At 45.6% G+C, this 71,108-nt stretch overlaps 3 protein-coding genes across 5 annotated transcripts; all 3 read right to left on the bottom strand.

The window, feature by feature from the left end:
- Positions 1-8,048: 8,048 nt before the first annotated feature.
- On the bottom strand, positions 8,049-21,110 carry LOC308591320 (kallikrein-14-like). Of its 2 annotated transcripts, none has more exons than XM_081202054.1 (6): positions 20,945-21,110; positions 16,966-17,052; positions 10,851-11,031; positions 10,400-10,650; positions 10,071-10,207; positions 8,049-8,435 (listed from the first exon to the last, which is right to left on the bottom strand). In XM_081202054.1, exons 2-6 carry the CDS (start codon positions 17,006-17,008, stop codon positions 8,280-8,282), a joined length of 768 nt encoding a protein of 255 aa, XP_081058180.1. In that variant the 5' UTR covers positions 17,009-17,052; positions 20,945-21,110; the 3' UTR covers positions 8,049-8,279. The 2 variants fall into 2 exon arrangements, with proteins under 2 accessions (XP_081058180.1, XP_081058181.1); XM_081202055.1 differs by lacking the exon at positions 20,945-21,110 and adding an exon at positions 20,024-20,112.
- A 13,388-nt stretch (positions 21,111-34,498) lies between these two features.
- Positions 34,499-42,397, bottom strand: LOC308591542 (trypsin-like; the record flags this gene model as incomplete). Its single annotated transcript, XM_081202310.1, has 5 exons — positions 34,499-34,651; positions 35,076-35,212; positions 37,461-37,939; positions 41,230-41,389; positions 42,358-42,397. The coding sequence occupies 5 exons, from the start codon at positions 42,395-42,397 to the stop codon at positions 34,499-34,501; spliced, it is 969 nt and encodes a 322-aa protein (XP_081058436.1).
- Positions 42,398-49,402: 7,005 nt separating this feature from the next.
- Positions 49,403-60,794, bottom strand: LOC308591323 (trypsin-like). Of its 2 annotated transcripts, none has more exons than XM_081202057.1 (6): positions 60,574-60,794; positions 57,215-57,313; positions 55,013-55,172; positions 53,157-53,410; positions 51,454-51,590; positions 49,403-49,908 (listed from the first exon to the last, which is right to left on the bottom strand). In XM_081202057.1, the coding sequence occupies exons 2-6, from the start codon at positions 57,267-57,269 to the stop codon at positions 49,756-49,758; spliced, it is 759 nt and encodes a 252-aa protein (XP_081058183.1). In that variant the 5' UTR covers positions 57,270-57,313; positions 60,574-60,794; the 3' UTR covers positions 49,403-49,755. The 2 variants fall into 2 exon arrangements, with proteins under 2 accessions (XP_081058183.1, XP_081058184.1); XM_081202058.1 differs by lacking the exon at positions 60,574-60,794 and adding an exon at positions 60,156-60,440.
- Positions 60,795-71,108: the final 10,314 nt, after the last annotated feature.

Here is a 71,108-nt window from a genome sequence, read left to right as displayed (position 1 = left end):
TGCCCCCACCAATCTCCCCCCGACCCTGGAAGTAATTTATTAAGAATTGTCCTTCTGCAAATCTTAGGGTCTACCTGATATTGAGCTGCTGCTGAACACCTGGAAAAAAAATGCTTTTGAATTCCTTCCATGTGAAAAGGGAACAGTGGCAGTAATTAAGAGATAGACACATTAGAATCACAGCCTCATTCCTTTGATCTAGATAAGCAACTTGGATCACCGTCAAGGAGCTACACAAATCCCAGGCTCCAGACAAGTCTGTGCAGCCAAAATACTTAACACGGAAGCATCTGTTCAGGAGGCTTAAAATCATTTTTGTATCTCTATTAAGTCTGACTTTAGCAACTGTTCAGGCGGAAAGATAAGGCTGAGCAGAAGCACTTGTAATGCAAATGAGCATTCTGGTTGGTGTCTTTTACATTCGCGTTCCATATCTGATGGAAGCGAGGGCGCTTTAAGCTTTATTTGCGAAAACACCTACAGACAATCAGAAAACCCTCCCCGAAACCAGTAGCAATTCACATTTACCAATACAGAGGTTGTCTCCCTTCCAGTTCCGCTGTCTTTCAGCACCTCAGGCTTAGCTTTCAATGTAAAAACATCAATCAAATATTGAAATTTGGTTGGGAGTTTGTCTTCCTTTCCGAACTGTCACTTTCGCATTGCAAATAGTGAATAGCGCAGTCCTTTTTACTCGATGCTTGTCCTCCTGAGAGTAGAACCACTAATATTAATGAACATTATTAAGTTAGGTCCTTTAATCTCAGTGGTTTTACTGTGATTAAAACTTTTTTTGATACAACCCTGTGTTTCTATAGATCACATAGGCTCTTGTTTATTTATTATTGATCTGATGAATTCATAGCCCGCTCTTAAAGAGACGTTCTTTCCAAAGCACCTTACAAAAATATGCCTGAAAATATAGCCAATGAAATATAATTTGCAGCTTATTAAGATTCTATGATTCTATGATTCTATGAAAGCATCTACTCCATTGTATTACTAAAAGCCAGCACATATGTAATAAATAGCCCAGCGTGATTTCACGTGCACAAAAACCAGACCATTAACTCCATTTATACAGTTCAGCCTGTAAGTAGCTACTGAAGGTTCCTATGACAAAAAATAGAAACAACTATTTCAACTTCGTTTCGCAAATTACACATGGAAATAATCACTTATAAAAATGGCAGAAGGGAAGAGTTTACCCTAAAAGGCAGCATACAAATGTTTTATATAAATGAATTTAAGATCTATTGTATGCTGTAGCTTCTGAAGAGCACCAGTTTGGTGTAGTGGTTATAGTGTCAAACTAGGGATGTGGGTGGAGCTGTGGTCTAAACCACTAAGCCTCTTGGGCTTGCTGATCAGAAGGTCAGCAGTTCAAATCCCCGCAATGGTGTGAGCTCCCGTTGCTCTGTCCCAGCTCCTGCCAACCTAGCAGCTCGAAAGCACACCAGTGCAAGTAGATAAATAGGTACCACTGCAGCGGGAAGGTAAATGGTGTTTCCGTGTGCTCTGGTTTCCGTCACGGTGTTCAGTTGCGCCAGAAGCGGTTTAGTCATGCTGGCCACATGACCCAGAAAACTAACTGTGGACAAACGCCAGCTCCCTTGGCCTGAAAGTGAGATGAGTGCTGCAACCCCATAGTCGCTTTTGACTGGACTTAACTATCCAGGGGCCCTTTACCTTTACCTTTTATAGTGTCAAAGTAGGACCTGGGAGACCAGGGTTCAAATAACCACTCAGCTGAAAAGCTCACTGGGTGACCTTGAGCTACTCACTCTCCCTTTTAAATTAACCTATCTCACACGATTATTGAGAAGACAAAATGAGTGGCGGGAGGGAAGGCATGCATGTCATTTTGAGCTCCTTGGCCCTGCCCCTCACCGTCCATGGATGCTTTTGCTTGGCTAAAATGTCGTTTTGAACTGTGGTAACGCCTCTGGTATGTCTGGAAGGAGCCTAGAGAGATATGTATGTACATATGTTATACAGAAAGCTGTGGCTAGAATGCAACCTATTTCACAATGGTAAGGATCATACCCAACACTCTCTCCACTTTTGCCTCTAGCCCCACCCACTGTCCCTGGCTACACCTGTTGCGGGTGTGATGTTGCAGCCGCCTGTTGCTGCCCCTCACAAGGACCTGTGCAGGTGTGTACAAAGCTGGGGGCCACAAGTGAGAATTAATGCATGCACGGACTACATGAGAGGAGGAGGAAGCTGACAGCCAGTGAATCTTCCTGGAGTGGTTGTAAGCAAGGAGGCAGTCTGGTGGGGGCTGGCTGAGGGCAAAATGAGGTTGGTGGTGGGGCAGAGCCCTGTTTGCCTTAAAGCAGTGTTCCCCAACCTTGGGCCTCCAGCTGTTTTTGGACTACAACTCCCATAATCCCTCGCTAGCAAGACCGGTGGTCAAGGATGATGGGAATTGTAGTCCAAAAACAGCTGGAGGCTCAAGGTTGGGAAACACTGCCTTAAAGAACCAGCCTCCACTGCTTAGCAGTGACTCTTTGCGCCAGGGACAGGGAACCTGTGACCCTTCAAGATGTTGCTGGACTCCAGCTCCCATAATCCCTGAACATTGGTCACGCTGGCCGGGGACAATTCACAAGGTCTGCCGTGTGTTGCTTCTACGGGAAGCCACCGAGAGGATGTCAACAGCACGAAGCATTATAGAATGGACGAGCTGCTAACCATTCAGAATTGTCACCTTGGGAGTTGAAAGCCACACCCAAGGAGTCACCAGAGGATTGTTTCCATGCACATGACCTAGCTTAACCTTTCCAAGGCACGTAGCCTCACCCTCAGCTTAAGTAGATGGAGTTTGTTATTATTAGGTGGCACATTGGAGGGAAACACCTGGCATCGTAAGCGCTGTTGGAAAAGAGGTGGGTCCAGACAGGTTGTTCTTGAGATGATTCAAACTAGGCCTGATAGTGACACAATCATGTGTTTTAATGCAGATCCAGGTTCTGAGGGGCTCTTGAACAAGGTGCCTCCCTCCTTGCCACTGTTGTAGGAACATAGGAAGCTGTCTTATATCTAGTCAGACTTTTGGTCTGTCTAGATCAGTACACTGACTAGCAGCAGCTCTATGGGGTTTTCAGGCAAGGGGTCTACCTGGAGATGCCAGGGATTGAACCTGGGACCTCCTGCTTGCAAGGCAGATGCTCTACCACTGAGCTATGGCCCTTCCATCCATAGGGGGTCCCTGTGGCATCCTTGATCCTGCTCCCCATCCTCACCTGCTCAGCTTGCTGCATTTCCAGCACTGCGTCTAGTTGCGCAAGCCACTTCAGCTCTTTTGCAGAACTGCAAAGGTTTAGGATTGCTCCCAAAGAAGGAACCTGTGTTCCAAAGCACACTGAAGAGTAATAAATCTTATTGGTTGGCACTTTTGAAAACCCCTTGTTGCATTTTTTTCTAGTTTCTGCGCCTCCTTCCTGGCTGGGGCCTGTGTGTGAGTGCACGTGTGCCTCAACTTCTGAGTTGTCTTCCAAAACATCTAGAGGGCACCAGGTTGGCAAAGGCTGCAGCGCACCCTTGGGGGACCTTGCCTAGATAGCAGCACCCCTGTCTGCGTGCATTGCTTGTTTGTCGAGAGAGTGCATTCCTGCCCCCTGGTGGCAACCCTTACCCTGGTGGAGGTACAGAAACTGCCTCTTCTCATGCTAGTTCGGAAGAGTTAAAGGTATATATAAATACAGAAGTTGAGCAATGACATGGAGTCATTAAGAGTGAATTGAACTTATGAGTTGCCTAACCAGATCACAGCAAAAAAGGCAGTGTGGTCCAGTGTTCTTTGTCTTCAAACGCCTTGGAAGCTTGCAACAGTGGTGGACTTGGGTAATATGGCACCCTGTGCGAGGCCAACATTTGACACCCTCTGGCCTATTTGCTGCCTTCCCAAATCAGGCTAAGTGAGGCGCTGGGCTTTGGGAAGGAGGCGTAAGGCTCTGGCAAGATCCTAGAGCCCTTCCACATCCTTCCCAAAGCTGGGTAAGTGATAACCAAGCTTTGGGAAAGAGGGAGGTGGACTCCAGGACTCTGTCAGAGGTTCACGCCTCTTCCCCAAAACCTGGAACCTTGCTTCCCGGGCTTTGAGAAGCTGCTCCCCCCGGCTCAACATCTAGTACAGTGGTACCTCGGGTTAAGTACTTAATTTGTTCCGGAGGTCCGTTCTTAATCTGAACTGTTCTTAACCTGAAGCACCACTTTAGCTAATGGGTCCTCCTGCTGCTGCCGCACCTCTGCAGCACGATTTTTGTTCTCATCCTGAAGTAAAGTTCTTAACCTGAGCTACTGTTTCTGGGTTAGCGGAGTCTGTAACCTGAAGTGTATGTAACCTGAAGCGTATGTAACCCGAGGTACCACTGTATGTGCATACCACTCACACAGCCCTAAATCTGCAAGCAGGGCATGATCACAGCAGTTGTCTGCTGTTTTATGCCCTGTTTCTGCTGAAACTATAAGGGGGAGGCTTTTTATGCCTAAGGGCCACGTTCCCTTATAAGGAACTTTTGGGAATGGGGGCACAAGCCAGTGGTGGATAAGACCAGAGGCAAAAGTGGAGTGAGGCGCCTTCACAGTTCAAGGACACTCTTCAGTCTGGCAAAGAAGGGACGCAGCAGGAGTGTGGCTAGGGAGGAGGCATGGCCTAGGGAGAGTCCCAAGGGCTGACTAAAGACCTCGGGACTCACATTTGGTCCATCCCCATGACAAGGTAGCCAAATTCTCCAGACCTGTATAAGGTAGGGATGTGGAACCTTTGGCCCTCCAGGTGTTGGACTCCAACTGTTACGAGTGTGCCCAATCACTAGGGTTGATTAGAGATGGGTGAGGACTTCCATTCAGTTTGTATTTAGAGGCAAACTGACTGAATTTGAATTCTATGAAACAACACACAAACAAAGCACAGCCCTCCTTCGCAATTCACACTTTTCTGAATTTTGCAATGCCAAGTGTGCATATAAATGCACATATTAGTGGAAGTAGCATACAAAAATGCATTCAGTGTGGGGAAATTGCTTTGCAGAAATGTGCATGTTAGAAAAAATTGTACGCAACAACGTGTATATTAAGGGGAATTTGTACTAAAGTGCTTCTTTGGTACATGAGGGCTTTCATGAGGGCTTGTTTTTGTTTTTAATTGCAAACTGTTGTGAAAATGTGGAGAACTGAACTTAAGATTTGGGAAAGATGAGAAACTGAAATTGACCCATTTGCCTATCCCTAGGGATGATGGGAGTCTGACAACAGGTGCTCCACCCCCTGATATAACATATTTTAAGAATCCGTGTGTGTAGAATTGGAAAGGGAATGTTAATGGAGTTGGAAAACAACAGTCCTAACAAAGTTAGGAAGTTTGCCTTTCGTTAGGCAGATTGGCTGATGGTGCTCAACAGCTGTACTTCTGAAAGACTAGGAAATACCTGGAAGGTTTGTACCTCTTCCCCAACCCAAGCTAAGGTTGATGTGGTCTAGATGTCTTCATGAAAAGGACAGACTTCCCTTTGAGATAGAGAAAGACACAGAGAGCTGAGCTTGAGCTCTGCAAGCATCATAGGGTGCCAGTGAATGTCCCTTTATGGACTTTGGCTGTCTCCTGGAGCTTCCAATGATAGTCAACCCATATATTTGTAAATAAGTGAAAACATTATGACAAGCCTCCAGGGGTGTCCATCCAAAGGGGTTTGAGCATGGGCCAGGGTTGCACTCCAGGAGCTTCTCATCAGTTAGAGAAGTGGGATGAGCATAACAATATGATGCCCTTGTTAAAGGCCTAGGAGCCTCTGTCAGGAACAAACAATCAGTGATGGGGAGAATATTTCAAAAGCATATCAAGTGATCCACATGGGCAAGGCCTCTCAGTCTGCACTGCAACTAAGGTCTAGCTATCTCCTGCATGTTCCTAGCACTTCCAGATTCTGAAGAGACATCACATACATGATCTAATTTTAATCCTTACAACAGTCCTGCAAAGGTAAGTCCACATCGAGTTCCCATATTGCAGATGGAGGGGCTGAGGCTGAGGCCCAAGATTGGTTCATGGCGGAGGTGAGAGCGAAACTGTGGAATTCCTCATTTGCACCTTGGCGTCTTACCCAATGCACCATGCTCTTCATAGTTCCCAACAGGGAAAGAGCTTCTTACATTTTTAACTTGAACATTTCCAGCTGTCAGGGACCTTATTGCAGTCTCCAGTTGCAGTCAGAACATCCTTACCTTGTGGATCAGACTTTTAATAGGTTCCTGACACTTTTTAAAACTAGTTCTGCTTCTGTGCAGACTGACACAGTGCCAGATTTATGTATAAGCTAAACAAGCTATAGCTTAGGGCCCCACTCTCTTGTGAGCCCCCCAAAAAATTAAAGGGGGAAAAACTGGATGTCCATTTCCAAAATATAAGATAAAAAACAAATAAAATAAAACCTACATTCAGCAACAGTGTTTTGTGTTGTGTAGGCTCCTATGATGTAAGTAATGGGCCCCGCCTGATAGCCTGCTCCCTAAAATATCACTGGTTTGCTCATTTCTATATATAGGGTGCCTACATTCTGCATGGACTGGTTGTATCTAGGTCCATAAATTACCATGTAGCATACATTCAACACAAAAAACAGTGACAATTTGTTGTTGACAAAGGACAGCTGGACCTATAAAGGCATAGCTGTCAACTTTTCCCTTTTCTTGTGAGGGATCCTATTCGGAATAAGTGAATTTCAATTAAAAAAGGGGAAATGTTGACACCTATGTATAAAAGGCCCCATTACCTTCAGTAGCTTAGGGCCTCATCAAACCTAAATCTGGCCCATCTAAAACAGGGAGGGGGACACTTTTGGAGGCTGCATGCCAATAGTGGGTGGGACCAGAGGCAAGAGCGGGTGGAGCAATGAACATAAATTTTACCTTTGCGCAGGAGGCTAGTTTCTACGCCTGCTCACACACCCTTCTCTGTCCGCCATCCAAGCAAGCAAAAGTAATTTGGACACAATCCAACCAAGCAAACACACTCAAGAATGTGAAGCAAGGCTGGCGAGGGGTATGGCATGGGAAGGTAGGGTATTAATTTACAAGGCCCTGAACAACTTAGGTCCAGGGTACTGCTTTATATGCCAGCATGATTACTGAGATCACCAGCAGGGGCATCACTGATGGTTCCTCAAGTTTGAGAGGCTTATCTGACAGCAGCAAGAAACTTTCGTGTCATTGGCACTGTCCTGTGGAATGTCGTGCCAACAGAGAATTCAGAAGGAGCCTTTGCTTTGAACCTGAAACATTTTCTGCACTGCCAAGTCGTTGCTGTTGCACTGTAAGCTCTGTGGAGAACTCCAGCTGATTTAGGGACAGTGCATTTTGCTAAGAGGACAACCTGTTGTGTTCCATCCACACTAGTGGGAGTGATGACCAGGTTTGCATTGTTTTGGACTAATGTATGGATGTGAATGCAATTCTCCTTGTTGTTGCACTATTCCCAATGTTGCAATGCAGCTTTCGGCTCAAAAAAACCCAAAAACATTAATAAAAAGCACATTTTGTCAGAAAATATGTTCCGAAACACATATTTAAATATATAGATGTTCCATAACAGTTGAGTAAACATAGAGTGGCACTGCTAGAGTGAACACCAAGTGTGGCAATAGTTGGCAGGATAATATTGATGAACAGCGGAGCTTATTGAATGGAAGATGCTAATGTTCTCTCAGAGCTTATGAAATGAGAATGGGACTGTTCCTTGGGGCTGCAGCCATGCATCCAGCTGTATGCACATAAGGATTTGTGAATTAAAGGGAAAGTATGAATGCAAAGCCAGGGTGGGTTTTTTCTTTAAATCAACATAATAAAGTGTATTAGTATGCTGCATTTTCTTGGAAATCTCCTCCCTCTTAAAACAAGGTCATTCCACAATCACATGGACTACTTCAAACAGGGACACTGTGTCCTAAACCCTGCCTTAATTTCCCTGCTTACAACCTTTCTCATTCACTCCATTAACTTATAACACATACAAATACTGTCCCCCTAATACAACACAATGAGGAATGGGTGGTACAGCCAAACTAATGTTCATTTTCAGCAGAAAAAAATAGCTTAGAGCCAGCCTTGGGTGGAGCTTGGTGAAACTTTGCCAAAGGTGGAACATCCTTCACCAGCAAAGGAAGGAAAAAACTGATGTGCAAGGGGGAATATTGATCGCCAGGGCCTTTTTCCTGAAACTTTTCCCTCCCCTGATTTCAGGGTCTTTTGGCTGAAGCTTTTTCTTCCGTTGAGGTTCATCACGAATTCTGATTGATCGTCTCCCGGATCCATGGCACGACACAGCACACTTTTGCATACACACCCGGGTTCCCTCTCTGTGCGCACACTTGTGTTCCCCAGGAAACCACACCTTCGAGTTGCCCCCCGCAGGTGAGTGGGCCCCCAGAGTCACCCTGCATGGAGAAATGGAAGAAGTTTTCAGCAGGTGCACGTTTCCATTCTGTGTCTTCCTCTACATGGTGCTACTTAGGTAAGGTAAAGGGACCCCTGATCATTAGGTCCAGTCATGGCCGACTCTGGGGTTGCAGCGCTCATCTCGCTTTATTGGCCGAGGGAACCGGCGTACAGCTTCCAGGTCATGTGGCCAGCATGACTAAGCCGCTTCTGGCGAACCAGAGCAGCACAAGGAAACGCTGTTTACCTTCCCGCCAGAGCGGTACCTATTTATCTACTTGCACTTTGGTGTGCTTTCGAACTGCTAGGTTGGCAGGAGCTGGGACCGAGCAACGGGAGCTCACCCCGTCGTGGAGATTTGAACCACCGACCTTCTGATCGGCAAGTCCTAGGCTCTGTGGTTTAACCCACAGCGCCACCCGCCTCCCTATGATGCTACTTAAACTCAGTTAAATGGCCTGCTTTGTTTCGCATAACATAGCAAGCATACTTGGGTCTGTTATGTTCACCAGGGGAGAGCCATTGCTCAGTGGCAGAGTGTAGTTTTGTGTGCTTGAGGTTTCAACATTCAGTTTAGTCAGAGTGGTTGGTGGGGCTGCTTACCTGGCAAAGTTCTTAACCCGAGGTACTACTTCCGGGTTAGCGGAGTTTGTAACCCGAAGTGTCTGTAACCCGAGGTGTCTGTAACCCGAGGTGTCTGTAACCTGAGGTATCACTGTACCAAAATGTGCACTAAAAATGCATATTTTAGGATAAAATGTGCACAAAATCTTCCAAAAGAAATAAGCTGCCTATACTGGCCCTTTAGTTTGTTTTGACCCTAGAGAAGAGGTTGACCCTAGAGAAGAGGTCAGCAACATACTGTCCTGTAGGTAACACCCACCCGCCAAGGCCTTTTCTTTCTAAAAAGCTTTCCCCATTGACCCTTTTCTTTTGGAAAACCTACAAGTAAGTTGCGTGGCAAGGTGGGATTGAAGAGGGATTTGGTGGAGTGGGTGCACCTCTGGTGCCCATCAGCTGCTGATCACTGCCTTAGAGACCTAAACACAGATTTGCTATCTAATTGGGGGGGGGGGTTATTGGGTTGTTGTTTTTATTTGATGATATATTTTGTGGTTTTATATTATGATTTTGTTCTATGAGCTGCCCTGAGACCTCTGGGTATAGGGTGGTATATAAATTCAATAAATGATAACGATAACGATAACAACAACAACACAATCGTACCTTGGTTTTTGAACGCCTTGTGAGTTGAACGTTGCAAACCTGGAAGTAACTGTTCCGGTTTGTGAAATATTTTTGGAAGCTGAACGTCCAGCAGGGCTTTCATGGCTTCTGATTCCTGCAGCGAATCAGAAGCCGCGCTTTGGTTTTTGAATATTTTGGAAGTCAAATGGACTTCCGGAATGGATTCCATTCGACTTCCAAGGTACGACTGTAATAATAATAAATTCCATACATTAAAAATAAATAAATGCAGAGTGATGCAGAAATGGGAGGGAACAGGCTAGTAAATGAAAATGTGTGAATCTGACAGGGACCAAAAACAGATTGATCTGTCCATGCTTATGACCCTAACCCTTTTTCAACCTCTCAAAAGGTGTAGTCCATCTTCACATCAGCCCTCCTCTCACCTGGCAAGAGTCTGTGCCTCCTTCCTGTACTCCAGCACACATCATGAACGGTGTAATAGCACCACGATACGCCATATTACACTGTGATGCTGGGACAACGTTGACATCTGCACACTGCAGCTGAGCTGGAAGCTGAGCTGGAAGAGATATGTAGAGCACCAAAAGGTCAGTGGTAGTGGTGAAACAGGAAAAAAAAAGTCCAAGCAGACAGAAAGGGATGCTAAAAAAAGACTTTGAAGAACACATTGCTGAAAACTTTAATACCAACAACAAGAAGTTCTTTAGATATGTTAGTATTACCTCCCACCTTCTAAAGTTTGCAAGCTTACCTTGAGGAGATCTGATGGTACCCCAGCCCGAGACACTGCATACACTCCCGTCAGTAGGGCTGCTTGTAGGTAGGTTGATAGTCCTTACAGTTTCGGAAAGTCTGGCACAGGGGCGAAGTCGGAGAAGCATGAAATCCTTGTCATTTTGTCTCCGGTCGTACCCTGGGTACACTTTAACTTCAGCGATATCCAGGCACTGTTCTCCCTGTTCAACCCTCTTCAAGTTGTGCTTTCCTAAGCACACCTTCATTCTGTATGGGGGCACAAGGCAAATGCAAAACTGAACAAAAGAATAGATTGTGGATGAGCTGTGTGAATGCTGATCACAGATCAATCCAGTTTATGCCTCTTTGTCAGATTGCCAGGCTGTTAAAGTAAGGCTGTTGCTTGTCCCAGAGGAAGCATTCTTTCCCCCTCCGTGTCGCTGCATCTTGCTACAGCCTTCACTTACCCGGGTCTGGGTCTGCAATGGGCTGCTGAGAGCACCCAACATGGATGCACTAAGCTTCCTCCACAATAAATGTTCCAGTTGCCTCTGCGTCCAGTTACAATGGCCGCCTGGTAAGGTCTGGACTGTTGTGGACAAACGTACCCTCCAATTATTCGATCAGCTGTGCCTGGCTGGGCAAAAGCTGCAACAAAACAAAACAAAAACTTTGTGGTTATTTCCGTCATGTTTTTTATACCAATGGTTTGTTTCAGGAACTCGATTTCATGTAAGCTTAATGTGGGCAAGATTTTAAAAATTGTGAAATAATGAGAGATCCTGAGTATGTAATCTTGCCTTAACACAGATTGGTGGATCACAGGATTTCTGCTAAAAGAAGGAACAGAAGAAGCTGCCTCAAAGCAAGTAAGACCATTGGTCCATCTAGCTCAGTATTGTCTACACAGATCGGCAGCATCTCTCTAGGATTTCAGGTGGGGAACATTCCCAGCCCTACCTGGAGATGCTGGGGTTTGAACTTGGAACTTTTTACATACAAAGAAGATGCTCCATCACTGACCTGTGGTCCTTCCTCATTCAATGACCATTCAGGACCCACACAAAAAGTTGTTTTCCCAACCTGTGCTTCACAATTCACTCGTCAACATGGTTCGCCAGTGGCACCAATGCTCTTCAGAGTCTTCTGAAGGCTAGGCACATAGAAAAAATGCCATGTACCAGGGCAGACTATTTGTCCATCTAAGCACAGCATTGCCTACTCGGACGGGCAGTGGATCTCTCGGGTCTCAGGCAGAGTTCTATCACATCGCATGACATCTGCCTTTTAGTAAGAGATGCCAGGGATCAAAGCCAGGACGTTCTATGTGCAAGTGTGTGCTCTGCGTGCTCTACTACCACTGAGTTACGACCCCTCCATTATCTCTCTTCAGAAATTTCAGGTGCCCCATATGTGAATGTGTGCAAATTCAGACCTATAACAGATGGGAGAGGAGGCTGAGTGATGGGACTTGGCAACTTTCCCTGCTTCAGTAGTACTTATAAAGATAAAGGCAGGCTCTCCAATTGCAACCTGGTAGCTACTAACATGAGTTTGACCAAACTGCGGGAGGCAGTGGAAGACAGGAGTGCCTGGTGTGCTCTGGTCCATGGGGTCACAAAGAGTCGGACACAACTAAACAACTAAGCTACAACAGTTCTCTATCTTATAACAGGGGCAGCCAATATGGTGCCCTCCACATGAGGTTGGACTGCAGCGCCCATCATCCATAGACATCAGCCTTGCCAGCTGTGACTTATGAGAGTCCAATAATACCTGGAGGGCATCTGTTGGCTACCCCTGCAGTACAGTATCATAGCTTCTTCCTATACAGTGCCGTGAGATCCAAATATGGAGGAAATAATACACATGGAGCATATAATTCTTACAACAGGAGCAAACAACTGTTGTGGGACATTATTGCAGTCAAACCAACAGCACATGGTTTACCAGCAAATTTAGGTTTGCCTGAAAAACGTAAGAAGAGCCTGCTGGATCAAGCCAGTGGCCTGTCTAGCCTAACATCCTGTTGTCACATTGGCCAACCAGATGCCTATGGGAAGCAGACAATCAGAAGAACAGCCTTCTCCCCGTTTGTGATTCCCAGCAACTGACATTCAGAGGCATATTGGCTCCAACAGTGGGGACAGAACACAGCACAGGAACACAGGAAATTGCCTTATAGCAAGACAGACCATTGATCCATCTATCTCAGTATTATCTACACTGGCAGGCAGTGGCTCTCCAGGGTTTCAGGAAAGAGCCTCTCCCATCTGGAGGTGCTGGGGGTTGAACCCAGGACCTTCCCCATGCAAAACAGAAGCTCTGCCACTGAGCTGCAGCCCTACAGAACAAACGGCCAGTAAAGCAGGTATGTAATATGGAAGCGTTCCAGGATCAGGACTGCCCATTGGTTAAGTAGGGATGTTGGGACAAGATGTCTACTGCTGTTTGACGTTAGGTATATTTATAATTGCTGTCTGATAGGCAGCCTGTTAACAACCTTGTTTATCGTTCCATCAACCTGTCTGGTAGGTCCTTATTACTTCCAGGTGAGAAATTGAGAGAGCGTGCCAGCACATTGCTGCCTCAGAACCCAGTTTGCCCAGCACTCTTTGATTACCTGTAAGTCTTTCCATTTAAAATCCACATAAATGGTTAAAACTTTTTAAAAAAATAAAAATCACACTGGTTGGAATGTGGGAAGTTTCACCCAGAGAGGAAACCCCTCCCAGCTACAGAATACATAGTTTTTTTACCTGAGGCAAGGACAGATGACCCCCCACTTTCATGAATATTACTTCATCACTGAGGTAGAAAGAGGCTCTTAAGGTTTCTGCTATCTGCCATTTTATTTCCCCAATACTACTACCACTTCTTACTATTATTATTATTATTATTATTATTATTATTATTATTATTATTATTAACCCACCTTTCACCCTAAGGCCCCAGGGTAGGTTACAACATTAAAACACAATATTAAAAACAGTTTGAAACAACTTACAATAGCAGAAATGGGGGGGGGGCGTTCCCTAAAAATATTCACGTGGAGTGTCAAATGCCAGGATGGAGAGATTCATCTTCAGAATTTGCTAGAAGCTTTAAAGAAAGAGTTACACAACTGTCACAGAGAATGCCCTCTGCTGGGCTGCCACCACCTTGTGTGTCTTGGGGGGCAAAGGAACTACCAAGAGGTCCCCGCCCTTGGCGATCTAAGCACCTGAGAGGGTCTGTATGGAAGAAAGCGGTCTTCCAGATATTTGAGGGGCCTGAATCATTTAAGGCTTTAAACATAAAATGAGCACTCTGCAGTGGGCTCAGAAACCAGTGAAGCTGTTTTAAAACAGAGGTCAGAGCTGGCCTAAAGATGAGGCAGGGGGAAGCACCAGCCTCACATTGTGGAAGCATGAAAGGTGCTGTCCTGCCCACCCCATTGCTTCCACCACTAGCAGAACGCCAACCCTCTTGTGAGAGGAGAGACATTCCAGCACACCCTGTTGCCACTCAACCTCCCAGCCCTGGGGTGGAGAAGGTGAGCGGAAACACTTTGCAGAACGCCCCTTCTCTCAGAAAGTTTGGCAAGAGAAAGGGCATTGTGAAGGACAGGCAGGAGCCCGAAGGGGGGGCAGAGGAGGGGGGCAGACATGAGGTAATCTAGGGGAAGGGGCCAGTGATTTGTGGGGTTCTGTGCCACCTGTGAAGCAGGGGGGAAAGGAAGAGGCCAGGTAGCCAGAGATGGGAAGAGAGGTGAGGCAGGCGATAGAGTTGCAAGAAGGCACAGAGGTGGGAGTGCCTAGCCATTAGAATCTGCTGAAGCTGCCATGCAGGAGAAGCGGCTGGCTGCTTGCATGCGCCATGTCAGAAGAAGGCATTTAATGTGCTGGTGGAGATGTGGTCGCACTGCCGCTTCAACTGTTTGGGTTGGAGCACAGGTCTGAAGACAAAGACGCCCAGCTAGCTATTTAGCAGAAGCAGTGCACACGATTATTTCGCCTTAGAAGCTGATGTAACCAAGTGCCTTGCCAATAAAGAACTAAACCAGGGGTTGGCAACCTAAGGCCCACAGGCCACAAGCAGCCCACGGGGGTCGTTTAACCGGTCCACGAGCCACCCCCAAACCGAGCCGCTCGCTCGGTGAGTCCCTGTGCGTTGTGCTAAACCGGCGCAGAGCGGCGTGGGGACTCACTTCCATGGTGCCAAAAATTGCATCTGCACAGATGCAGATGCTGGAAATCGCAGGTGCGATCTGGCCCACAGAGGGATCTCCACTGGAGTGAACCAGCCCAGGCAAAATAAACCTTACCGACCCCTGAACTAAACTTTCAATTGTGCATCCTCATTGGGGGGGGGGGGGCTGGTTTGCTCAGAACAGGCATTCTGGAGTGCTGCGTTGCCAGTGATCTTCCTGCCTCTGGGCTGGAGAAGGCGAGTGAGAACACCTTGCGGAACATCCCTCCCCTTGCAGAGTTTGGTGAGGTGGGGTGTTCTGATATCAGTGGAGGTGAGGGGTTGGAGCGTGGCAGGGGGGCAGGGCAGGAGGCAGTTCTTCCCATCTCACCTCAGGTGGCAAAATGGGACAGTTATTTGAGATCTAAACAGAACCGCAGTCAGTAATCTGGCTGCTGCATTTTGGACCAATTGAAGTTTCCAAGTCATCTTCAAGGACAGCTCCAAGTAACAGTGTATTGCTATACGCCAGTATGGAAGTTACCAGAGCATGGAGGACAGCGAACATGTCATCTCTTGCTCATCAAAGAATGTAGCCAGCAAATCAACTAGAGCTGGGGGGAAGGTACTGCTCCCACTAAGGCCACCTGAGCCTACAGACAACAGTTTTGAAGCCAGGGGTACCCGCAAACTGTGAACCTGCTCTTTCCAGGGAAGTGCCACCCCATTCAGGGCAGGTCACCTTCTGTATGTGAAAACTTGAGACACATATCACCTCCATCTTTTTGGGATTCACCTTCAGCTTATTGGTCCACATGCAGCCCATCACCGCCTCCAGCACAGGCCTAGAACATCAAAGACCTCGTCTGGTTCAGTCAGAACCGAGTTGATATATAACATCGTTTGAAGGTGTGTGTGTGTGGGAGCCTCTGCAGGTGGCTCCAACCAGAAGGAAAACCACTCAGCGCCTCCCAATACATTATGCTGCCTGAGGCAAAAGATAAGATGGCACCCTTCCTCCTCATCTTACCTCCTTCAACTGACAGGACTGGCAATGGAATCTTACTTCAGCACTGGGTTAAGAGAGGCCCTTAAGGTCATTCCTGGCTGCCATCTTATTTTCCCCCAAGATGCCCTGGATGTAGTAACATCATCCTGGGTGAGGAAAGGGCAGTCTTCACTGAGGGTAAGTAAGTAAGTAAGTAAGTAAGTAAGTAAGTAAGTAAGTAAGTAAGTAAATGTCAGCACCCAGTGGTGGAGGAAAATAGATAAGGCTCAAATTACCACAGGTAAGCCCCTCAAACCCTTAAGAAATTTCATGGCTCCCCTTCTGAGAAACTGAATATGGGACAGGGAATTAGGGGGGTGTACTCTGCGACCACTCAAAAAGCCATGAATGTCAGGGGCTGGCTGAGGAAGAGTGGTGGAAACCACCCAACCAAGAGCCCCCCCCCAGGGAAGGCACAGAGGAAGAGGAGCCTGCTGACTGGTGGTGGGACACTGGCCACACCTCAGAGGAGGGGATGAGCTGGGAAGTGCTAGAAGCAGGGCACTTGAGGGGAAGCGAAGAGACAGAAACTGGCAGAAACTGCCCCAGCACAGGACACAGTGAGGAGGCTTCCGGTTTGGATGCAGGCGCTGGCAGCGATGACAGAGGGGAGGTAGACCCAGCCGTTCTCCCTCAGAGCCACTCTGACAGCTTCTCTGCTGACAGCTTGCTGCCCCGCCATTCCTAGAACGAAGTGTTTGTTGCTTGTTGCCGAGAAGTGAGTCAGGCAGACAAAGAGGGAGTCCCCTTGAGCTTGCTGGAGCAAAAGATCCCAGAGGGAGCAGCCTGATGCAGAGGGCTAGAGAGTGAAGGAGGGGCTACACACCAGTTTCAAACAACTGCTTCATTAGGCAGCCTTACCTTTTAGAAGTCTCTGTTTGTTCTTTGTTTTGCAAGTTAGCCAAGCATCTCTCTCTCTCTCTCTCTCTCTCTCTCTCTCTCTCTCTCTCTCTCTCTCTCTCCATGGCCGTTGGCTAATGCGAATAAAGTTTATCTTCTCTTCTCTTCTCTTATCTCCTCTCCTCTCTCTCTCTCTCTCTCTCTCTCTCTCTCTCTCTCTCTCTCTCTCTTGCGAATGACCTGCTCTGCCTGTCGGCTCCCTGATACTGGAGGGATACACATTTCCAAAATCAACAAATAACAACAACTTAGGAACATAACAAAGAGACCTTCTATTCTAGCGTCCTGTTCTCACAGTGGCGAACCAGAGGCCTATGGGAAGCCTGAAAGAAGGATCTGAGCAGAAGACCACTATTATTCTCATTGCTCCCAACACTATAGGCACAACAAGGGGGGGGGGGAGGAAAAAGAAGAAAACAGTGAGCATGGTTGCTGCCCCCATGCCACTTTGCTTATTTCCTTACCTCCAGAGCTCATCAGGAGCAGCCCAAACGCCAACAGCTTCATCGTTGCACTGGCAGATCAAGAGACCAGTCTTCCCAAGGAACTTGCTGCAGGGTAAAACATTTACGGTGAACAATTGTGATGGATGGATGTCAGATTGAGTCACTGATACCGGTACCACAGCACACACCCAAATGACGATAATGAACAACATTATCATCAGTAATTGTTTATGTAAACAACTCACCAGTAGTTATTATTCATGATACATTATTGTTAGCGCTTATGCTGAAGCAAACGTCAAGGTAAATGCTTCCTGTTTGGTTGAGGACACGTGTGACCCCCCCACGGGGTCAGGGCTGAATGGAAAAGAGGATGCGATTTCTTTCCTATCAGCCTAACAACAACACTAATAAAATAAATGAAGGAGGAAAGCAATGATAATAACAGAATAGAAGAATTACTATGTTGGTTTAACTGGTTGTTAGCTGCTTTGGGAACTGAAGAGCAGAATGAAAAGTTATGAAATAAATAGCAAACGCAAGACAAATCTTTTAAAGCATTTTGAAAATCGGATGTGTTGTCCCTTAGGGGGGTGCATTATTACGAACCAATGCTAGTTCCACTCAGACCAGACCTATTGGAATTAATGGACATGACTAACTTAGGTCAATTAATGTCATTGGGTCTACTCTAGGTGGAACTTAGTTGGATGCAACACCAGGGCAGAGACATTGAAATTAGTGGACCCAAGTTAACCATGTCAATTAATTTCAATGGGTGTACTCTGATGATGGTCAACACTAGATGCAACCCCAGGAATCCAAGTGAGAAAAAAGAGGGGCAGTGTGAAGTGATGAGAGAAAGGTTGGGCAACTTGGGACCCTCCAGGTGTCGTTGGACTACACCTCTCATCATCCCTGATGAGATGGCAGTAGGATAGACAGCAGATACATTCTGTCTGCAGGCAGATGCAAATTCCAGCGGAGTATCATTGCAATCAGGTTGTAATCAGAGAGTATTTTTCATTCAACATCCCTGGTAATTGGGGGAGTAATTTTATGAGAGACAGAGCACTCTAGATTTACCTTGAAGCAGTCACATGGTGAAGAGGCTGCATGGTCAAAATGCAGGTGACTGCTAAAAGCTCTGTTTATTTACATTATGCTGTTGAGGTGAATTCCCTCCTGTCCTTTAATCTTACCTGATTAGTGTATTTAGAAGCTCTTTGATCTTATTGTTATTTTATTGATGTTTAATTATATATTGAGTGCGATCTTGCAGCTGGAGTCCAGGAACATCTGGAGGACCAGATGTTGTTGTCCATCTCTGTGTTAAAAGCCCTGGATTGGGGCAAGCCTGGGGACCCTGTGACCCTCTCATTGGTGTTCATCTGGTAGGTTGGGACCTACTGCTGGGTTGCAGCTTAATCTAAGGCAATCTGAGACACAACAGCAGTACTACCACCATACAGACACAAGGGGGAATTATGGAGATGGGGATCTCCCAATGCATGTTTGGACTAAAGGTGGGTCTCAGATCTGAAAAAGTTAGGGAAATCCCTAACTCACCAAGGGTTCGACTACCCTCACGTGGTTTAGTCGGCCAGTTGAAGCCATTCCCAGAGTGTGGCCGCTGTTGCATCCGGACAGCTTCTAGAAGCCACAGGTGAAAGCTAAGCACAGAGTGGGGACCTAAGGTGGACAGGCTACCGCAGAAGGAGCACGACATGTCCCCCACCAGAGGAACTACCTCTCCCCTAACCCTTCATACACCCCTGCTTATATAACTCCTGCGTATTTATAGGTGCTCTCTGTATCTAACAGAAATTCACCTCTACTGAAAGCAAGCTAAATTCTAACAAAGGCCCACAGTATAATTCTGAAGCATAATTCCAAGAATTAGACAACTTCTTATCCAGGTGTCCATCAATACAACTGGCAATGGTGACCAGAAATGTAATTCTAGTGAACTGAAGGGAAAGCCTGTAGTAAACACTACTGTGGGAATATGGTATTATTTTAAAAGCCACTTGGCGGGAGAGAAAGGGGTGGGGAGAGAGAAAATCTTTCAAAGTGACTGTGTCTTTTACCCTTTGCCTTCTGCAGTAGTGGCCAAGGTTGCTTTTACTAATAGATAGATAGATAGATAGATAGATAGATAGATAGATAGATAGATAGATAGATAGGCTGCCATTTGTGGTAGCCACACAGCTTGGCATTCATCAGGCCAGCCAAAAGTTTCAATCAATGATTACGATCACAGATCAGCCATACACATGACATATTTAAAACCTTGTCACACCACTTTAACATTCATGGCTTCCTCCCCAAAGAATCCAATGGAATTGTAGTTTGTTAAGGGTTCTTGGAACTGTAGCTCTGTGAGGGGTAAACTATAGTTCCAATGATTCTTTGGGGGAAGCCATGATGGTTAAAGTGGTATGAATGTGTTTCAAATATAAGGTGTGGATGTCACTGCAGCCATCTATGAAAGTTCAGACTCATCTGAATTTTGTGATGCAAGTCTCCAAATCATGTGTTTGAAAATTCACAGGCAAGATGGGCATAAATGCATATATTTGGATTCCAGAATTTCACATTTTGGGTTACACATTCCAACAGAACAATCCAGCAGATGCCTACTCAGAAGTCGGTTCCATTCAGTTCATTAGGGCCTATTCTAAGGGATAGCATAACAGTCTAAATCCATGTTCTTATTTTGGAGTAGAATGAACACACACACGGGGAGAGACTACACATATTTTTGTGCCAAGACTTGAGTCCCAACAACAACAAGAGTAGCAGTGAACAAGACAACCAGATTTCACCAAAATTCCCAGTATTCTGATACTCTTAAGAAATACATGCATTCTGAAATCTCATTGGGATGCTGTAGATATCTGAGTCATCCTTCAGTAAGGAACTCTGAAAACAATGGTGTATGGGCGGTATTCTCAAGTATCAGGTTCAATTCAACTCTGAACTCTGAACTTCAAATTGGAAACATTCACCAGACTCACACACAATGTCGCTTCAACTGTTTGAATCCAACTACCCTTCGTTAAGATCAACCCACCTGTAAGATCAACGCCCTGTAGCTCCATGTTGCATTTCTATCATCCAACTGTATAATCCACTTAGAAGCTAGCTGTGGCGTTAAGCAGTATATAAAATAAATAAATAAATAAATAAATAAATAAATAAATAAATAAATAATAAATAACTACCAGGATATATTTTTTTAAAAAAGGAGCAAGGAAACACAGGGATTTCCCTTTTCAAAATTGCCTTCCAACATCCTGAGAAATAGTAGCCAAGAATGACTCCCAATCTCTCCTATTGTTTGACTGCCAAGGCTGCAAGAGAAGGAAAACATAGGCATGGATGGCGTGATGGATGCCTTTGCAGCTTAGCTCCTTGACAGCCGTGATGACGGATGGGTGTTTTAATTATTTATTTTAGGTTCTCCATCGAATAGCTCCCCAACGGCAGCCAGCAATATGCCGTTTCATATTTTGAATAGCATTCCCGACGACACACACAGATAACTGGAAATAGCTGAAACAAGATATGATAGCCATGTTCAAATATATAAAAGGATGTCACATAGAGGAGGGAGAAAGGTTGTTTTCTGCTGCTCCAGAGAAGCGGACACGGAGCAATGGATCCAAACTACAAGAAAGACGATTCCACCTAAACATTAGGAAGAACTTCCTGACAGTAAGAGCTATTCGACAGTGGAATTTGCTGCCAAGGAGTGTGGTGAAGTCTCCTTCTTTGGAGGTCTTTAAGCAGAGGCTTGACAACCATATGTCAGGAGTGCTCTGATGGTGTTTCCTGCTTGGCAGGGGGTTGGACTCGATGGCCCTTGTGGTCTCTTCCAACTCTATGATTCTATGATTCTAAGAATTGCCTGCTGATTAATAAGCACAGTTTCTTTGCCTCCTGGATAACATTCTAAACATAACCCTAAGAGCGAATCTATATGTAGGCTTACCTCCTGTTCCTGACGGAGAAACCCTGGGTGGAAGGAGCTTCAACAGTGATGTCTGGTAGGAGAGCAGGTGTATAACTAGTGGAAAAGTTAGCATTTAAATGCCAGGGGAGCAGGGCGGCCTTGATGGATTCCCTTCCTGGTGCATCACAGCTTTGAAGGCTCTCGCTGTGACTCAAAGCCGCGGCTGTCTATCTTCTGATCTCTGAACTTCAGCAAGGAAACCCACGTTAAGAGCTGAATGGGCCAAGCTGCTGATGGGTCCACCCTCCACCTCTTCATATGATTGCTCTTGCAGTCTTGCCAAGGGGCATTTGCAGGCAGGGCTCATCCCAGGATATTTATGGCACTATATGCAATGCATACCCAAGAGAACAGTGGCACCTCCACTGTACCTTTTTCCAGGGAAGGGTGGCGGAGGAAAGGGAAATATGAAAACCTTCCTTTGCGCTCCTGAAAAGATTGGCACTCGAGAAACCTGAAAGGCAGGCTCTCCTTCACCTCCAAAGGAAAATCTAGATCTCTTGCATGCCCATCGATGTCAGGTATACAATCCACCCTTGTTAGAAGTTTCTATTACGCATGTCTGTTTTTTGTTTTCTGCACAGAGCAATGCTTCAGAAGAGACATGGGCTTTTATCAATGTTCCAGCTAGACTCTTAGTGCAGTTGGATGAACAGTGATTAGCAGGTGACCATCTACTGGAGCATCATGCCTTCAGGTTAAGACTTACAAGATGATTTCTGCATGTCAAGCTTCTGTTCACAGCAGGCATGGTGGGACCTGCGCAGTTTTGCTTATCACCTGTGAACGCTAGCCATGCTGGCTAAGGATGGGAGAGAACTGTGATTCAGTTCCCATTCAGAGGTATATTGCGTATTGCCACCATAACTTGTTGCAATTTCTAAGACTCACCCTCTGTGGTTTTGCCTAATCCGCTTTGAAAGCTGTTGTTTTGCCTAATCTGCTTTGAATGCTATCAACACATCTTGCAGAAGCAAATTCCATAACATTGAACCCATAAAATAATGATACATTGTGTGAAGTACCCTCTATCCTGAGTCTTTTGCCAGCCAGTTTTATTGGATGGTCCCAAGGTCTTCTTTCGTAAGTGTCTATTGAGAAGCCCTTGAAACTGAAGCAGCTGAGTGGTGAAATGGAAGTTGTGATGAGCTGAGTCAACAACCCTGGGCAAAATCAGGAGCTGCTGACACATCCATGCCAGGATGAGAGATGGAGAAGAAAATGCTGGTGGCTGTCTTTGGTGAGCAGCGTCATTCAAAATACCTTAGAGAAATGTGGTTAGGACAGCCAAGCCAGGATTGATAATCAAAACGTATTGCTCATGTAGGAACAATCCCTGTGATAACCACCTTGAGACAGTTATAGTGCAGCCAGCATATGTTTGTATGTGTGAAGAGGCAGAACCCTCTCTTATGCAATATGGTAAGGGAGGCAGTAGTCTCTAATAATGAGGAATCAACAGTTCTGTGACAGCAAGTGTGTGGTTGAGCACACTGGTCTTTAGATGGTGGGTTAGGACCCACTAATGGGTCATGACTTGATCTAAGGTGGTTGCTACAATGCACAACTACCAGACGAATATATGTTTTTTTAAAAAAAAATCAAGAAATGGACCAATGCATGTTTGAGTTCAAGGTGGTTCCCAGGTCAGGAAAGGTTGAAGATTACAGGTCTATCTCATCCCTGTTCCTGGTACATCAGTCTAACCCCTCTAGATGACTTACCATTAATTAGAAAATTGTCTTTTATGAAAGTTATTATGACCGTTGTGCAAATAATGAATACCAATTGTTTCATAAATGAGGTCACTTCCAGTGACTATCTAGATCAGTGGTTCCCAACCTTTTTTGGCCATGCCTCACCTAAGCATCTCTTAAATCCTGATCCCCCCCCCCATGACATATAATTCTTATTACAGTGGTACCTCTAGATGCAAACTGGATCCGTTCCGGAGCCCCGTTCGCATCCTGAAGCGAACGCAACTCGCATCTGTGCATGCGCGGGTCGCGTTTCGCTACTTCTGCGCATGTGTGTGACGTCATTTTGAGCGTCTGCGCATGTGCGAGCGGCAAAACCCGGAAGTAACGTGTTCTGTTACTTCCGGGTCGCCACAGAGCATAACCCGAAAACGCTCAATCCAAAGCGTATTTAACCCGAGGTATGACTGTATTCAAAAGGTGAACTCCTATTCATGTGGATGAAGCCTAAAAGGCCATTCACTGTTAATAACTCATTCTCGAATTGCCCCCCTTAAAAATCAAATTGCCCCCCTGTGGGGTGTGTGCCCTACATTGGGAACCATGGATTAGATGAACATACCCAGCACAATACATGCTGGTGCGTGAGGCAAACCATAAAATGGTGGCCTCTCCCTGACAGAGAAGAAGTAGAGAGTGAGGACCTACATCAGGAACCCAGGGGTTAAAGATCTATATCAGGATCTGTGTTCCCAATGGATCCTGCCACCTGAGGTAGTTGCCTCACTTTGCTCCATGGGTGAGCTGGCCTGGAACATACCCAAGCTATGATCAGCATCTGAGACCCTGCTTTCTGGATTAGGGTTAGGGACAGGGCCTTTTCAGTGGTGGTACTGCTGTTGTAGATTTCCCTCCCTGGGGAGCTTTGCCAAGCCCTCACTCCCTATCCTTAGATAGTTTCTGAAAACTCATTTTTATCCAGGCTTTGTGGATTTTTACTGTTCATGATATTAATTTATTTTTATTGTTGATTTATCATCCATATAAGGGTAGGGAACCTGTGGCTTTCAAGGTGTTGGTGGACTGCAACTCTCATCATCCCTGACCATTGGCTAAACTAATGGGAGTTGGAGTCCAGCAACATTTGGGAAGTCATGGGTTCTCAAGCCCTCCTCTAGAATGATATCCTATATAGATGTTAGGAGTGGACAAATATATCAATTTCAGTTTCTCTCTATTTGTACTTTTTCCAATCTTAAATTCAGTTATCCACAGTTCCACATCAGTTTGCAATTTCATTTTTGAGCAAATTCCCCTTATAAACACACCTCTGCAAAGCAAGTTCCCCTAATGTAATGCACATTTGTATGTTATTTTCACTAATTTTTTATGTCCCAATATATGAATTTTTGTGCCTTCTATTCGGCTGAAGAACTGCACTGCAAAATTCAAAAAACTGCAAATTTCAAAGGCTGGCTGTGATCCAGTTTGCATGTTGTTACAGAAAGTAACAGAGCATTTGTATCAAAATCTGTTTGGGAAGCTGGTTATGCCAGGAGATCAGTGAGATTGCTGGTCAAATAACTTTGGTTCTGTTAAATATGCTTTTGGATAGAAATTTAGATCTTCATCATAAAGAGCTGTTGAACTATTGGCTGCACAAGAAGCGGTAACTCAGAAGTGGAAGTCACTGGAGAACATAAACCAGAGGTATCAAAAAGTATGACAATGTGCTCTTTTAGAGAAATTGACACAGAAAAGAAAAGCAACCAAGGGGCAAAAGATAAAGAAAATGCAGCTTTTGAGTTATCTCTTCACCCTGCAAACAAAAATCCTGTAAAGAAAATATGAAGAAAGAACATACGGAGATTATCAGTATATATAGTCATTGGTCAATCTTAAGCCGGTTGTGGTAATAACTCACCCGTTGCACCTGTTTTGTACGTTTCATTTTTAATTTGTATCTTCCAGAAAGTTTAATAAAGAATTTTTAAAAGTGTGCATGTGGTAAGTTTGCCTTTACATGCAAGCTGAATTTAATTTGTCTTTCCTCCCTAGTAGCTGCACTGATTTACAATTTTACTGGTCCATCCCATCGTGGACCAATATTCAATACAGTATATGCTGTGCCATTTAACATGGCTTGTGTGGTGCCCTTCCGGCCAACCGGAAATCATGTTGCTAGTCATTGTTGCGACTATTTCAGTAATAGCACAACAGTGCAGATAATAACTATGGTTGCAATCGAAGGGAGGGACTGGGTTATAGGTTACAGAAACACACCCAGGGGCCAGACTGACACTTCGAAATCCCAGCTGAGGTGTTCCAGGGAATCTCTGTGAATGGAGAAGCAGCCTTAATTGGGGTGTTTCTTTGGGCTGTTCCTTGGCGCAGATGAAGATGGAATAGTAAGAAACTCACCAAATTCCTGGAGAGGATGCACCTCCACAGGCACATACCTTCACATGTGGTGGGAATGTCCCCAAATCCAACTCTTCTGGACATCAATCATACAAGAAATATGCAAAATAACTAAGCAAGTATTAGAAGTCACCCCAGAACTGGTGCTACTAAATATCTTCCAAGATAATAATGCCCATTCACATCATAAAGAGCTCATAAGCCACCTACTCTCAGCAGCCAGAAGCATCATAGCCAGACCCTGGAGAGACCTGTCAGGAATAAACATGGACCAATGGTATCAAATAGTATGGAAAACAGCCTTATTAGAAAAACTAACCAGTAAACTGAAACTGAAATAGAAGAAGATGCCTTCACTCCAGTATGGTTCCCCTTTATCACATACACAGCCCAACAAGATAATAAAAAGAATCCGCCAACAGCATACCAATCAATCTGGCTAACCTGATCCAAAAGCACACACAACACACACACACACACACACACACACACACACACACACACACACACACAAAACAAATCTCACTACAGCCAACCAAAGACAACCAACCAAAGCCTAGGCCACCCCCAACCTCTCTCACCACCAAGGAAATGTTGTTGTTGTTTAGTCGTTTAGTCGTGTCTGACTCTTCATGACCCCTATTGGCTTGTTGTATTGACTCCCAGGAAAAGACCCTGATGTTGGGCAAGATGGAGGGCACAAGGAGAAGGGGACGACAGAGGACGAGATGGTTGGACAGTGTTCTCGAAGCTACGAACGTGAGTTTGACCAAACTGCAGGAGGCCGTGGAAGACAGGAGTGCCTGGCGTGCTCTGGTCCATGGGGTCACGAAGAGTCGGACACGACTAAATGACTAAACAATAACAGTGTTTAGTAGACTGAAAACCACAACAGCAGTGAATATGGATAGTATTTTTCTGGATTGATTCCCATTCAGGATGCGGAACGAATAAGCAGACACTATCAATTTCCATTTTCTTTGGAATCCTCCAGCGCTGATATTGAGAATACAGCAAAAGTTTTTTGTTTTGTCTTTTGCGGATGGGATTATCTTCATCACCCGCCTCCGGCCGGATGAGGAGGCTAGAGAAAGAATCAAACGGGAGCAGGAAGTGTGCTGCTGTTGCAAACTTATCTTAAAGATACTTATTTCATCAGATGATCTGTTAAGTGCATCTAAGGAAGGATTCTAGGAAGATAAAGATGAGGTTGGGGGCATGGAAGGCAACCAGCACAATGGGCAGAGCATCAAGGTTGACTAAGGTCAGTCAGGGATAGGGGATCCGCCTGTCTGTTTTGTCCAAGAAGTCTGACAATGCTGGAAAGATGTAGATGTCTCTAACTGTTGCCAGCCTCAAGGCCCTGTTGCCACATGAGCAGGTACAGAGATAATAATGCAAACACTTGGCCGGGAGGGTGTGGGCAAAGTACATAATTTCTGGGTGTGGTTGTGACAGGTGTTGACGATGGCGACAGATGTCAGGAAAATGGGAAGCATGAATATGGAAAGTAGCAATTGCAAGTATGCAGGCAGGACGGAGTGTCCTGGCAATGGAGCAATTACTGCCAGGGACGCCTGAATGATCACAGGAAACCTCTGAACTGCACCAGAAAGTCATTCCCAGAATTCCTGGGTGAACAGAATGTGAATTAAGTTCATTTTGGGGTAGAACTCTGAACAATTTCTAGTTCCTCTTCCAAGTTCATTTTCTTACAGGTTATTTTACTCTTTGGGCTTACTCCTAGGCCTTTAAACTTAAAGATCATATTAGTTGGGGAGAAGAAATTAAGCAATTTATATCCTACTGTGGTTTTTTTTTATTTTTAGGTTTATTGCTCTTCTTATTTTATACTTTAGCACAACAGCTTGCAGCATCCCAAGTGATTGATTGATTGATTGATTGATTGATTGCTGAGGAACATTTGGGCGAACCAGAATTGAACCTTGAACTTAATGTGAACTCAACTAGTCCATTTGATAAAGGGGGAAAATGTGATCCGGAATTAATTCCATTTTGAGGCCCACCAAGTGATTCTGAGAAGCACACAAGATGGATATAGTGAGTGGATTGAGCAGTGGCATCAGCCCCTAGTAAGAACATCATGATGTTTTTGCACATGACACACAAGCAGAGAGCGAGGGAGTAAGAAACTGAGCATCCCCACCACTGCTGGAAGATACACTGCTCAATGCTCACAGGTGATACCGGGGATGTCAAAAGAAGCGTGCAGAGCCAAAAGTGATGTCTAGACTTGCAAACTCTATTGGCAATCCACCTACGCTCAGATATCTATGGAGCTGTAGTCTGGCTCAGCTGCCGCCACCGCCGCCACCACAATCCTGCATCCTTCCTCCGCCATTTACGTACACCCAGACAAACAGCACACACTGTGAAGGCAGGATGGAGAAGAGATGCAGCTGTGGTGGTGGAAGAAAGCTCTTATTCTTGGCATCTTCATCACTACCCAGCCAACCTGGGAGTGTTCCTTGGCTGCTCTCATGTCCTTTCTCCCCACGCACCTACTCACAAGTACTTCCAGGAAATGATGTGGTTGCATTGCTCTGACACGGCTAATAATAAAAATAATAATAAATAATTTTATTTATACCCCACCCTCCCCAGCCAAGACCGGGCTCAGGGCGGCTAACACCAGGTATAAAAACAAATTGATTAAATACAACTTGAAAACAAGATTAAAATACAACATTAAAATGCAGCCTCATTTCAGTAGAAACTCAAATCAAATCGCTTATGTGATGATGCCAACTGCTTTGGAGCAGCGATGCATCTGGTTTGTGGTTCTAAGGCAGGGGTAGCTGATGGGGGTGCCCTCCAGACGCTGTTGAACTACAACTCCCACCAGCCTCAAGCAGCAGGGCCAATGGGCAGGAATGATGGGAACTGTAGTCCAACAATATCTGGAATGGCATCACATTGGCTACCCCTTCTTTTAAGATCTGTGGTTTTTTTTGAGGGGGTGGTCTTCAGCACTAGTGCTACTCAGAGTAGACCCATTGAAATCAGTGAGCATAGCTAACTTAGGTTTGTTACTTTTAACTGGTCTACTCTGAGTTGGGCTTAGCCGAATACAACCCTCTAGATTGTTAGATATTTACATATTTCATTTTTGCTATCCGTGGTCTGTCTATCTATCATCTATCTATCTATCTATCTATCTATCTATCTATCTATCTATCTATCTATCTCTATATGTATCTATCTTCGGAAAGGGCTGTATGCAGCGGAATTCTCCTGAGAGTAGATCCATTGCAATTAATGGGGCTAACTGTGTCATGCCCATAAATTTCAATGGGCCTATGCTGAGTTGGTCCGCCACTTGGACGCCCATGTCTCCCAAATTGGCATCTAACCATTCTGTAAATTGTGTACACAATCTGTAAATTGTGTACAAATCTGCACAGAATGTTGCTTAATGGTTGCCATTAATTTGATTTTAATTAATTTTATAATGAATGTTTTTAGAATGTTGGATTATTTTGATTGTTGTTAGCCGCCCTGAGCCCAGCTTCGGCTGGGGAGGGCGGGATATAAATAAAAAATTATTATTATTATTATTATTATTATTATTATTATTATTATACATTTTGGGGCAGGGTGGGGCCATAAGAGAATTGCGTAATACTGCCTTCCAGCTGTTCTCTGGGGTCACATTCTGCCCATCCACTGAATTTATTTTATTTTTATTTATTAAATTTATATGCCGCCCTTCATCAAGAGATCTCAGAATAAAATACAAGATAAAACACAATCTGTCCAGATGTTCATCCATTGGCCATTGCTTAACTACAAGGTTGCTGTCTCTGATCAATTCAACAGTTCCATGTACAATAACACATCTCTTACAGCAGAGTAGGTAACTGCTGGCCCTTTAGATTTTGCTGGGCTACAGCTCCCATCATGCCTGGCCATTGGGCATGCTTCCTGGGGCTGATGGGAGCTTTAGTCTGGCAACACCTGAAGGGCCAAATATTCCCCACACCTGCCTTATGCGTTCATTTTCCTAACAGAATGGATTCCCCTTGATCCTCATCATGCATAACAATGAAGCCATCTGAGAATTCGGGAGCTTGTGATGTAGTCCTGGGTGTGTGAACATGAGGAGAGCGAAATGAAACTATTTGATCAGGTGTCACAGCAAAAAAAGGATGTAGGCTTTAAATCTTATTTATTTATGCAAACATTTAAATCCCGCCCTTCGGCTGCGAAAGCACCACTTGGGGCTGCTTGCAACATTTAAAATTGCAGTTTGAACCACAATGTGAAACAATGAACCAGGTGTAAAAACACCTGCCACATGCAAGAAAAGCCGGCCAAAATAAAATGGCCATTGGGTATCAAGGCCGAAGGGTGAGTTTTGCAACTCTGTTCCTCCTGCTTCTTTAAATTGACAGCATAATTTGAAATTGTCCCGGAAAAACCAGAACAACCCGTTTCCCCCCACAAGAGCACCAAGGCCATCACATGAGATCTCACCCTGAAAAAAAAACTTTGGGGGGGCTGTGCAGCACTCCAAAACACATGTTTTGGGGTGTCATGAGGGCACAGCCCCCAAAAGTATGTATTTGGGGCTCCATGATCTCACACGGTTTATGTGAGAAGACTTGTGTCCTGGTTCTGGGACTCAACATGTTGCGGAGTATGTGATGTTATTCTCTTATTGCAACAGGCCTCTGTGATCTACCTCTGTGATCTACCCCCGTCTGTGTCAGTGAGGTGGTTGCGGGTTGCCATTTTATATTTCCCTTAATGTCCCTTAGGGGCATTGTGGGAAATTTAAAATGGCCGCTTAGAGACCTAGCCACCTGGCGTAAAGGACTCAGGGCAGGTGTGAGGTGGCCAAGTGTCTTACGTTACAGTCCTCTGCTTTGAAAGGCTTTCATAGGACACGACTGGTTTCGAAATAATCCTCTCTTTTTTAAGAAGAAGAAGAAACCCTAAAGAAGGGAGAGCAGGAAGGGCCTTGGAGTTGCCTGTCAAGAGTTTGCACATGAGAAACAAACGGAGCAGGCACACAGGTCACTCGCTCATAGTTTTCTCAACCACTGTGAGATGTCTTGCATTTCCATCTAAATTGTAGTATTTCTGTCTACATTTTCATCGCTACATTTACATAAGCATATGCAAAAAAAATAATTAGCGCGTATGTGTCTTCATTTCTGGTGATGTATTTCCTTTTCTGTGGTGATTCATATGTTGCCACCCAAGCTGCGGTTGCTAAGATAGGGGTGGGGAGCCCTTTTCTCCCCAAGGGCCACATTCCCTTCTGGGCAACCTTCTGAGGGCCACATGCAAGTGGTGGGCAGGACTAGAGGCAAAAGCAGGAGGAGCAATGAATGCAAATTTTACCCTTATAGAGCAGACTAGCTTCTGCACTCACACCTCTCTCTCCACCCTCCATCCAGGCAAGCAAGAGGCGTGATGAACCTTCAAGGACACATTTGAGCCAAGCAGAAAGCTTGGGGTGCAAAGTAGGGCCAGCGAGGGATGTTGCCTAGTGACAGGGAGTTCCAAGGTCCAAAGAGAAAGGCCTGGAGGGCAACATTTGACCCCTGAGCCTGAGGTCCCCCTTCCCTCCAACTAATGGAAAAGGCAATCACGTGACTAGAGACACTGAAAATGTGCAGCTCCCAGGCCAAGTGTATGGCAACAGGGAGCAGAGGGAATCTTCCAGGCAAGGGCTGGGAGGGCTTGTTCTTGGCAAGTCTCGACAGGTGGTTAAATGAATGGAGCTGCAAAATAATTGGCCAGTGATGAGCTGCGACACCATTCCTCACCTGCAGCTCTTCTTGAGGCTGGACCTTTCCTGTTTGGGGCGGGCTAGGAAAGCTGACTATGAAGAGCATTGTCCAATGGGGATAAGCATCCTATTAAGTATCTGTGCCCCTCAGTAATACCCTAGTGTGCATTAGCTGAGTTAATTATAATGCCTGCAACACAGCAAGCAACGCCTCTGCTCTGCTGGTGGGTGTGCAATTCCAGCACTGCCTCAGCGTCAACAAGACGATAATTATGCCAACCCGGCGACTACTGCTCACTCAGCAAATCCACACTTCCTGTGCTGGAACATCCTCTCATTCTTACTAAAGCACCTTTGAAAGATGGAAGCCAGACGCTGTGCCAAAGCTATCATTAAGATTCCACCTTGGCTTGGCATCCCTTTGCTCCTAGACTCGGGCAGCTGGATCGTGTCCTCAAATTTAGCTGGTTTAAATGCCTCCTGGTTTGTGTTCATGCTTCCAAACCTGCTTCCTCCTCTCACTTGACTGAGTGCAAACATTACGAGATGTATCCTTTCTCCCCTGATATATGTATAGAGGCGAGAAGCAGCTTCCAAACAAAAACACACACACTATGCAATCTGCATCAGGCAAGTTTTTTCCAGTTACAATCTGTGCCACTAGGATGGGTGACTAGGTCAATTTTGGTTACTCACAGTTTCTCACTTAGGTTCGATTCTCCTCATTGCCATAAAAAGGTAAAGGGACCCCTGACCATTAGGTCCAGTCGTGGCCGACTCTGGGGTTGCAGTGCTCATCTCGCTTTATTGGCCGAGGGAGCCGGGGTACAGCTTCCGGGTCATGTGGCCAGCATGACTAAGCCGCTTCTGGTGAACCAGAGCAGCACACGGAAACGCCGTTTACCTTCCTGCCAGAGCAGTACCTATTTATCTACTTGCACTTTGACATGCTTTCGAATTGCTAGGTTGGCAGGAGCTGGGACCGAACAACGGGAGCTCACCCCATCGTGGGGATTCGAACCGCCAACCTTCTGATCGGCAAGGCCTAGGCTCTGTGGTTTAACCCACAGCGCCACCCGCGTCCCACTCATTGCCATATCCATTTGCATTTTTTAAAAAAAGTTCTCAGGGAAATCCATCAGCCTTTTGGTACTTTTCTCTCCTAATATACACAGCTTAATGCAATTTTGCCCAGTATATGCATTTTTGCAAAGGTTTTTTCCCCCTTAACACAATGCATGTTGTATGTTAATTGCACTAATATAGGCATTTATATGCACACTTTACCTTACAATAGGCATTCTTGTGCACGTAACTTGGCTTGCAAAATTCAGAGAATTACAAATTTCAGAGGATGGCTGTGTTTGGGCTCACGTATTGTTTCGGAAAGTGTGAATTAAATATGTTCGCCTATAAGTGCGAACAGAATAAAATTCCCTCCTGTCCCTGTATGCCATTTAAAGTTGCCACTCTTCTTTTTGTCTAACCTTGACTTCTGTGTTTCAACAACAGCTTGACAGATGTCTGTATGGTAGATGATGCTTTCCCCTTGTAAATGAAGTCATTCAAAAAGTCACATCCTAAATTTCTTCAGGGTTGTGCTGCTGTGAAACACGACAACCCTAGTGTTATTCAAAAGCTGGCTTTCAAAACAGTGTCCTGGGAACTTTGCTGTTTCTTTGCCAGAGATTCCACAAGCGATGACAGACAAGCTTCTGCAACATTAAAAATATTTCCTTCACAGTAGGGCAAGGGTGGCTAAGTGTGTGTTTTTTCCAGCCCAGGGCTGGATTCCTTCAAGGGTAATGGGTCAGGGGCTGCATATTGGCAGTGGGTGAGATCAGAGCCAGCCATAGGTGGCACTGCTGCCACTCACCACCCAAGGCTCTTCCAGAAGAGCTGTTTATTGAATATTCTTCCTGATTTGCTTGCACAAAGTTTTCACCCAGCCAGGGCTGGATTTAGGTTTGATGAGGCCCTAAGCTACTGAAAGTAATGGGGCCCTTTATAGGTCCAGGTGTCCTTTGTCAACAACAAATGGTCGCTGTTTTATGTGTTGAATATATGCTATATGGTAATTTATGGACCTAATAAGTATCTAAAGCATTTGCACATGTTGCCATGAAACCAGTCCATGCAGAATGTAGGCATCCTATATATAGAAAGGAGCAAACCAGTGATATTTTAGAGAGCAGGCTAGCAGGTAGGCCCCGTTACTTACCTCATAGGAGCCTACACAACAGAAAACACTGTTGCTGTATGTTGGTTTTATTTTATTTGTTTTTTATCTTATATTTTGGAAATGAACATCCAGGTTTTCCCCCCCCCTTACATTTTTTTTTTGGGGGGGGCAAGAAAGTGGGGCCCTAAGCTATAGCTTGTTTAGCTTATACGTAAATCCGGCACTGCACACAGCTTAGATTACCGTATTTTTCGCTCTATAAGATGCACCAGACCATAAGACGCACCTAGGTTTTGGAAGAGGAAAACAAGAAAAAAAATATTCTGAATCCCAGAAGCCAGGACAGGCAGCAGGATCACTGTGCTGCGGTCCCACTGGCTGTCCTGGCTTATGGAATAGCCGCGTGCAGGCTCTCCCGGGCAGGGGATGAAGGCTCCCCTTGCCCGGGAGAGGCTGCGCGCGGCAAAGCAAGAAGCCAGGACAGCCAGCGGGACCGCAACACAGCGATCCTGCTGCCTGTCCTGGCTTATGGGATAGTGGCGCGCAGCCTCTCCCAGGCAAGGGGAGAGGCTACACACAGCTAAGGCTCCCCCAAGAGCCGCGTGCCTTTTAAAGAGCGTGTGGAGTGTGTGTGCGGCTCTTGGGGGCTTTTCCCCTTCCTCCTCCTCAGGGAAAAGCCCCGAAGAGCCACACACACGCTCCACACGGCTCTTTAAAGGGAGCACTGAGCAGAGCCTCCCACCTGCATTCGCTCCATAAGACACACATTTCCCCTTTCTTTTTAGGAGGGGGAAAGTGTGTCTTATAGAGCGAAAAATACGGTATTTTATGCTTTTATTCAGCATTTCTTTGTGGGGGAGATTATACAAGAATGGGCATTCATCCTGATTTGTTTTCAAGGTGATTATACACCTTCCTGTTCATCATTCATTCAACACACACCTTTCTGTGCAATTTCTGTATACTTTCCCAACTGAGAACAGACTGTTGTTTTTAAAAATTGATTTTTTTACACAATAGACACAGAGCACGTCAATTCACTTTAACTGCAAAACTGCAAAGCCGGCAAGCTCTCCATCACATCATGAATCTTTGCACCTGGAACACAGCAAACCTCCCAGGACATCCTGTTACCTCCACACACTGCCCCATCCTCCTCTCTGCTGAATTCCACAATGGCAACGCTGAGAATAAGAAGGAAGAAGAGGACAGGCAATGCCACCTCCTGGACTGGAAGTAAGTAAAAGGGCAAGCAGGTGGTAGCTGGCTGAGGGCAACCTGAGGTCAGTGATGTGGTGGCCCTCTCCCCCTAATGAACCAGACTCCACCAATTTATAGCAGGGGTGCCACTGGTACAACCAACGTCTGGAAGGACACAAAAGGCAAAGAGACAATACCCAAGACTTCGTTCAAGGGCCTTTATTTTGCAACCTGAGGATGGGAGGGATACTGGGTTGTATTCCTCAGAGATGTTAAGCCAAAGCCATCGTCTCCTGCAGCCAATTAACGTAGTTGCAGACCTTGACAAAGACGCTGGGGCTTTCTACCTGAGAGCATTTTTCAAAGCCCCAGGATGTGATGCCTTGCAGTGTGTTACGACAGACGAGGGGTGAGCCAGGGTCTCCCTGCGGAGGCAATGAAGAAATGCTGTTATGGAGTAAAAAAAATCCATCAATTCAAGGTGGCGGTACTGGGATATAAAGCCCGGGACCTGCAGCGACTAAAGGATCGCCTCACCTCTCATTTCAGGGGTGGAGGCCAGATCTTAATTTCATCACCCATGATCCTGGGAAATCCTGGGAACTGTAGTTTAAGATTGCTGGAAACTGTTGGTTTTTGAGGGGGAAACTACAGTTTCCAGGATTCTTTGGCAGAAGCCATGTGTTTTAAAAGTATTTTTGTGTAAACAGCCCTAGGCTCCATGCTTCCTGTCATCAGCCATGTGCAAGTAAGTATCAAAGACTCTAGGAATAAATCAGGAGACACAAACATTAGGGTGGCAGTGGTGTTTTATGGCTGGGAGAGAGTGGTAGGAATGGCCATGCTCACCTGGCAGGAATCTGATCCACCCGTCTTGACAGTGGCACATAGCATGTGGCCCAAGTGGACAGCAGGATAGGCAGCCAAACATTCCTGGTCAGTCAGGGTGGTGATATTTCCACAGTAGAGGATGTCTGGTGGGTACTCTAATGGGGCAAGGGTAAGGGAGAGAGGAATGGATGAAGTAGGTATTTAACATGCTGCAAGAAAAGCTCACTCTCTAATTATTTGCTGGATTCCCCACCCCTGCCAACACACTTTCGCCTTTTCTCATGGGGCTGATTCACACAGAGTTTGTGGCGGGTTCCTAGGTGTAAGAAGGCATCGTTTTCCACTCCAAACCCATGCCTAGTCACATGCAGCGCTGTTTCCATTCCACTGCAATGCAGCTTCCAACAAAAAAAAGAGTTATTCATCTCAGTGTTCACTGCAGCAGAATTTCATGGAATAAACTACACAGGTCCGAATCCAACTAAGTTTCACTCAGAGTAGACCCCTTGAAATCAATGGTCCTTCATTATATCCCTTAAATTTAGTGGGTCTCCTCTGAGCAGGACTAGCATTGGAGACAATCCATAATTAATCATGTTTTTATCACGGTATTCCACACCATTCATTTCAATGCAAAGGAAACACAATGCAAATGTAAGGGGGAAGTAATCAATTGTGTGTCATTTGTGGACTGAAAACAACTACAGCAGCAAATACCGATTGTATTTGTTGGATTGAGTTTTTGGCTGAACGTGGGATGACTCAGCAAACATTGGCCATTTCTGCTCCCATTTCCATTTCCATTTGAATCCTCTGACACCTGTAGACCTCAAGCTAAATGCCTTCAGTCACTGTCACTACTGCCCATTTTCATGACCTTCTGCTCTGGGGCCAATGTCAGACTCCTGCACCCTCTTTCTCAGCCAGCTAGGGAGTGTTAGGACATTAATCCTTACAGAAAACCTAACCTATAACTGCTGTTTATAGATGCTTAATGGATTTTGGCAAAGTAGAAGTTGAGGAACTTAGAGAAGTGAGGAACAGGGAATTATAAGACATTATACAGCCTAAACAATGGGAAATTGCTATAGGATCTGTACAAAATATTTCCTTGGACCTGAAATTTGAGATTGATGCGGCAAGGATGAATATTTCAAGTATAAGAGGGCACTGTTTAAAGTACGAGATGTAAAGCTGGGAATGTCTATTTGATGCATATGGAATGGGTTTGTACAGTGATATATTTTCCTTTTGGTCTGAAGTTGTTAGTCACATCAATTTAGTATTGGCAAAATCCTTGAAATTTGCGGGTGTTCATGTACTTTCAAACTGTATCCCTGTAGTATGGGGATTAATAGTAGTAAAACAAGTGGGGTTTTCGTGAGACCTTATGATGACTAATAAACTTATATTTGATACCTGGAATAATACATACCCACTGTCTATTGCACAACGGTCTGAGTACCCTCACTGTCCTGGCTGCATGTGACCATATTGCATACAGGCATCAGCAGTGCTATTTTTCTAGAAACTTTTCTAGAGGAACTCACCATGAACGCCTCCCTCTTTTTCTTATAATCGCAATGACACACACCTGTGCCAGAACTCACTTGAGAGGTTCCGGAACCCACCCAAGAGGTGCCAAAACTGAGTTTCAGCAAGTTCCCTCTGAAAAAAAGCCCAGGGCATCAGTGATGTGTGGCTACCTATCAGGACATCTGGATGGCTTATATTAAATTATATGTTTAATTTAAGATACCTATACTGATGCTCACTGTGTCCACAATGTGAACTGATCATGGTCTAGTATTGTTTGTACATTGTCGTCGTCGTCATCATCATCTCTTTCTTCTTTAATTTTATTTGACTTTTTCTCTTTTTCTGTTCCTTCTTAAGTTTTCAAATAAAAAATGAATAAGAAGGATGTTAATTCTGCCACATAGTGCATCAGGAAAATGGTGATCAGTAGAACTTGGAAGATAAGAAAGTGCAGTGATAGAGGCTTCTCCCACTTCATCAGCAATGGGGATTCAACCCCACCACAATTTTAGTACACATTTTTTCCTAATGAGCACATTTTGTATGCAATTTTGCCAAATGTACACATTTTTACAAAATAAACTCCCATTATGCAATGCATTTTTGTGTGCTATTTCCCCTAATATCTGCATTTTCATGCAGACTTTCTCCTAATATACACATTTTTGCACCCATTTACTTGGCTGAAGAACCGTATTGCAAAATTCAGAGAATTGCAAAAGACGGCCACGTTTTGGTTTGTGTGCTGTTTCAGAAAATCTGAATCAGGTAGGTCCGCCCTTAAGAGCAAATTGAGTCAGAGTTCTCCCCCATCCCTGTTCACATCCTAGGTTCCTTCCAGCTCCCCACCCCCACCCCCATTACCTTTCTGCAGAATGGGGGTGCCCCATCCAGCGACGACACAGTAGCTGCCAGGATCAACACAGCTGCTGGGCAAGGCAAGTGGCCGGACGCTGTCAGTCAACCTGATGGGGGTCAGGAGTTTGACCAACATGATGTCGTTATCCTTGTTGAAGCTGTTGTAAAAGGGGTGACGGATTGCCTTGATTCCGATCTTCAGCTGCTCTGTCCCTTCAGAGCTCAGCAGGCTGTTTTCTCCAAGAGCCACATAGAAGAAACTGTGGTACAAGAAGCAGGTGTAAAGGACAAAGAGGCACCCAAAGGCATTGGAGCAGGTATGTGGCCCTCCAGGTCTCTCTCTCTGGCCCTTGGGAGTCTCCCTAGACCACACCCTCTCTCCAGCCACGCCCATCTTCCCAGGCCACTCCCCCTGCTTTGTACCCTCTTGAGTGCTTTGGCATGGCTGGAATGTGTTCTGAATGCTGATAAGGCTTTTGGCTTGCCTGGATGAAGGACAGTTAGCCTTCAGTGTCAGTATATATAAAAACTCCATTTCCCTGACCACTTTTGCCTCTTGTCTCACCAGGGCCAGCACATACCCTTGCACTGCTTGGCGAAACAGGAAGTCCTGCCCTGCTGCTGCCACTGCTGCCGCCCCCACCACCAAAGTACCATGCCTGCTCCTGCTTCCACCTTCACTGTACATTCTGCCACCTCCACCATTAGCAGAGAAGCATCACAGGCACCGGTGCCAATTTCGGGCGAGATTCCAGGGATTTCAGGGAGAGATCTCGGACAAAATCACACGAGAGACCTTGCACACCCCACAATATATTGGGCGATTTCGGCCAGGATCTCACCAGAGATTGCCAGGATCTCTTCTAAAATCAGTGCTGATTCCAGCACTTCTCCACTGCTGGTGGAGGTGATGGCAGCCTCACCCCACTGAATGACTGTGCTGCTCCTGGCTCTCACCAACCACTGACATGTGGCCCACGGATGATTGCCCAGAAAGGAATGTGGCGCTCAGGCTGAAAATTACTCCCCATCCTTGTTTTATAGCACAAGGCTGCGCTCGCTACATTTGGTTCAGATATATCTATTCCTTTCCCCAGGATTAAAGTCTGCCTCTAAACACGCCATGAATTGGTCTGCTCCCCTTCTAAGGTCATGTAAGTGGCCACTCTGGATTTCGCCTTTGGCAGCCTTCTCCAAGCTGGTGCCCTCCATATGTTGTTGGGCTACAACTTCCATCAACCCCAGATAGGGATGTCAGAGGTTTCTGATGAAAACGGAAATGGGAGGGGAAATTGCCAATATTCATTTTTGCGGTTGCTTTGAGCCTACAAACAATTATTTAATTGATTACAAACACCCCACTTTCCATTTGCATTGCACCTCATTGGTGCATAATACAATGGCAATGCAACTTACGTAATAAATTACACAAGTTAGGTAGTTTTGCCACCGTGGACAGCAAGCTGAATAACAGACAAACTGCCTTAAACAGAAACAGGGCTAATATAGGGAAGAATGAACAATTATGCCTTTTTACATCCATAGCCCCAATCAGCATGGCCAATGGTCAGGGGTTGGTGGGAGTTGTACTCCAGGAACATCTGGAGAGCACAACTTTGGGGGAAAGCTGACATGGGAAGAACGTGGCTGTTTGCCATTGGAAAATTGTGTAAGAGCTAAGTTGAGCCAGAGGACAGTGAGCTGGAATCTCCCAAGTTGTTTGTGATTAATGACAAGTCAAGGCAAACAACTTCTTGGCACGCCAATAAAAATTTTCCCCAAAGGGCTTCATGGCACTTCAAAGGGCATTCTGAAGCAGGGTGGCCAAATTTGCTCCCCATCCTGCTCCTGCACACCTTTGAACAGCAGCCTGACATAAAGGCATTGAGCAGGAGAAGCCTTTTTGTAGTATAGTGATGCACAAGAGCTCAATGGAAGAGCATTGGCTTCGCATGTAGATGGTACCAGGTTCAATCCACAGCATCCCCAGGTAGGGATGGGAGAAATTTGCTGCTGGAACCCTGGAGAGCTGCTGCCAGTCGGTGTAGACAATAGTGAACTAGGTGGGCCAATGATGTGACTCTTTACTGGGCATCCCAAGACTGGCTCAATGCCTGGGGTATTCAGGGGGAAACAAGGTTCTATCAAGAGCAGCCACCAATGCAAACCCACTGAAGACACCTCACCTCTGAAAGGCACACATGGGGATCCCCAAGAGTGTCATTTACTCTCCAGGGTGAGCTCTTCTCAAAAAAGCTCAACAACTTTGGCTGGGTAAAAAGCCCTGGATCTAACCTTTGTAGACTTGGTTGCATTCCAGCCACACAAAAGCTAGATGCACTCCTCTCCCCATCCTGCATCCAGACAAGCAAGAGGCAACATCACAGTTCAGGGACACATTCCAGCCAGGCAAAGGCATGCAAGGAGGGTGTGGAGCAGGGCTGGTGAGGGGTGTGTCCTTGGCAGAGGGGGTGTGGCCTAGGGAGATGCCCAAGAGCTGGGCAGAGAGGTCTGAAGAGCTGCTTTTGGCCCCCATAACTGAGGTCCTCCCCCCCTCAATATCTACCCTTCCCTCTCTCAGTTAGGGCAGTTCTGAATCTCTGAATAGCAGAATTTCTCGGGCTCTCCTTAATTCTCAAGACCAGGACCTGCCAAGCTCCCCTTCTTTACTGACGGCCCCATCTGCACTATACATTTGAAGCTCAGTGATACAGCTTGAAGCAGCCATTGCTTCCCCCAAACGAATCCTGGGAAGCCTCGTTCCTTGATGGTGCTGAGAGCTGGTAAAGGTAAAGGGACCCGTGACCATTAGGGCCAGTTGTGGCTGACTCTGGGGTTGCGGCGCTCATCTTGCTTTATTGGCCGAGGGAGCCGGCGTACAGCTTCCAGGTCATGTGGCCAGCATGACTAAGCCCCTTCTGGCGAGCCAGAGCAGAGCACGGAAACGCCGTTTACCTTCCCGCCGGAGTGGTACCTATTTATCTACTTGCACTTTGATGTGCTTTCAAACTGCTAGGTGGGTAGGAGCAGGGACCGGGCAATGGGAGCTCACCCTGTTGCAGGGATTCGAACCGCCGACTTTCTGATCGGCAAGTCGTAGGCTCTGTGGTTTAACCCACAGTGCCACCCACGTAGGAGGCCCCTATTCCCCCAAGAGAGCTGCAATTCTCAGAGTGGGTGAACAGTTCCCCAGTTTCTTTGGAGGGAGCTATGACCAGGGCTGTCCACCCCATGATGCTCAGTGAGGCAGCTGCCTCAGGCAGCAGGCTCGGGACAGTTGAGAAGGATGGCAGATCCGGGCCCACGAGGACGATGGTGCTCACTGCCTCCTGTGCTTGTCACCTGCTGCCACTGACTCTTCCTCATTCTCCACCACTAGTGACGACTCATCCATCCCTGCCTCTTCTTCCACCACTGCCCATCCCGCAACTGGCCTCCTTGTCGGCCCTCTTTTTTCTCCCTTGCCACCTTCAGCATACTGGGGCTTCCTTGGGCCACCTCAGGTGGCGGAGGCAGTGGTGGCAGAGTGGAGGTGTCATTGTCATTAGTGGCAGTGGCAGGGGAACATGGCGGCGGTGGTGGTGGTGGTGGTGGAGGCTGTTTTCTGTTTTGCTTCAGGCAGCAAAACATCCTGGTTCAGCCCTGGCTATGGTGGTGCAAAGTGGTAAGATGCAGCTTTGACTGTATAGCACAGACAGAGCCATAGTTCCACAATAAGAGGCCTCCAGCTTGTCCTTCGCAACAAATGCAGCCCCTGCCTCCCAGTCACACATACCGATTTGTGAAGCACTGAGCAGCGGTGAGCAGCCACTGGCTGTTAATCAGAGTCCCTGTGCAGTGGAACTTCCCGCCATCAAACAGTGCTGCTGTCCAGGGCTGAGAGTTTTTGTTGCAGTGGAAACCCCTGAGCAATCCTGGTCCATTCTGTGCAGCCACTATAATAATAATAAAAATGGACAGGGATATCACAGCAAAGGGTTGGGAACGGAGGAAAGCAAATAATGTTCTTCTAGCTCTGCTGCAGCAAGGCATGGTCACATCTACACACCCACCCACCCTCCCAGCCGAGCGGAGAATACGGATGAGGGCAAACACAACACTCTCCACCAACCTCAGCCAGCCCTGCCTGCCTGTCTTCTTATTTGCGCCAGATCCAGGGGCTAGCCCTGCCTGGCTTGCCTCCCTCGCCCCCTGCGTTTCAGTGTTGCCCTGTATAACTCAGCAGGGGGAGGATGGAGTCAAAACTAGAATTAGTTGGCTCTGTTTGTCATTGGCTCTGGCACCACCCGCTGTTGGTCGTCCTGCCTTCTGTCCCACCAGTCCCAAAGGGCACCAGCCACCCGCGATACTGATAAAAAATGGTACTCATTTGTCCAGGTCGGCACCAGTGGCATGGCATTGTTGGGCACTTGCTAAGAGCAACTCGCCAGGAAGAGAGCAGGCATTGCCCATCTTTAGAGGCCCCTAGGCCCTGTTGCTTAAGAACACAGGAAGCTGCCTTATGCTTGGGAATGAATCTGGGACCTTCTGCATGCAAAGGAGACATTCTGGTGTTGAGCTATGGCTCATTCCCATTGGTCTGTCTAGCTCAGTACCATCTCTACACTAACTGACAGCCATTCTCCAAGATTTCCAACCAGGTTCTCTCCCAACACTACCTGAAGATGCCGGGGATTGAACTTTGGACCTTTTGATTGCAAACCCAATGCTCTACCATTAAGGTACAGCCAGTCTCCTCTTTGCTCCCCCTTCCTGTTCACCTGCCCTCTCTGAATGCACAAGCCGAGAAGCATGTATTGCCTATCTTGAATTCCTTTTGGAAGTAAGGCTGTATATAGTTTTCAAAAATAAATAAACAAGCATATCTGCTCTTCAAGTCTGACTCCCATATGCATGATCTCACCTGCTGCGACCAGAAGTACAGCCATTGCTAGAAGCTCCATGCCTATCATCAGAACAGGCAGCAAGAGTAGGCTATTGGGTCAACAGACGCTGGAAATTTTCTGAAGGATTGAAGGAGAACTGTCATTGCCAGCTTGGGAACAAGGCTGTACAAAAGGGGTGGCCAATGTAGTGCCCTCTAGATGCCCTCCTCCACCTGACCTCTGGTCATCCATTTTTGCTGCTCCACATCAGGTCAGGGAGGGTTGAGGTCAGCTTGGTTCAAAGGCACCGGTGGGAATGCCAAATTAGCCCAACTGGTGCATTTTCACTGTGATGAACTCACCAGTGCCTTGCATTAAGCGACAACACATAGTATACGGTACATAAGCAAACAAAATAAATAAATTAAAAAAATAATTGTCCAGTAGCACCTTAGACATCAACTAAGTTTGTTCTGGGTATAAGCTTTCGTGTGCATGCACACTTCTTCAGATACATTGAAACAGAAGTCACCAGACCCTTATATATAGTGGGAGGGTGGGGTGGGGCTTTTCTCAGAAAGGTAGTGGGAGATGGGTGATTGACTCAATGGGAATGGTAAACCTGTTGACGACTGTTAACGACTGCAGTTAGTCCTGCAGGAAAAAGCAAGGGATAGTATGCAGATGACCAAAAATAGCTTTAGCATATGTAATGAGACAAGAATCCAATATCACTATTCAGACCAGGTCTCTCCATAGTTTTCAGTTTAGTAATAAGTTGTAATTCAGCAACTTTTCTTTCAAGTCTATTTCTGAAATTCTTTTGTAATAAGACAACTGCTTTGAGATCCTGTATTGAATGTCTTGAATGTCGTAAGCAGTCCTTCATATATTGTTATTCATTCAACGGTACACACACACAATGAATAGCACTCCTCCTGTTTCCATTTTTTAAATGTACCCTGGTTGTGGGGAATCTTTGGCCCTCCAGATGTTGCTGAACTACAACTCCCATCAGCCCCAACAAGCATGACCAGTGCCCACCCACCCACACCCACCACGCACAGAAGAAGAGATTAGTAGGTTGGGGGGGGGACAACTCCAGTTTTTGCAGAAGTACAACAAAAAAACTTTAGGAGGAAGAAATCTAAGATGGTAGACACTAAAGAAATCCTAGTGAGGACTGAGCATGCTCAGTGGGCACAGGCTGCTGACTAACAGTTGGGGAGGGGGAACGGAATGGAGTGGCCGGAAAAGGAGAATGGAAGGAGAGAAACATAGCTTGATAAGGTCCACCCATCCCCTTGCTCTCTCGTCACCCCACGCCTACCTAAGAACCAAGAGGTTTGAAGGCTTCTCTCAGGCAAATGCACAACATTTGTTATGGGCCCCCACGAACTTCAAAAGGTGGTATTCAACTAGGTTTTGCTCGGAATAGTTCCATTGCTGAAATTAAGGGACCTAGCTTCATTCATTTCAATGGGTCTAAACTTAACAAAACTTCGTTGAATACCCCACCCATAATCATGATCACCCAGCCATGATCCAGCACACCACTCAAAATGCCCACCACCACCCTGAAACAGCAGCTCAAAGAAGATGTAAACCCATCAAGTCACCTGAGGTCCCAATTTGAGATTTTGCTTTGAGGAAGGCTGTGATGGTCAGAAGCAGAATCCACAGGTAACAGATGATGGGGAGAGAGGTTCTCTTGGGCTGATCTCATGCAATGGGTTAGAGAAGCAACCATTCAGAGCAGAGCTTCACTTTCCTCCCCGCCCCTTTCACTGCCCAATGCCCATTGCACTGTTTGGAAGCCCAGCCTGTCCCTCCTTCCATAACTACACACTCCTTAGATTTTTAACTAGCTGTGCAGGTCAAGGGCATCAAGCAGCTGGTGGAACCTCTGGGATACCTCCCCCTCCATCATTAAAACTCTTGTGCTCGTTTCGAAAATTCTGCACAGTGACTCATTTTTATTTGGGGTGTCGCTGCTGCTTGGCCAAACTCACAAAGTGGGATTACGCCACTGATCTCATGCTACAAACATGCACCGGTTGAGGAAACGCAGCAGCTGATTTGCTTCTTCCTCACGTCGAGCACAACCAATAATTGCCAAGCGTGTTGGGAAGAACCAGGGACTAGGGATGGAGCGGCAGGCATCATCCCACAACGAAAATTAAGGTTGGAAGCTTCCATTCCTGGTCTCCTCAAACTGCACGGCAGTTAAATGCAGAAGAGCGAGTCTGGCTATTTTATCGTCCGATCAGGTGGCAACTCTGAGCAATGGCATTCCAAGTGATGGAGAACAAGTGATTGAAGATGGGATTCACACGGACATGTCCAGTAGGGCTGCACCAAGCGTTGTGTGCATGAATCAGGGGTAGGAGACCTCAGGTTCAATGGGGGTCAAACGTGGCCCTCCCAAGCTGCACCCCCCAAGAACACACCTTCCACTGACTTTGCTCATTTACCAAAGCAGAATGCAACCTGGAACTGCGATAATCACTCATGCTTGCCTGGATGAAGGGTAGAGAGGGATGCGCATGTGTAGAAAGGAACATACTGAACTTTGGTAAAATTTAAATCCATTGCTCCATGCCCACTTTTGCCTCTGACCCTGCCTGCTACTGGAATGTGGCCCCTGGGAGGTTCCCCAGAGGGAAATGGTGGACCTCAGGCTGAAAAATGTCCCCTACCCCTTGTATAAATAATCAGTGCCAGGCTTGTGGAGGGCAAACAGGTCTGTGAGCAGTGGCAACAGAAATGCTCTGCATCAGCCCCAGGCAGCTGGGATTTGCCCTTTTGAATTTCCCTGTGTTATCCTGGAGTCATGCTATTCAGGAGACATTGAGGGTAACTAAACTGGCCACTCTCAGACCCAGCCACTTATTTAAAGGAGCGCAGGTGTAAACAGAGGGCTCTGCTTGGCTCTTGCTGTGCTGCCCAAGCCTGCTGGTGCCAAGATTCAAATAATTACTATGTTCGTGGCATTTTACAGAGGCAAAGAAAGACGAGGTCCCTGCCTTGAGGATCTTACAATCTGAACCACATTATTTATTTAAATAAATTCCAACAGTGGGTGTGAGGCTACAGAGGGTGAGGAAGGAAGGGAGTGGCAAAAGGATGAAGGCGTATTTGCATCAATGTGCTTAATAATGGTTTAATTTCTCTTTGCGTTCTAATACAGTCTGCTTATTTGTTTTAAAAAGGCTGGCAAGCAGGTATGGGCAATGCAATCAGGTATGTGCAACATGGCCCTCAGAGATTACCAAACATGTAGGATGGGGTCAGTCACATGGCATCATGTGACATCACATAGACCTGACATTCCATCATAAATTTGCGCAGTGCACACTCTAAGGTTCCCAGTGGTTCCTTTGCCTCTGTGGCTTCACTAGACACACCGTTGACATCAGATGGCACCAGGTGAGTGACAGGTGGGTGTGGCGGGGTAAATGGTCTTGTGGTCCTCATTTGTCCTGTGGGCCAGAGGTTCCCCATGCCCATTATAGGGAAAGATCAGAAGATCTTGTTACATTTGACTATCTTGATTACTATCAATGGCCAGGTGATGAATAGCTAGGGGTTTAATGAACTGCTGTTAATGTTCATTTAATGAACATTTAATGTTAATTTAATGATGTTAATGTTGGAAAGGAGCACACATTCTCCTGCAGAGAGTTGCGAGCTGAGAGTTGACTGAAGAGGAAGCTCCTTGAGATCCCAGGAATCTGATCCAGCTTAGGGACTCAGCTATACTGCTGCAAATAAAATGTTTTTAGCGTGTTGTAAGGTGCAATATACAAATGTGACACTAGATGGTGAAAGCGAGCTATGGCAAATTCAATGTATTTTTCAAAACTTTTTTTTTTATAAAGCATTTTCACAAAGTTTTTTTATATGTGTGTAGATTCCACCTAGGAGTGTTTGCTGCCTGCCGGAGGAGTCTCTGCTTGCATTGTTCTCTGCATGCATTGTTATAAATAAAACAATACTGCCTCAGGACCAGCAGCCACACATTTCCAAGCTCATCTTTTGTAGGCGTGCTAGTTGGGGCTAATGGGAACTGGAGCACACCAGGTCTGCGAAGGCTGATCTTAAGGTGATAAATAATTGTGGGACTCATCCACTTTGGATTCGCCCTGGAGCTTGTGTAAACTCATGATTTGGGTGCTAAAGTTCAAATTCCTTGGTGTTAGGACACTGTGTGACAGTTTCTTTATGCATGGAACAATTGTCCCAGTCACTCCCTTCTCCTTCTTGCGAGGAGAGGAGTGGTTGGTCACCCACGGCTATGGGTGATCTCACACTTCCGGGTTGTCATTCAGGGTGTTCCAACCTGGGACATTGTTGCAGGGGATCATTAATGCATGTTTTATGATTTACTGTGCTGTAGAAGAAGCCCAATGACAAGATATTGTTGCACTCCTCCCCAACCTCTGAGCGGTGCATGATTCCAGGGCCCACGGGGCCAAGGAGGAAACGGTTCTGAGCACAAAAGTGTTGGTGTTGATCTTTAAAGCCCTAAATGGCCTTGGCCCTGGATACCTGAAGGAGTGTCTCCACTCCCATCATTCAACCCGGACACTGAGGTCCAGCTCCGAGGGCCTTCTGGCGGTTCCCTCACTGCAGGAAGTGATGTTTCAGAGAACCAGGCAGAGGGCCTTCTTGGTAGTGGCGCCCACCCTGTGGAACGCCCTCTCATCACATGTCAAGCAGATAACCATTTATACGACTTTCCATAGACATCTGAAGGCAGCCTGTATCAGGAAGCTTTTAAAGTCTGGTGTATCCTGTGTTTTTTATATTCTGTTGGAAGCTGCCCAGAGTGGCGGGGGCAATCCAATCAGATGGGTGGGATACAAGTAATTATTATTATTATTATTATTATTATTATTATTATTAATAATAATAATAGTAGGTTCCCAAACACAGGAGCCTCCATAATAGTGCCACTGTATTCTGCTCTGGTCAGACCTCACCTGGAGTACTGTGTCCAGTTCTGGGCACCACAATTCAAGAAGGACACTGACAAACTGGAAGAGGAGGGCAACCAAAATGGTCAGAGGCCTGGAAACGATGCCTTATGAGGAACGGCTAAGGGAGCTGGGCATGTTTAGCCTGGAGAAGAGGAGGTTAAGGGGTGATCTGATAGCCATGTTCAAATATATAAAAGGATGTCACATAGAGGAGGGAGAAAGGTTGTTTTCTGCTGCTCCAGAGAAGCGGACACGGAGCAATGGATCCAAACTACAAGAAAGAAGATTCCACCTAAACATTAGGAAGAACTTCCTGACAGTAAGAGCTTTTTCGACAGTGGAATTTGCTGCCAAGGAGTGTGGTGGGGTCTCCTTCTTTGGAGGTCTTTAAGCAGAGGCTTGACAACCATATGTCAGGAGTGCTCTGATGGTGTTTCCTGCTTGGCAGGGGGTTGGACTCGATGGCCCTTGTGGTCTCTTCCAACTCTATGATTCTATGATTCATAAGTACAGACTTCCCCTGCTGCACACGGTTGCCCTTGAAAATGTGGAGAGTGCTGAGGGCAGGGGGTGATTGTTCATGCTCCCCCTTTCTTGTCTGCTTATTTAAGTTAGGGGTGGGACACCTCAGACCTGGGGGCCACATACTAGCTCTGCTTCCCACCCTGAGTGTTCTTGCCTGACTGGAATATGTCCTTGAACTCTGATAATGCCTCTTGCTTGTCTGGGTGGTTGATAGGGAGTGGTTTTTGAGCATGTAGAAACTAGACTACAAAGGCAACATTTACATTCATTACTCTACTTGCTTTGCTTCTGGTGCCGCTCACCACAATAATGTGCGGTCCTTAGAATGTTGCCCAGAAGAGAACACAGCCCTCAGGCCCAAAATGGTTCTCCTTTCCTGAGGTAATTCCTATTATGAACTCATAAATAGGGCTTGTGAGTTTGTGTATATGTGCACATGTAACAAACAGATAAATCTAGCTAGAGACCAACTGCCATTTTCCCCCCACCAAGAGGTTCTGGGAACTGTAGTTCTGTAAAGGAGCTGGGGATCTCAAATAGAGAATTTTGGGTGCCCTAACAAAAAAGGTGAGAGTTTTTGCATAGATTGATCAAAAGTCTTCCTGTCGTTAAAAATGAGATGTTCCGGATTTCAGACAATAAGAGTCACATCACTGAGAGCTGCTATTGTGAGAGAGTTAGAGTCAAACTAAACCCAAAGCCTAGCAATTGTGTGAATGGGTGTTTTTTTAAATAAATTGCTGGTGGGGGTAAAGGTTCAAACCTGGTATCTGCCAGTTATGTGTGTCTGCATTTCTTATCTTTCCCATCTTAAATTCAGTTTTTCACATTTCTGCAGCAATTTGTGATTTATTTAAAAAACGCATGAAAATTTGTCAGCATTTTAGTGTGAAATTCTCCTAATAAACACAATTTCCCAGACAGTTTTGACTTGAATTAGGACTGTCATACGTCTGGAATTTCCCAGACGCAACCGGGATCTGCCCATCAAAAATAGCGTCTGGGTAGAATTTCCAGTCAGAGGTGTTGATTTTTTTTGGCAATTTTCCCTTTAAAAATAGGTTAAAAACTTCAATTCCCCCCCCTGAGATTTTGCAAAAATAGTTCAACAGCTTTGGCAAAAAAAAAAAAAAAAAAGTGTCTGGATTGAAATATGACAACCCTACTAGAATACACATTTTTTTTCAAACAATTTCCCCTTACACGATGCATTTCTATGTGTTATTTTCACTAATACATGCATTTACACATATGTACACTTTACACTAGTATATGTGTAGAAATGCATTGCAAAATTTTGGATTTTGAAAGATGGCTGTATTTCAGTTGAGATCTTGTTCTGGAAAGTGCAGATTAGATAAATTTGCTTTTAAATGTGCCAGGAATCATATTTCTCCTCCATCCCTACCCCCAACCTGCATTCTAGGGTCCCGTTCAGACTAGGGGCCCCACACCTGCAATTTACCTTTCAGAAGGCATTTGTTGTTAATTGCACAAAAGGTGGTGGTGTGTCTAATTTGGCCCTTTAGCAAAAAGCATTCATCAGCTTGAGGTGGTTTCAGAGGGCAGCAGAAGATTTGGTGGTCAAGACCAGGTTTTATTATTGTACATTTTTACACAGCGCCACAGAAGTGTCACAAACACCGCAAACCAACTTAGGGGAGTCTAGTGAAGACCACAACAAAACATCAAGCGTGTTCCCCCCCTCACTTCAGAGTTTGTTCAGGGCTGGAGGAGCAGCCGTAGCTTAATGGTAGAGCACTTGGTGGTGGGTTCAGTCTCTGGGATCTCCAGGAAAGGGTGGGATTGACCTCTGCCTTAAAACAATGGAGAGCTGCTTCTGGTCAGTGTAAACAGTACTGAACTCGATGGAGCAGTGCTCCAATTTGGTATAAGGCAGCTTCCTTTGCTCCAACTGCCACAGGATCATCAGTTATTGCGGATAGTTTCTCGGATCCAGTCCACATATCTGCATACATTCACATAGACGCCAGGCCTCCTAGGTTGTGCACAAATCTGGGGGCCCCAGGATACAAGCCCTTGCAGCTTCCCGTTGCAGACAAGGGGGCCGCCTGAATCCCCCTGCAGAAAAAAAACAAAACAAAGCACAATCACTTCTCCAGATCCTTCACTGACAGTTCACCTGTGAGGTAAATAAAGCTCAGGGAGAATGATTTGCACAAGGCCTGTGGCAGATCTTCAAAGTTTCTTATAACTAATTAGTGGTGTGTGTTTATTGTTGCGACAGGGCCTGTCCTACTATTAGGCAGATTTGGACAGCCGCCTCAGATGGCAAATGCTGGAGGGTGGTATTGAGGTGCAGCAGACAAAGAAGCTCCATGTACTATATGGCTTGCCATCCTCATGGGTAGTGGAGGACTATGGGTTGTATACAACTAAGTTTTACTCTGAGTAGATCTGTCAAAATCAGGCATAGGCAAACTCGGCCCTCCAGATGTTTTGAGACTACAATTCCCATCATCCCTGACCACTGGTCCCATCTCATGATGGGATGGGAGTTGTAGTGTTTGCCTATGCCTGATCAAAATGAATGGCTCTAACTTAGACATGTTTGTTCATTTCAATGGGTCTACTCAGAGTAGGACTAGTCTTACCTACAACCCTATCAGCAATATTGAAGTAAGATTCAGCTGCCACTTTGTTCAGTTTCTGTATGTGAATTGGTGAGGACACCATTCTGTCTTTCGTCTCAAGCAGCTTGTTAGAAATATCAAGGGTGAATCTAGAACAGAAGATGTTTTGAAGACTGCGCTGGGCGTGAGGAATTTCCATCCCATAGGCTGAATGTGACTCTCTGTCTGGCCCTTGGGACTCTCACTGGGACATACACACACACCCCTCTAGGCTATGCCCCTTCTCACTAAGGCAAGCCCCTCACTGGTCCTAATGCTCATTGAGGAGGAGTGATGTCACCTTTTGGGAGGCCAACTTCGTGGCTCAACCCTACCAAACAGAGCTATAGTGAAACAGGAAACCCAAATCACACCACAGGTTTAATTAACCACCAAGATGACACTGATAAAAGCCCAGATAAATGAGAGAAATCGCAGAAGCGCCAAGCAATTATCTTTCAGTGGCTAATTCTGGTGGTTAATTCAGTTTGTCGTATGGTTCCGTTTCTTGTTTTACTGCTTTTGGTGGTTAATTTTATCACTTGATTCAATTTGCTCTGTGGTTTCATTTCTTGTTTCACTGCATCTCTGCCTCATTTGGCTTGTAGAGTTGGTTTCCTGCTATATGGGAAGCGTAATTATATAACTTCATCACTAGGTGGCACTGGACTTAGTTCTATCTGCCGTTCTGTTCTTCTTCAAGAGGAACAATAAAGTTCTTGTTTAGCTTCCTGACTAGTACAGGTCTTCAACTGGTAGGATGTGACCCAACACTGGATCTTAACCTAAGACAGATCACAACAGCAGAGCTATCACAATAAGATCTAAAAACCTGAAGAACTGGGTCCTCAAATGCTTGATTAGGCTAAAGGTGGATTGTCTTAAAAGGTTAAAGAGTGCTAATCTACAAGATTCCAGAAAACACGTTTATCCACTGGCATTCACCTAGTCCTCAGGAATATTCTCAGGCTTAGTGGAAATCAATTCAACTCACCTGGCAAGCATCTGTGCCTCCTTCCATAGCGCCAGCGCAAACCATGTTCTCATTGATATAATTAGGGTAAATGGACCGACAGACGTCTTGACCAACAATGGTGACGTTTGCACAATGCAAAACACTGGGGAAGCTTGCTGTAAAACAACAACAACACAGTGTTTGGAGAGAGCGTCAAACATTACAGAATGGGTGGGGACAGAGCAGTATCCCCCGCTCCTTCTCATAGGAGCATCTCCACCCCCATCGTTCTACCCAGACACTGAAGTCCAGCACCGAGGGCCTTCTGGCGGTTCCCTCACTGCGAGAAGCGAAGTTACAGGGAACCAGGCAGAGGGCCTTCTCGGTAGTGGCGCCCTCCCTGTGGAACGCCCTCCCACCAGATATCAAAGAGAACAACAACTACCAGACTTTTAGAAGACATCTGAAGTCAGCCCTGTTTAGGGAAGCTTTTAATGTTTGATGTATTACAGTATTTTAATATTTTTTTTGGAAGCTGCCCAGAGTGGGTGGGGAAGCCCAGCCAGATGGACGGGGTATAAATAATAAATTATTATTATTATTATTATTATTATTATTATTATTATTATACTAGGACTTGGGGTCATTTGGTCCAATGACTGGAAGGAGATGCAGGACCTGACATCTTATGCATTTCTGAACACCTTTTTTCTCAAAGTATGCATTTCTAAATGCACTTTATCCTAACATACATACACGCTTTTTTTCTTTTTTTAAAAAAAGATGAAACTGCAGCACAAAAGTCAGAGAAGTATGAAATCTGCGTTCCAGTCTGCAGGCTTTACTGGAGATTGCAGTTCAGATTAATTCATATCAGAATCCACAAATTCCTCAAGCATGCAGACCGTCATCACAGCCATCTCATTCACCTAGTGATGTCTGTCCTGTTCTTATTTATGCCTTCAGAAGAGGACGTCCATAAGAGAAATGGTGGGTTTGGGGTAGGGGTAGGGGTAGGGGTAGGGGTAGGGATAGGGATAGGGGTAGGGGTAGGGGTAGGGATAGGGATAGGGATAGGGATAGGGATAGGGATAGGGATAGGGATAGGGATAAGGATAAGGATAAGGATAGGGATAGGGATAGGGGTAGGGGTAGGGGTAGGGGTAGGGGTAGGGGTAGGGACTAACAAATGAAATGAGTAAAGGATTGTAGCCTTTGGTGCAAGTGGGGAAGTACCAATCTATTAATTTCGGTTTCTCTCAGTTTCTCATTTTTTTCAATCTTAAATTCAGTTCTCCACATTTCCACATAGGCTTTCGATCTTTTTTAAAAACTCCTCATGAAAACTCATCAACATTTTAGCACAAATTTCTGCCAATGTACACAACTTTCACAAATATACACATTTTACCAAAGACTCTTCTTTTCTTATCTCTGCAGCTGCAATCACCTGGGTGATGCGGACACCATTAGGCAGTTGAATGCGCATGCGTACTCCATTAGTTTCCCTCCCTGCAACCCTCCCTCTGCGTGGCTCCGGACTCTGGCAACCCACACTACGCCACTGGTTGGAAGTATTTAGGGGTGAAGATTTGGAAAATGGGTATTATTACTTTGTTTTTAACTGTTTTGTAATTTGCCATCCTGTGCTCCTTTGGGAGGAAGGGCGGGAATAAAATGTCATGAAATAAAATAAGAAATAAATGTTAGGTTGAAAGGACGCACTTTAAAAGGCAACATACCTTGTGGGCTTGTCGTGGTACCCCATCCTGAAACGTGGCATTGGGTCCCGGGCACAGGGCAGCTGGTGGGCAAATCAATGACGTTGACTTTTTTGTTTAAGCAAACCGGGGTCAGCAACTTGACTAGCATGATATCGTTGTTCTTGGTCTGAGAGTTGTAGCCCGGATGCACAATGACTTTTGACGCTAGTTTCAGCTGCTCAGACCAGTCCAGTTGTTTGAGGTGATGTTCCCCAAGGCGGACAGGAAAAGGACTAGGAGCAAATAAATATAAATGGCAAGTTAGGCTGGTAGGAGTGCTGCCAACAGTGCTTTGCTTTGTTTTTCTTACTGGACTTGATCCTGCACTTTTAACAGCATCGCAGAAGTCCAGCAGGTGCAACGTTTTCCAACATGCATGCCAGACTGCTGCTAAAAGAATAGGAGCAGCACCTTTAGAAAAGTTGGCAGCTCTACCTGGCAGTGAAAAAAGAGGTGGTGGTGGTGATGATTTAAATTTATATACTGCCATATACCCACAGGTCTCAGGACAGTTCAAGAGATGGTCAAGTATATCTATTTTTTTCACAGGAGGGATGGGGAAGCTGTGTGACCCTCCAGATACTGCTAGACTCCAACTCCCATCATTCCTGAGCATTGTCCATCCTTCCTGAAGCTGATAGGAGTCGGAGTTGAACAGATTCTGGATGGCCTATTTTTGGTTTGTATGAACTGCAGTGAGACAGTGCAGGCAAAGCTCATCGAACATTCAAAAGCACTGCGCAAATGCCCATTATTATTAGGTCTTTTGGGTGCAGTGCTGGACGCCACTTATCCAGGATTGAGAACAGAAGCAAGACTCCATTGCCGAGTGAGATCACTCACAATGACTATACGTGAGATTTACATTAATGCTGTGTGGGAATGCCTTCCACGTTGAAGTTTCGTAATGTGTGGCCTTCAGCTGGGTCGGCGCATGCTTGCATATGATTTGCAGGGGCCTTGCTAGGTACTTAAAGGCTTGTGTCACAAGATTGCAACACATTTGCATATCCTAATTTGTCTGTATCAATGCCTCTGGAATATGAAGACTGTGGGTGGCTGGAAAGGCAACAGTACAGTTCCCAGTCTTCCTATAATCAAAGTAAAACAATGTTTGGGGGAAAAAATCATTAAAAAAAAAAGCAGGGGTGAGGCCCCACTGTAACAATGCCCCTGAGATTAGATGTGATAAGTTCCCTGGGGAAAGGGATTGATTAAGACTACTCTGGAAAATGAAGTTCTGTGAGGGGAATTTAGGGCTCTCCTAACAACTCTCAGGTGGGACGCGGGTGGCTCTGTGGGTTAAACCACAGAGCCTAGGACTTGCCGATAGAAGGTCTGTGGTTCGAATCCCTGCAATGGGTGAGCTCCTGTTGCTCGGTCCTTGCTCCTGCCAACCTAGCAGTTCGAAAGCACATCAAAGTGCAAGTAGATAAATAGGTACCACTCTGGCAGGAAGCTAAACGGCGTTTCCGTGCGCTGCTCTGGTTAGCCAGAAGTGGCTTAGTCATGCTGGCCACATGAGCTGGAAGCTGTACGCCGGCTCCCTTGGCCAATAAAGCGAGATGAGCGCCGCAACCCCAGAGTCGGCCACAACTGGACCTAATGGTCAGGGGTCCCTTTACCTTTAACAACTCTCAGTGCCTTTAACAAACCACAGCTCCCATAATTATTTGGGGGGGGGGACCATGACTGAAGAGGTAGCATAGTGCTTTAAATGTACAGTGAGTGTAATAATACAGTGCCTCTCATGCCCACAAACAAACGCGTATTTTTCATATGTGTGCGCTGGCACACGCAAACCCCCAGCCCTCTCCCTGCCCGTGTACACTTACACTCCCATTTTACAGTGTGCAGCGGTGAGCACCCATCTGTTGGTGATCAGGGTCCCTCCACAGTGCAGTCTGAAGCCTGAAAAAAGTGCGGCCTGCCAGGGCTGGGAATTGATCGGACAAGGCCCCCCGCCAATTATCCGGTTTTCATCTGCTGTGGCAGCTGGAAGAACATAAAACCACAAATCATTACCATCTTGCCACATAAACGAAGCTCAATAGGTTACTACTGACCTCCAAGTGTCCCTATTTTCCATGGATGTCCCCAATTTAGAGAAGCCATCCCAGTTTCTGATTTGATCCCAGAATGTTCCACTTTTCCTTAGGATGCCCCTATTTTCGTTGGAGAAATGTTGGAGGGTATATTACTATTAGTATATAAAGCACTTAACAGCTGGGGACCTGTTTACTTGTAGGATTGTTTTATCCCATATATGCCTTCTTGGTCACTTTGGTCTGCAGAACTTGCACTATTACAAGTGCTGCTGTGACATATAATACGCATTCAACACTTGTAGGAAACAGATCTTTGGAACTCCCTTCCTGTTGATATCAGGCAGGCACCTTCGCTGTGCTCCTCCCAGTGCCTGACTAAAACATTTTTCTTTAGGCAAGCTTATCCAGACATGTAGAAGTTACACGTTTGTGGTTTTTTTTAAGTACCGTTGATTTTAATCATCTTCTGAATGTTTTCAAATACCTGTTTTTATCAATCATTTCAATGCTTTGTTTTATATTTTTGTAAACCGCTCAGAGGTTTCCTTACAACCAAGCAGCAACCTCAGTGTTGTTAAATAAGTTAGACAAATCAAACAACTTTGTGTGATCATAGGACTGTTCACACGGTGAACAGAATGCGGCCACAAGCTGTCTCTGCACATGTACAAGCATTTGTATGAAAGAGTATACACTAGCTGATTTGTACAGCTCAGCTATTATGCACACAGACACACAGATGGTACACTTGCTGAACATGTTGAATATGACACGTGAATAACTGTGCTAATGTAGATCTCCGCTTTTTGGGTATGCTAGGATCAGCATATTTCAAAAAGTGAAAATCCGGACAGAATTTGGAGGGGGGGCAGGGGGTATGAAAGTTGTTAAGTTTTTTTTAAGGAAAATCATCAAAAGCAATACTGCCAACATGGGTTGCCAAACATCCCGATTTTCCCAGACATTCCAGTGATTTCTGCCTGGACACTGCTTCCGATGGCTGACTGCTGGCTATGTCTGGGAAATTCATGTATACATGCACACAGACGGTACACTAGTCAAATGTAATTTGTGAACACCCCCTAAGTTACACTTTTGTGAGGAATAGGTGCATGACCAAGGCCTGCTTCACAAGTTATGTTTTTAGGAGATACGAGTTGCAATACTAGAAAAAGAAACATATATATTGGGGTTTGATGGAGGAGGCAAAGTTCAATCTGGGGCAGAGGGAATTTTGGCTCATATGTTCAACTTCTGAAAGAGACATTTATTAGCTAAATATTTAAGATATTTGCATCCTGCTTTTCTGACTAACCTCACAAGGTGGATTACATAAAAATATTGAGACAAAAAGCATGAATTAAAAGAAATAAGACAAGCAACTGGGGGTAGCCTTTATGAAAGCTAGATCTCTCCTTTCCTCAAAACATAATGGTTCTTGGGTAGCCTTGTGATGGCAATTGAAGGAAGAAGAGGCCACATCTGCAGCAATACTGGGAAACCATGTTGCTGTTAAAGATGGAAATATCTGCCAATTTTGGTTTCCCTCAGTTTCTCATTTTTAGTCCAGTCTTAAGATCAGTTCTTCACATTACCACATCAAAAATATTAAAAGTAAAACTTTCGGGGAGAAAAAAGTCCACTCCCTGTTGGGCTTGCTCTTAATATCACCCTCCTGTAGTCTAAAATGGTACAGGCCACCCTCCTACCTCAGGATTCCAAAACCACATTCTGCTGGAAAAGAATGTCTAAATCAGTGCTACTTTCCTGGCCCTCAATGCTGCTGTCACTATTCCCTGCCCTCATGGATCTATTGATCTAACCTCAGTGGTTGGCCAAAAACACCAAACAGCTTTTAAATGTTTCCATGTGTTTTTCAACCACTAGATGCATCCTGTGCCGTACACTCTCAAACATATTTACCACACCTAAAAATACAATAACAACAACAGCATCACACACTTATTTTGCCTGCCCTACAGATCTTACCAGGAGACACCAAGAACAAAATGGCAGTCAGCAATTCCAGTAAATGAGACGACATGGTGGTTGGGGGTGGGATGCAATTCTTTCCAGGAATAAGCTGTCCTGTAAGAGAGGAGATAATAATGCAATCATTCCATTGTTCTAGGAGTTCCAGAGACACGGAGAAAGCAATGGGAGAAAGGAGGACGGTTGAAGATAGCAGAGAGCCTCCAAAAATCCGCTTCTTTTCACCACAACTCCACAAATGTGAGATGGGAATCAAAATAACTGAGAGCCATTCTGCCCCTTACACAGAACGAGGTGTTGTTGTTGTTGTTAATTACTGGCCCTTCACCCTAAGTTCCCAGCATGGGTTACAACAATTGGAAATGCAACATGAAAACAGTTTTTAAAACATACAATTCTAAAAAGCGCAACCACAAAAAAATAGGTTGGGTCATAAAAATTAACCAGGTGCCCAAGGTTAGAGGAAAGAGGTGCACCTTTAGCATTTACTGAAAGCTGCAGAGTGAAGAAGCCAGACGCACCTCTGTGGGGAGGGAATTCCACAACATAGGGGCTGCCACAGAGAAGGCCACCTCCTGGACCACCCCACCCCATAAGCTTCTGAGAGCAGTGGAGCAACCCAGAAGGCTCCGTCTGCCCTGGCTTACTTAGGGCATTAAGCACTAATGTGAGCAACTTAAATTGGGCCTGAAAACAAACTGGCCAACCAAGGCAGGTGTTTTAAAATAAAACGGGGGTTTAGTGTCATCTAAATGGAACCCCAGCCAGTTACCTGGCTGCTATATTTTGGACCAGTAGACTGACATGGAAGGATGACAGACTCTGCCATTTTATATCACAGGTAGGAGGTCCTGTTTTCAATTGTTCCTGCACATAAATGCTCCTTATATTCCCTGCATGGTAAACTAGGACATCACAGAGAAAGGTTAAATGCAGCCACTTCTCCCTGTTGTGCTAGATTACTATAGGTAGAAAAATTCTTATGCGGAGGAGCATTCAAAAGTATCTCACTCACACACAGAGAGACCCCTGCACTCTGAAACAGTACCATTCAGATTTTACCACTTCATTCTGAACAATGAGTAGGACAGTGGAGTTAGTAATTGGCTTGAAGTCCATCTCCAGCCACTTGGGTAGTTATATCTGATCTTTTCCAAGATTGCTTCCAGACTTGAGTGATTTGCCAGTCCCCAATCATGGCTGTTCTGCTATAAGAGGGTTGTGGATTAGCAACTCAGCTTCCACACTTCCGGAATCCAAATAACAACCTGTTGTAACCAAGAGGGCAGTTCGCCTCTCCCCAGCTTTAGTTGTCAGGGTGAATTTTCATTAGGATCACACCGTGGAGGGGGAAAGGATTAAATACTCTCTTCCCCATCACTGCATTCCTGATCATGAGCCCCACTCTCTGTAAGCACACAAGGTGCTTCCAGGCTTAATGCTGTAAATGGGTCATTCAGATTTTTGAAACAGGCTGCTGGCAAGAGGTGTTTTTTAAAAAGGGGGGGTGGGTTCCCCAATCCAAAAGGGTACATCCAGATTAAAGGGGATTCTGGCATTCTGGTGTCAAAGATGGCATGTGGACCCTACAATAAAAAAACCACAACAACTTGCATGCATAAGGAACACTGATCCCACAATATAAACCTGTCTGGAAGCAAGCACATACACACTTCAATTTAGGGACTGAATATAGATATACTGTATTTTTTGCTCTATAAGACTCACTTTTTCCCTCCTAAAAAGTAAGGGGAAATGTGTGTGCATCTTATGGAGCGAATGCAGGCTGCGCAGCTATCCCAGAAGCCAGAACAGCAAGAGGGACTGCTGCTTTCACTGCGCAGCGATCCCTCTTGCTGTTCTGGCTTCTGAGATTCAGAATATTTTTTTTCTTGTTTTCCTCCTCCAAAAACTAGGTGCGTCTTGTGGTCTGGTGCGTCTTATAGAGTGAAAAAAACACTATATAAATGTCAATGTGATCTGGAAACGATTTGCCGCTCAGAACCAGCGCATCATGCAGGGCTGGTTCTTGGTGGCCACAGCCTCTCCTCTTCCTCCTCAACCACTACGACAGGAACCAGCAAGGTTTACCTCGCCTGGGCCAGTTCATTCCCATAGAGATCACTCCATGGGCCCGATCGCATATGCGCAGACATGATTTCTGGCATCTGCGTCTGCACAGGTGCGAATCCCGGCGCCATGGAAGCGAGTCCCTGCTCCACACTGTGCTGGTTTAGCACAGCCCATGGGGACTCGTCAAGTGGGCAGCTCGGTTCAGGGGCAGCTTGTGGGACGTTTAAATGACCCCCATGGGCCATTTGTGGCCTATGGGCCACAGGTTGCCAACCCCTGCACTAAGAACTGTTCAAGGGAGGAAGTCACCAGCAGTGGCCATGGAAAGGCCATGGAGAGGCAACAGGATGCTTCCTCTCAGCTGCCACTCAGGGCAAGTATCAGCTCACCCTCCTCCCCAAGGTTGGTGGCAGCAACATTGTCAGAGAAATTAGGGACATTCCAGGATCAAATCCAGTGCTCTGGTCCATGGGGTCACGAAGAGTCGGACACGACTAAACAACTAAACAACAACAACAAGGATCAAATCAGAACCCGGGGTGGCTTTTGTAATTCTTGAACTGTCCCTGAAAAATGGGGACACTTAGAGGGTATGTCATCTCCACCTGAGCAAATTCTGCTGCTGTCAGATTTTCTGTGTTCTGGGTTTAAAAAGAAAAGAAACTGAACAGAGAAAACATGAGAGGAGGATGTTCTGATTACTGCACCATGCAGATGCCCTCTAGAAAGCGAGCAAATAAAGATGCCAGGATCTAGATCTAATCAATCAATAGTTCTTGCAGGGCAACAAGCAGAACAAAGAAACAATATAAATCACTCCGGAGTGACTCAGTCTGTGCCATTCTTATCATGCAACATAACAAACCTTTTCAAATCCTGCACAGAAAGCTGTTGAGTAGACAGCCTAGAGATATATCTATGGTTTGCAGACTCCAGCAAGAAAGCAGAAAAACGTATCAATTTGAGTCAACAGCAGGCAGCTCCTCGCTGAGAGGTTATGCTGGGGAGACGCTCCTTGACTGCAGGCTGCATCCAGAGGAATTTGTACAGCCTGCCCAGATCTGTTCAGATTCACCAAGTTGCAGATATTTCAGATAAGGAAACAAATAAATCAGGGTGTTGGCTATCAAGACAGAGATCTCCTGTCAGCTAACTCCCACTGCCTCCAGAGGAGAACCTTAAAGAGATGTCCCAGAGAAAATGCACTACCCAGAAAACAATACACCTAAGGTGGTTTTCAGACCTTGAAAACAGAAAGCCATAGAAGCATAGAGATGTCTTACCCCCAAAGGCTGCCGGAATCCAAGACACTGTCTCTCAGGCCCTTCTTGGCTTTTATTTCAACTAGTCCTGCCCTGGATTTACCGGGCTTTGGCTTTTCAGGAAGTGTTTGTTAACACCCCCGCCTTGCTCTTTCATAGCCGAGTGACTAGGACCAAATCCATTGTTCAGATTAATGCAGACTTCCCGATGATATAACAGGTGATTGTTAGAGGAGGAGGAAGAAGAAGATGCCCTCAGAAATCGCCTGTGTTGAGGGTTGAATCACACAGCCTTTCTCTGCTCACCACCGGACACCTGTTCTCCCTTGAGCAAGTTGTCTGAATCACTTGCCCTGTAGCATCAGCCAAAGATGGGCTTGCCCCACACTACCTGAAGCAGAGCCGGCCCTCCCATGAGACGAGGTGAGGTGGTTGCCCTCGAGCAGTATATTATGTCGGCGCTGTTATTTATGTGTGCATTCATTCATTCATTCATTTTACACATTTATTCACAACATCTATTTTCTAGGCTACTGTCCATGTCCTCTCTGACCCTCAAAGCAGTGTATAGCCAGCCTCCATAAAACAATAAACATATTCAGTTTTAAAACACACCATTCCCAAATCTTGAAAGCAGAGACAACCAACAGGGTGATCTCCAAATCATAACCCTCTTGTTGAACTCCAGTTCCCATCAGTGCCAGCCAGCATGGCCAGTGGTCTGGGGTGCTTAGTGGGTCTGTGACTTTATAATAAATGATTGATGGGTCTGGGATGATGGGAGTTGGAGTCCACCAACATTTGGAAGCCACCACATGGGCTTCCTCTGCCTTAAAGAATGATTTTAAGACAATCAATTGCCATAATTCAAACATCAGTAACCTTCAAGCCTCCTTCACCTGTGAATTTCATGATGGGACTCCTTCACCTGTGAATTTCATGATGGGACTTTGGGGCTGCACCTCTAACCCTGACCTTGAGGCCACATGGCTCCCCAACTCCCATCCCCAATATCTGCGTATTATGGCTGGACATCTGCAGGGGAAAGCTAATGGATGAAGATCTCTACATGCGTTGGCTTTCTGGTCCTGATTGCTCTGGGTTTGCATGAAAAACCTATGCATGATGAAGTCTACAAGCATAGGTCATTCCTCAATATGTCCATGCCTACCTCATGGATGCTCAAGGTGGAGCCAAAGAGACACATCCTCTCAGGAGCTGTGATGTGCCTTCATGAGATTTCTGCACAGGTAGCACTTCAAAGGACTGCACAGATCCATCAGTTTGTGAGATGCTATCATTAAAATAGATACAAACTTCCTGTGGATCATCCAAGATTTGATCTCCCTCTGCAAGATCAGAGCTTTCTTTGAGTTAAAAGGAGATAAAATGCTTCCCATGGCCCCTGGGATGTCCTCCCAGGGTCTATAGAATTGTAGGACCAGTCTGACACCCACTCCAAAAGTAGCAACTAACATATCAACTCACACAGAAAGTCAATAAAATGCTATGTGGAAGACAGAAGTTTTAAAGTCCATTTATGGAACAGAATGCATACAACATCATTGAAGGATCATTAGGCGCGAGTGATCATGCTCTTCTGAAGTTTACTATACAGCGGAAAGGAGCAGCCAAGCATACTAGGACTCAATTTCTTGACTTTAAGAAAGCCGACTTCATAAAACTTAGGGAAGTGCTGGGTGAGATCCCATGGACAGTAATACTAAAAGGAAAGGGAGTTCATGATGGCTGGGAGTTTGTTAAGAGGGAGATAGTAAAAGCACAACGTCAGGCAATACCAATGAGACGGAAACATGGAAGGTGCCTAAAGAAGCCAGGGTGGCTATCTAAAGAACTTTTAACTGAATTAAGATTAAAAAAGGATGTGTACAAAAAATGGAAAAGGGGGGAAACCACCAAAGAGGAATTCAAACAAATAGCCAGCACGTGTAGACACAAAGTCAGAAAAGCTAAAGCACAGAATGAACTCAGGCTCGCTAGAGAGGTTAAAAGCAACAAAAAAGGCTTTTATGGGTATGTTCGTAGCAAAAGGAAGAACAAAGAAACAGTGGGGTCACTCAGAGGAGAAGATGGTGAAATGCAAACAGGGGACACAGAAAGGGCTGAACTCCTCAATGCCTTCTTTGCCTCAGTCTTCTCCGATAAAGAAAACAATGCCCGACCTGAAGAATTTGGAGCAAATGATTCAGCAAAGGAAACACAGCCCAGAATAACTAAGGAGACAGTACAAGAATATTTGGCTAGTTTAGATGTATTCAAGTCTCCAGGGCCAGATGAACTGCATCCAAGAGTATTAAAAGAACTGGCAGATGTGATCTCAGAACCACTGGCAGTCATCTTCGAGAAATCCTGGAGAACAGGCGAAGTCCCGGCAGACTGCAGGAGGGCAAATGTTGTCCCTATTTTCAAAAAGGGGAAAAGAGAGGACCCAAATAATTACCGCCCAGTCAGTCTGACATCAATAGCAGGGAAGATTCTGGAGCAGATCATTAAGCAAACAGTCTGTGAGCACCTAGAAAGGAATGCTGTGATCACCAATAGTCAGCATGGATTTCTGAAAAATAAGTCATGTCAGACTAACCTGATCTCATTTTTTGACAGAATTACAAGCCTGGTAGATGAAGGGAACTCAGTGGATATAGCCTACCTTGATTTCAGTAAGGCATTTGACAAGGTGCCCCATGATATTCTTGTAAAGAAGCTGGTAAAATGCGGTCTTGACTCTGCTACCACTCAGTGGATTTGTAACTGGCTGACTGACCGAACCCAAAGGGTGCTCATCAATGGTTCCTCTTCATCCTGGAGAAGAGTGACTAGTGGGGTGCCACAGGGTTCTGTCTTGGGCCCGGTCTTATTTAACATCTTTATCAACGACTTGGATGATGGACTCAAGGGCATCCTGATCAAATTTGCAGATGACACCAAACTGGGAGGGGTGGCTAACACCCCAGAGGACAGGATCACACTTCAAAACGACCTTGACAGATTAGAGAACTGGGCAAAAACAAACAAAATGAATTTTAACAGGGAGAAATGTAAAGTATTGCACTTGGGCAAAAAAAATGAGAGGCACAAATACAAGATGGGTGACACCTGGCTTGAGAGCAGTACATGTGAAAAGGATCTAGGAGTCTTGGTTGACCACAAACTTGACATGAGCCAACAGTGTGACGCGGCAGCTAAAAAAGCCAATGCAATTCTGGGCTGCATCAATAGGAGTATAGCATCTAGATCAAGGGAAGTAATAGTGCCACTGTATTCTGCTCTGGTCAGACCACACCTGGAGTACTGTGTCCAGTTCTGGGCACCACAATTCAAGAAGGACACTGACAAACTGGAACGTGTCCAGAGGAGGGCAACCAAAATGGTCAAAGGCCTGGAAACGATGCCTTATGAGGAACGGCTAAGGGAGCTGGGCATGTTTAGCCTGGAGAAGAGGAGGTTAAGGGGTGATATGATAGCCATGTTCAAATATATAAAAGGATGTCACATAGAGGAGGGAGAAAGGTTGTTTTCTGCTGCTCCAGAGAAGCGGACACGGAGCAATGGATCCAAACTACAAGAAAGAAGATTCCACCTAAACATTAGGAAGAACTTCCTGACAGTAAGAGCTGTTCGACAGTGGAATTTGCTGCCAAGGAGTGTGGTGGAGTCTCCTACTTTGGAGGTCTTTAAGCAGAGGCTTGACAACCATATGTCAGGAGTGCTCTGATGGTGTTTCCTGCTTGGCAGGGGGTTGGACTCGATGGCCCTTGTGGTCTCTTCCAACTCTATGATTCTATGATTCTATGAACATGAACATTGTCAGTAGTACATGTGAAAAGGATCTAGAGGTCTTAGTAGAGCACAAGCTTAACACAAGTCAACAGTGTGACGCAGCAGCAAATAGGGGTCCTGCTATTCTAGACTTCATCAGCAAAAGTATAGTGTCATGATCAAGGAAAGCCTTAGTACCAATCTAATCTGACTTGGTCAAACCACACCTAGAGTACTGTGTCTATTTCTGGGCACCACAATTTATGCCGGATATTGGCAAGCTGGAACATATGCGGAGGAGGGTGACCAAGAAGATCAAGGGTTTGGAAAGCAAGCCTTATGAGGAACAGTTGAGGAAGTTGGGTGTGTTTAGGCTGGAAAAGAGGACACTGGGAGGAAATAAGATAGCCATCTTCAAATATCTAAAGGGTTTTCACATGGAGGATGGAGCAAACTTGTTTTCTCCTGCTCCAAAGACTAGGACCCAAACCAATGGCTCCAAGTTTCAAGAAAGGAGACGCCAAATAAACTTCAAGAATAAGTTTCTGATGGTAAGAGCTGTTCGACAGTGGAACCGGACACTGAAGTCCAGTGTCGAGGGCCTTCTGGCAGTTCCCTCCCTGTGAGAAGCCAAATTACACAGAACAAGGCACAGAGCCTTCTTGGTAGTGGCACCCACCCTGTGGAATGCCCTCCCACCAGATGTCAAAGAGAAAAACAACTACCAGACTTTTAGAAGACATCTGAAGGCAGCCCTGTTTAGGGAAGCTTTTAATGTTTAATAGACTATTGTATTTTAATATTCTGTTGGAATCTGCCCAGAGTGGCTGGGGAAACCCAGCCAGATGGGCGGGGTATAAATAAATTATTATTATTATTATTATTATTATTATTATTATTATTATTAAGAAGAAGAAGAAGAAGAAGAAAAATAATATAAGTGAAGTTGGTGAACTACCCTTCATTAGCGGGTTTTAAGCAGAGGTTGGATGGCCATCTGTCATGGATGCTTTAGCTGAGATTCCAGAGATTCCTGCATTGCAGGGAGTTGGACGAGATGACCCTGATGATTCTATGATAGAAGCGCATATAAAGTTCCATCACCTCCTGGTCCCATCACCTCCTGGCAAATAGAAGGGGAAGAAATGGAGGCAGTGAGAGATTTTACTTTCTTGGGCTCCTTGATCACTGCAGATGGTGACAGCAGCCACAAAATTAAAAGATGCCTGCTTCTTGGGAGAAAAGCAATGACAAACCTAGACAGCATTTTAAAAAGCAGAGACATCACCTTGCCAACAAAGGTCCATATAGTTAAAGCTATGGTTTTCCCAGTAGTGATGTATGGAAGTGAGAGCTGGACCATAAAGAAGGCTGATCGCCAAAGAATTGATGCTTCTGAATTATGGTGCTGGAGGAGACTCTTGAGAGTCCCATGGACTGCAAGAAGATCAAACCTCTCCATTCTTAAGGAAATCAGCCCTGAGTGCTCACTGGAAGGACAGATCCTGAAGCTGAGGCTCCAATACTTTGGCCACCTCATGAGAAGAGAAGACTCCCTGGAAAAGACCCTGATGTTGGGAAAGATGGAGGGCACAAGGAGAAGGGGCCGACAGAGGACGAGATGGTTGGACAGTGTTCTCGAAGCTACCAGCATGAGTTTGACCAAACTGCGGGAGGCAGTGGAGGACAGGGGTGCCTGGCGTGCTCTGGTCCATGGGGTCACGAAGAGTCAGACATGACTAAACAACAACATGTTCCTGTGTTCTTGTGTCCTTCTGAGGTGTGTTTGGTGTACTCAGCTGGCTTTGCTCTATATTTATTTCTATACGGAAGCTTACTATGTTGGTGTGAGTTTGGGGGCAAGGTTTTGAATCCTCTGAAAAGGCCATGTGAAGCTCCTTCGTTTTCCTTTGGACCAGACCAAAGGCCCATCTGATCCAGCAGTCTGTTCTGACATGGGCCAAGCAGAATGCCATTGGAAAGTCTCACAAGCAGTACTCGTATCCAGGATGGCAAGGAACAACCATAAACTGGCTCATTGTATGAAATAGCCCCTGTTTAATGGCATTCACTTTCAGGTGACTTGACTAACAGAACACCAAAACAGCGCCACTAGTTATGATTCATGGAGGACGTATGCATGGAACCAGCAAAAAGGGTGGTAATTTGTTACCATCAAATTACCCAGCAGTGCTTTGGGTTTCTCTGTTTCTTTGACTTAATTACAATATATTTACTTCCCAGGGCCATGACATCTAAGGGTTGCTCAACTAATTCAGTTTCGACGCCTCCCGTGAAAGGGAACCCGCAAAGCTGGGAGACAGTGGCGAAACAACTCTCCCTGTGTCCGATGAAATAAATAAATTGGCCAGACCACATTATTACAGCCACTTTTAAAAGATGTCTTCTGTTGGCTGTCTAATGGCTGATCTTCAACTTGACACCTATCCTTACAGGAACCTGGGGTTGATGTGGGTGTGAGAGCCTGTGGCGAAGCTCTGCATACTTCATCAGAACTTCTTATGACTTGTAATTGGAAAGATTTGGAACAGCTGCAACAGGTTATTTAGTCTAACACCTGTCCTAAGGCTGCTTGTGCACTAGGTATTTAGTGTGGAGTTGGCATGCCTCTTTTGATCACATTTTGCAGGGGTCCACGTGACGTTGTCGTCCATTTGCAACCCTCCTGCATTTTCCCAGCAACATGTGAGTGAGAGTTGGAGAGCTTCTCTAAACAGTGATGTGCTATGGAGATTCTGATTTTCCCCCAAAAAGTATACTGTTGATTCTCTGATGTGTTGCATTCTGATTTTGTAGGTGGTTTTTTTTTAACATGCATCCCAGTGCATTTATCTGAGGTACTTATGAATAGGAAGGCGTCCCACAAAGAAGAATTCAGAACCTCAGTTGAAGCATCATTGGAAACAATTAAAACAGTAAAACTGTTTTGAAATCAGACAACAACACAGTTTAAACACACTTTTCTGATTCCTGTGTGGGGAGGTTATCTGATTTGCTTGTGGGGTGTTAACACATCTTCCCATTAGTCATTTGTGTGTTCCATACTTTTCAGTGTCCTTCTCTTCCGATTTTCCAAACCACAGAAAGTCCAATTCTTTTTTTAAAAATAGATTAGTTGTTCTAGAGCAGGCATCCCCAAACTCGGCCCTCCAGATGTTTTGAAACTACAATTCCCATCATCCCTGACCACTGGTCCTGTTAGCTAGGGATGATGGGAGTTGTAGTCCCAAAACAGCAGGAGGGCCCAGTTTGGGGGTGCCTGTTCTAGAGCAACAGAGAGCTCAAATCCACTTTAATTGAGCAAACCTCCTTTTTTATAGGTGCTTGAATTCTTCCCACAAAACTATGACAGTCTGGAGGCAAAAGCTCTTTCATTTTAGGCATTGCATCATGCTATGTGTCACAGCCTTGTCACCTGAGAAAGGAGAATTTCCCCCCCTCCCACACAGAAGGGATCCTTCTTTCAAGATGGTGCTTCTCGTTGGCAGCTTTTATAAGTACTTACATCTACTAAAAACATCCTAGTGATTAGCTGGAGCTACATTTTTAGTTGATCAGAATTATTTAAATTGATTGAACTGATTCATCTTCTGAACGCTGCGGCCCTGGTGGTTACTGTATGTGATCTGGTGGTCATCTTTATCTGTAGGCAGATAGGAGCACATGAAATTTCCTTACACCCATTCAGGCTATTTGTGCATCTAGCTCAATATTGTCTACAGGAAGGATGGCGGAGAATTTCATAATCATCGCACATTAATGTGGTCTCTGCAGCTGCCCATTCATTCACCAAGCCGGCAAGTCAGTCGCTTTCCATGCATGGGCTGAGTGATTTGTTTTGGACCACGTGCTGAAATGTGTATTCTATTGAACTCAGTTTCGCTGAGGTGATAATCGTGGTGATTATTATTATTATTATTATTATTATTATTATTATTATTATTATTATTATTTTATTTACACCCTGGCCATCAGGCTGGGTTCCCTGATATACAGTACATATAAAACATAATGAAACATCAAACATTAAAAACCTCCCGATGCAGATGACTTCTAAAAGCTGTGTAGTTCTTTACCTCCTTGACATCTGAAGGGAGGCCATTCCACAAGGAGGGGGCCTCTACAGAGAAGGCCCTCTACCTGTTTCCTTGTAAATTCACTTCTTGCAGTGAGGGAACTGCCAGAAGACCTCAGTGTCCGGACTGAGTAATGGGGGTGGAGATACTCCTTCAGGTATACTGGGTTGATGGCATTTAGGGCCTTAACATTCATTATAATTCACCAATAATAGTTCACCAATATAATTCACCAATAATAGTTCACCAATAGCTCAACTGTTCACCAACCGTTCACCAATAATTATTTTTCTTATCCTGTCTCCTTATTTACATAGTGCTCCAGTACATGGGGTTCTTTTGGGGGGGGGTTGTTGTTGTTGACACCTGTCTGTCTCAAGAGACAATGACAGAGTGCACCTTTGGGGGTAAAGTCAGACCATTGGCGAGAGACAACGCCTGCTTTGACTGTGTAGACTGATAGAGGAGAGACATGTTTTATTGCAGGTGGGGCAGATGAAGGTGTTCGGTTTTGCTGCTACAGGAGCACCATGGCGTTTCTTCTCAGGGTGTGGGGTTAAGGTAAGAATATATGAAAAGCCTGCTGAACCAGGCCAGAGGCCCATCTAGCCCTATTCTCACAGTGGCCAACCAGATGCCTATGGGAAGCACTTGTGCAGTAAGCTAGCAGCATTTAGGGATTTTCCACACTTCTCCTTGTCTCATGCCTAGGAAACATGGGTTCTGGGGCAGTTCCCCCTTTCCCCACTCCTTTCCCAGGGAAAACCCACTCTTTAGTGCTAAATCAGAGCAAACATCAATCCGGAGAAAACCTAAAATCACTGTTTTCTCCAATTGAGCACCAAAGAGCAGTTCCCACCCCACCCCATCTCCCGAGGGAAAGCAGCGGGACAAGAGGAAGGTGTGGAAAAGCCTTTAATTGTGGTATCGTCTTCACAAAGAAATAAGCAAAAGCGTTTTAACAAAGATAATTGTTCTCTGAGCTTCTCGGGGTCACAGCCTCATGCGTTGCTGTACGAAAGCTATGTCAGTTTCACAACCCCAAAATAACTAAGGAAAAAGTCAGCTAGCTCAGTTCACCAAGTCTCTTCGTCATATCGCTGTTTGGGGGTGGGGGTGGTGCAATCCCAGCCACGTATGCTTCATGTCTTTGCTTTCATCATCATCCGTGAGCCTCATCCTGTCACACACGCACCCCCATCCAAAATATTGGCAAATGTTTAAAAGAGTTGTCAGGGTAAATTGCACAATAACTAGAAATGGAGCCTTTAGTGTCATCAGCCCAGTATTGTGGAATACTATGCCAACAGAGATTTAGCAGGTGCCTTCTGCTTTGACTTTTTTTTATGCACAGTGACTCAATGGAGATTTGCAGGGATGATGGAAGAGAACAGCTCCTCAGGTGCTTTGCCCTTGTCGCTTCCGAGGGCCACACCTGCCTCAACCTCACAGTGGCAGGTGGCAAACCCAGCTCAATGGCACCCTTGCCTGCCCTTGTTGAACCTGACTGTCAAAAATGCCATGCTGTTCACCCAGGCAAGCAACGTCATTCAGAGCCGTAATTACGGTGCCTGCGACCTTTTCGCTGGGGTCCCATTTGCATAACGTCTTCGTGGTATGCAGAAATCAACAGCCAAAGCTTCCTCTTCCTTCCCGGTCTCCCCCACCCAATTGCCACACAGCACTTTGTTGTTGTTTAGTCATTTAGTCGTGTCCGACTCTTCATGACCCCATGGACCAGAGCACGCCAGGCACTCCTGTCTTCCACTGCCTCCCGCTGTTTGGTCAAAACTCATGCTGGTAGCTTCGAGAACACTGTCCCACCATCTCGTCCTCTGTCGTCCCCTTCTCCTTGTGCCCTCCATCTTTCCCAACATCAGGGTCTTTTCCAGGGAGTCTTCTCTTCTCATGAGGTGGCCAAAGTATTGGAGCCTCAGCTTCCGGATCTGTCCTTCCAGTGAGCACTCAGGGCTGATTCCACACAGCACTGCATTTATGCAAAGAAATGAAATGAACCTCTATTGCCAAGGAATGTTGTGCCGGGGACTGGCTGGACATTGAGGAGGATGAGTGGTGTCTGGCTGGATGAGTGGGCACCTGGAGAACGATAGATAGAAACTCTGATTGAAGAAGGGATCCTGCCATTTCAAGTAACCCAAAAGGCAATGCCTTGTTTCGGAAACAGGGTCCTTAACTTTGCCAATTAGATGCAGCAGTCTCTAGGCCTGGTCCTTAACATCGCGGTATATGACCAGCTAAACATCACGAAATATTGGTATGTTGATATCTCGCCCAGCCCTAGCAATGTCATAATCCAAAATTACCTGTAACCAGAGACCTTTAATCTGCCCATCAGCAGCACCATGGCAAAAGTCCCCCAAAGTCTGTAACTTCTAAAAACAACAGAGTCTTGCGGTGCCTTTGAAAAAACTGGTGCATAGTGGCAGAAACACTTGTGGGCGGCTATCCTATGCATGTCTATTCAGATGTGAGTCCCATTGAGTGCAATTGTGCTTGGTCCTGGGTAGATGTGCATAGGATTGCAGTCTCAATCGGTTTGTCCTGAACGTGCCACAAGACTCTTTGTTGTGTTTGTTCTGATGCACCACAATGGAAATTGTGACTTCTGTTTAATATGTTTTTATTTATTTGTATAATAAGCGGCAAGTGGGGGAGAGATTA

Source organism: Podarcis bocagei (genome assembly GCF_964188305.1).
Source record: "Podarcis bocagei genome assembly, chromosome: 7".
NCBI classification, from domain to species: Eukaryota; Metazoa; Chordata; class Lepidosauria; order Squamata; family Lacertidae; genus Podarcis; species Podarcis bocagei.
This window is presented reverse-complemented; position numbering and strand designations above follow the sequence as displayed.

Bases quoted from the DNA above. Each gene is read 5' to 3' on its own strand.
- LOC308591320 (XM_081202054.1), bottom strand. From the start codon at position 17,008: ATGAAGCTGTTGGCGTTTGGGCTGCTCCTGATGAGCTCTGGAG. The intron at 10,208-10,399 runs GTAAGCTTGCAA...TATCTCTTCCAG, and splicing joins TACCATCAGATCTCCTCAAG to CTCAGCTTCCAGCTCAGCTG. The intron at 8,436-10,070 runs GTGAGAGGAGGG...TTCTCCATGCAG, and splicing joins GAGGCACAGACTCTTGCCAG to GGTGACTCTGGGGGCCCACT.
- LOC308591323 (XM_081202057.1), bottom strand. From the start codon at position 57,269: ATGTCGTCTCATTTACTGGAATTGCTGACTGCCATTTTGTTCTTGGTG. The intron at 53,411-55,012 runs GTAAGTGTACAC...ATTTGCTCCTAG, and splicing joins GCACACTGTAAAATGGGAGT to TCCTTTTCCTGTCCGCCTTG. The intron at 49,909-51,453 runs GTGAGTTGAATT...TTTTTTCTGCAG, and splicing joins GAGGCACAGATGCTTGCCAG to GGGGATTCAGGCGGCCCCCT.